General features: G+C 36.2%; 5 protein-coding genes, 1 long non-coding RNA gene and 1 pseudogene across 6 annotated transcripts; 3 read left to right on the top strand and 4 right to left on the bottom strand.

The window, feature by feature from the left end:
* The first annotated feature begins 28067 nt into the window (after positions 1-28067).
* LOC143625825 (uncharacterized) lies at positions 28068-28564 on the top strand. Its single transcript, XR_013152331.1, has 3 exons — positions 28068-28146; positions 28257-28414; positions 28497-28564. It is a non-coding gene; the product is annotated as an uncharacterized LOC143625825 (long non-coding RNA).
* An 84-nt stretch (positions 28565-28648) lies between these two features.
* Positions 28649-30911, top strand: LOC143625872 (dol-P-Man:Man(5)GlcNAc(2)-PP-Dol alpha-1,3-mannosyltransferase-like). Its single transcript, XM_077096094.1, has 7 exons — positions 28649-28699; positions 29530-29618; positions 29714-29830; positions 29910-30001; positions 30085-30163; positions 30544-30600; positions 30695-30911. The coding sequence occupies exons 1-6, from the start codon at positions 28649-28651 to the stop codon at positions 30572-30574; spliced, it is 459 nt and encodes a 152-aa protein (XP_076952209.1). The 3' UTR covers positions 30575-30600; positions 30695-30911.
* A 1817-nt stretch (positions 30912-32728) lies between these two features.
* On the bottom strand, positions 32729-35164 carry LOC143625871 (uncharacterized). The gene is made up of 2 exons (XM_077096093.1): positions 34643-35164; positions 32729-33916 (listed from the first exon to the last, which is right to left on the bottom strand). Exons 1-2 carry the CDS (start codon positions 35162-35164, stop codon positions 32729-32731), a joined length of 1710 nt encoding a protein of 569 aa, XP_076952208.1.
* Positions 35165-39192: 4028 nt separating this feature from the next.
* Positions 39193-41364, top strand: LOC143625824 (U1 small nuclear ribonucleoprotein C-like). Its single transcript, XM_077096062.1, has 5 exons — positions 39193-39226; positions 39327-39369; positions 39558-39599; positions 39690-39864; positions 40933-41364. The coding sequence occupies exons 1-5, from the start codon at positions 39219-39221 to the stop codon at positions 41232-41234; spliced, it is 570 nt and encodes a 189-aa protein (XP_076952177.1). The 5' UTR covers positions 39193-39218; the 3' UTR covers positions 41235-41364.
* A 7402-nt stretch (positions 41365-48766) lies between these two features.
* On the bottom strand, positions 48767-51641 carry LOC143625870 (protein NETWORKED 3A-like; annotated as a pseudogene).
* A 7612-nt stretch (positions 51642-59253) lies between these two features.
* LOC143625823 (glutaredoxin-C13-like) lies at positions 59254-59759 on the bottom strand. The gene has a single exon (XM_077096059.1). It carries the CDS (start codon positions 59689-59691, stop codon positions 59380-59382), a length of 312 nt encoding a protein of 103 aa, XP_076952174.1. The 5' UTR covers positions 59692-59759; the 3' UTR covers positions 59254-59379.
* Positions 59760-63834: 4075 nt separating this feature from the next.
* LOC143625822 (zinc finger CCCH domain-containing protein 32-like) lies at positions 63835-65666 on the bottom strand. The gene is made up of 4 exons (XM_077096058.1): positions 65400-65666; positions 65020-65307; positions 64232-64525; positions 63835-64166 (listed from the first exon to the last, which is right to left on the bottom strand). The coding sequence occupies exons 1-4, from the start codon at positions 65526-65528 to the stop codon at positions 63888-63890; spliced, it is 990 nt and encodes a 329-aa protein (XP_076952173.1). The 5' UTR covers positions 65529-65666; the 3' UTR covers positions 63835-63887.
* Between the last annotated feature and the right edge of the window lie 6423 nt (positions 65667-72089).

The following is a 72089-nucleotide window of genomic DNA, read 5'->3' as shown; positions in this document are numbered from 1 at the left end:
GAAGGGCTGGATTTGGGTGATTGGTAATTTCAAAAAGGAAGCCTTACGGGGTTGAATGATGTTATGTGTGCTACCAGAATCGATTAGGATTGTAACTGGTTGGCCGGAAATCCGTCCGGTAACCCGGAGCGCTTTCGGGGATGTGATACCGTGGATTGCAGCTAGCGACAAAGACCATAATTGAGGGTCTGTGAAGGCCTCAGTGGTGGGAGCGGTGTCGGTATTTATATCATTCGTATGGTGGTTATTGGCTGGTGTATCGAGGTCGATGAGGGGCGGTTCATCATTATCGACAATTAGATTGAACATGGGCGGGTTGCAGCGATGGCCCGGGTGGTATTTTTCTGGACAACGAAAACAAAGACTGGCTGCTTTACGTTTTTGGAGGGCTTCGTGCGAGGCGAGTGAATGGTAAGGGTTGGGTTGTAGTTGTTGGTGTTGGCAGCAGAGCTGGAGTGGTGGAGCTGGAAAGGGCGGCGGATGTGGTTTGGGTCGTGGGTTGGGTAAGGGTAGTGGTTGGGGTTGAACGGAAGGGTGGGTTGGCTCGAGGTCGGTACCGTTGGTCGGCTAATTTGTCTTCCACTAGTTTGGCTAGGCCAATGGCTTGGGGAAGGGAAGTGGGTTTGTGGATTGCTAGTTCTTGTTGAATATCCTTCCGAAGACCGGACAGGAAGCAATTAAGGAGGGTGGCAGGAGGAAAACCAATGACACAATTGCTGAGTCGTTCGAATTCCGTCACGTAAGCGGTGATGGTGGTCGCTTGGCGAAGTTTAAAGAGGGTGGCTTGATGATTGTCATAAGAGGATGGGCCAAAACGGAGTTCGAGTAGTCGGGTAAATTCATCCCAGGTGGTAAGTAGGCTGTTATTATGAAGGTACTTGTACCAGCTTAGGGCATTTCCGGTGAGACTAAACTGTACCATGGAGATGCGATTTTTCGGCTCGATTTTGTAGAACGCGAAGTATTGATCTGCTTGAAAAAGCCAGTCTAAGGGGTTGGAGCCATCAAAATTATTGAGAAGCAATTTTGGTGGCCTGATTTCATAGGCATGATCGGTGTTTTTAGCGCGGGCGAAATCGTCGGCGACGGGTTTGTTGGTGATGGCAGCGAGTAGGAGTTTTGATTGTTCGGTGAAGTTGGCTAACAACAGATCAAGTTTGGAGGTTTGTTCAGCGGAACTTGCGGTTAGGATTTCGACCAACGAGTTGATCGATTCTTCAAGGGATGGATTATCACGTTTTGGAGGCATGATACGAGATGATGAAAGCACCAATGTTAAGGTTCTTCGAGATAACCGTAAATCTCCCAAGAACAATAGAAGGAGGATGAAGAAACCAAATAATAATTCTTGATTAATACTAAATGTTTGAACAATATATATAAAAGAAACAGAAGGAAAAAGTATCATTTGGAAATATGAAACAGAATATCCAGCCATAAATGCAATATATACCATGTGAAGAAAATAAAACAGAGAGAACTGAGATGTGAAAATTTATGATATTGTATATGAAATTTGAGTAAATGTTTCAGCCTCTCGAAACCCTAACGGCGGCTGTAACACACTAATTACGCTCCGATCAACTATTCAACGTAACAGAGGGTTTCAGTTCCCGGCCATCGGAGCTTGCTTCTTCCTCTCCGATCTCAAACTAAAGGGTTTTCAAGGGTACAACAATCAAATAGCTGTGATCCACCGTGCTCGACGGTGCTCCACCATACTTGCTTCGCCGCCATATTCTCTTCTACTCTATTCACAACCGCGCTTACAATGCCACCGAGTAATATTTGGCTTTGAAACTTTATACTGGTGAAACAAATTAACCCCAATTCCGTCCGGCCACTGACGATACGAAGCTCCTTCTTCAAGATCCGGTAACAACAGCCCTATTAACCCTTACCGGAGCTCTCCAACACGTCCATAACACCACCGCAACTCATTATTCTAGCTGTACTGTTGTTTCCGGCTACTGTTGTTAACTGCCGCCGCCGCCGCCGTAGTCTATTGCCGCTGCCGGAAAAACGATTAAGGCTCTGTGGAGGTTACTGGGTTGCTGCGAGGTGTTATCATTGAAGGATCTTAGCTGATTCACCCTCTGCCGCCACAGTAACACGTCGCCGGAGCTCCGCCGTCGCCGCCGCTCAACGCCGCCGCCGCCGAAACTCAAGGGTTGTAGATTGTGTCACGTTTCTAGCTTATTCTCGTTAGCTCACGGTGTCTCGTCCCGGTTTCAATATTGGTGACTTGCTAAAATCCCGGTGAGATTGTTTCATATCTTTTATTTTTGTTGGCAATAGGCCTTGATGCTGCTAGAGTAGTCAGTCCAATTTATCTGTTACTGTGTGCCGTGTGTCTATTATTATTATTATTAGTTTTTGTTACTACTACTATTATTATTATTATTATTATTATTATTATTATTATTATTGATTTGGTGTTCTATTGCTTGTGTTTGTGTGATTAGTTGCAACCATAGAGCGTAGGAACCATGACTATTACCTGAGACCATGTCCTGATTCGAGGGGTGTAGGAAAGAGTAAAGATAGGGAGCGTATATTGCGTTTGGCTTCTTGGAATGTAGGAACATTAAATGGTAAGTTGTTAGAATTGGTAGATGTGCTTAAAAGACGTAGGGTTCAGATAGCATGCCTCCAGGAGACTAAGTGGAAAGGACATAGAGGGGCTGAGTGTAATGGGTATAAGTTGTGGTACTCGGGGTCTGATGGAGCTAGGAATGGAGTGGGGTTTCTAGTGGCTAAGGAAATACACACTAGTGTGGTGGAGGTGATAAGACATAATGACAGGATTATGGTGTTGAAATTAGTACTAGGAGAGGAAGTAGTGGCAGCAGTCTCCGCCTACGCGCCTCATGTAGGCTTAGGGGATCAGGAAAAGAGAGAATTTTGGGATTGCCTAGACGCAGTGGTAGGGGGCATACCTAGGGGGGAGAGGATTTGCATAGGAGGTGATTTTAATGGACACATTGGTAAGGCTAACGATGGTTTTCAAGCCGTACATGGGGGTTTCGGTTTTGGGGATAGGAATGAGACCGGAACAGATCTTCTAGAGTTTGCGGTGGCACATGACCTAGGTATTATAAATTCTTTTTTTAGGAAACGAGATTCTCATTTAATCACTTTTAGCAGTGGCGGACGCGACACGCAAATTGACTACCTTTTGATGAGGCGAGGAGACCGACGTTGGTGGAAGGACTGCAAAGTCATACCTGGGGAGGCAGTTGTGACACAACATCGACTACTAGTGACTGATATAGCCTTCAGAAATAAGCTGACTGTTCGAGAGAAGAAAGGTACACCGAGAATTCGATGGGGAAATTTGAAGGACGAAAATCTCCTACTGTTTAAGGATAAACTCATACTGTATACGCGGGCTCGACTAAATGGGGACTCAACTCATATATGGGAAGCTATGGAGACAAAGATCATCCAAGTAGCAAAGGAGACTCTCGGGGTCACAACAGGAAAGTCAAGTGGGCATAAGGAGTCTTGGTGGTGGAATGACGCAGTGCAAGACAAGATAAGGGACAAACAAGGATGTTTTAGGGAGCTAATGAGGTGCACGAATGAGGAGGAGCGAGTGGAATTGAGGGACAACTACAAAACGGCCAAGATAGAGGCAAAGAAGGCAGTGGCGGAAGCAAAGAAGGCGGCCTTTAAACGGATGTATGAAAGTCTAGAAACAAAAGAGGGGGAACATGCTATGTTTAAGATTGCCAAAGCCAGGGAGCGTAGAAGGCAAGATCTAGGACCGGTGAAGTTCATAAAGGATACAGATGGGCATGTACTGGTCAAGGAGCAGGACATCAAGCTAAGATGGCAAACCTACTTCCACAATCTTTTTAACAATGGGAGAGCTTACCAAGAAGAACATGACATCACAAACTTTCAACGACAACAATCGAATAACTGCTACTGCCGACGGATCACACGAGAAGAGGTGAAGGATGCACTTAGGAGGATGGGAAGGTCTAAGGCGGTTGGCCCAGACAACATACCCATCGAGGTGTGGAAGTGTCTGGGGGAGGAAGGAGTCATGTGGTTAACTACTCTGTTCAATAGTATTCTCAAATCAGGTAAGATGCCAGACCAGTGGAGGAGCAGCGTTGTAGTTCCTATCTATAAGAACAAAGGAGACGCCCAATGTTGTGGTAACTACCGAGGAATCAAACTACTAAGTCATACTATGAAGCTATGGGAAAGAGTGATTGAGGTTAGACTTAGACGAGAAACTCAGGTTACGGTCAACCAATTTGGCTTCATGCCGGGGCGTTCCACCACAGAGGCAATACACCTTATAAGAAGATTAATGGAAAAGTATAGGGAGAAGAAGCGTGATCTACATATGGTGTTTATTGACCTAGAAAAGGCCTACGACAGTGTGCCACGACAGGTGCTCTGGGAGTGCTTGGAGGGTAGAAGAGTGCCCAGGAAATACATAGAGATAATTATGGATATGTATACCAGGAGTGAAACAAGTGTCCGTGCGCCAGTGGGGGATACTGATTTCTTTCCTGTAGAGGTAGGTCTTCACCAGGGGTCAGCGTTGAGCCCGTTTCTTTTTGCAGTTGTCTTGGATGAGTTGTCAAAGTCGATTCAGGGGACTCTCCCGTGGTGCATGATGTTCGCAGACGATATTGTGTTACTTGCTGAGAAAAAACAAGATCTAAACATGAGGCTTGAGGAGTGGCGAACAACCTTAGAGACAAAAGGTTTAAAGATTAGCCGATCTAAGACGGAGTACCTACACTGTGATTTTGGTGAGATAAACGACAGTGAAGACGCACACATCACAATTGAAGGGCAGGTGGTCCCGCAGGTAACGAAGTTCAAGTATTTAGGATCATTTGTACAGAGCGATGGGGAATTAGACAGTGATGTGACCCACCGAGTTCAGGTAGGATGGTGTAGATGGAAAGCAGCCACAGGTATATTATGCGACAAGAGTTTCCCGACTAATCTGAAGGGAAAATTCTATAGGGTGGCAGTTAGACCTGCAATGCTATATGGAACAGATTGTTGGGCCATTAAGAAGGCACAAGTGCGGAAGATGGAGATAGCAGAAATGAGAATGCTACGTTGGATGTGTGGGCACACAAGGCTAGACAGAATAAGAAACGTTGTGCTTCGCGAGAGATTAGGGGTGGCGAACATAGCAGACAAGATAAGAGAGTGGAGATTGAGATGGTTTGGACATGTAAAGAGAAGACAGACGACGAATCCTGTTAGATCCGTAGAAAACATTACTATAGAGGGGAGGAGGGGTAGAGGACGACCGAAATTGACTTGGGATGAGAGGATTAGGCATGATTTGATAGACCCAAACCTCTCCGAGGACATGGTTGAGGATAGGAATTCGTGGAGAAGTAGAATTAAAGTTAAGGATTTTTAGAGAGAATTGAATACCTTAGGGCTTAGACTTAACTTATTTAGGTCACATACCATAATGGTATTTCCCTTACATATTTTATTATTATTATTATTATTAGCTTTTATATTGCGGTTAAACTGTGACCTTATTATTAATATTATTATAATTAGTAGTAGTTTTTTATATAACTGTTAAACTTTGATTTCCTTCTTTTGCTTCATACACATGTTCTTAGAGCCGAGGGTCTCTCTGGAAGCCACCTCTTTATTCCTTTGGATAAAGGTACGGTGTGCCTACATCCCACCCTCCCCAGACCCTACCTATAGCTCTGCTGTCGGTGGGATTTTACTGGGTATGATTGATTGATTGATTGATTGATTGAGAAGACGATAAAGATAAAACAAACAATCATAATCAAACTCAAAATCTAAGTTTAAAGATAATTAAAAGATATGATAATTCTCCATAGATTCCATCCTTATCTTCAATCTTGAATATAATGAGCTGGCTTTTTAATTATTCTCGCGGACCGGTTAGGCGCGGGTTGTTCGGCTGCAAACGGGGGCTGTTCGGCTGCAAACGGGCCTGTTTCCCAGGTTTCGGTCATAACACAAACCTATGAATTCTTAACCAACACCCTTCATCCACTCTATTGGTCTCAAACTCAACCCCTCGACCACACCACACCACCATCCTCTCCTACGTCTCAACCCAATAATATAGCTCCAATCCACACCCAAACAATTCCCCAATCCACTCCCCTTCTTTTCACACATTCTAGAAGGCCCAAAATCTCAAGCCATACTTATCCCAACCCAAATTCCCAACCCGCCCCCCAACCCACAAATAATACTCCACCATCTTTCGAAACAGCCCAAACTGTTACACATCCTTCTATCACCGACACTCAGTCCACTTCCTCTTCACTCCCCATCACAGCTTCACCACCTCCCACCACTCGTACAATTCGTACACGTTCTATGGATGGAATTCTAAAACCTAAACAACAATTCAACCTTAACTCTTCTTCACTCTCTCCTATACCCCGCAACCCTACGCTTGCCTTATCCACACCGGAATGGCATAATGCCATGACCGTCAAATTTAATGCCCTTATTAAAAATAAGACGTGGGAGTTAGTTCCACGCCAACCTAATATGAATGTTATACGAAGCATATGGATCTTTCGTCATAAGTTCAAGTCGGATGGAACTTTAGAACGATACAAGGCACGGTTGGTTTGCGATGGGCGTAACCAACAAATGGGTGTGGACTGTGGTGAAACTTTCAGTCCGGTCGTTAAACCGGCCACTATTCGAACAGTTTTATCTCTCGCGTTAGCTCATTCGTGGCAAATTCACCAACTTGATGTTACCAATGCTTTTCTCCATGGGTCTCTAAACGAAATCGTTTATATGTATCAACCGATCGGGTTTCGGCATCGAGATTATCCTGACCATGTTTGCCAACTTAGGAAATCCCTCTATGGTCTAAAACAAGCGCCTCGGGCGTGGTACCAGCATTTCACAGACTTTGTCACTACTTTGGGATTTACACAAAGTCGGTGTGACAACTCATTGTTCGTTTTTAGTCATGGTCCGGACACAGCATATTACTGATATACATGGATGACATTATTCTTACCACTTTGTCAGATACGTTGCGCATCTCTCCTATGGCTAAACTTGCGGGGGAGTTCGCAATGAAAGATTTGGGCCCGCTAAGTTATTTTTTGGGTATTTCATTCACTCGAACTGGAAATCAACTTTTTCTGTCTCAACAAGCTTACACAACAGATATTATTAATCGAGCCGGAATGCAATCGTGTAATCCCGTACCCACCCCTGTTGACGCTAAGCCAAAGCTCAGCAATACCGACAGCTCTGCCTTTGACGACCTGACGTTATATCGTAGCTTAGCAGGTGCGCTACAGTACCATACGTTCACACGCCCGGACATATCATATGCGGTACAACAAATTTGTGTTCATATGCACTCGCCTAAAGTCGTACACTGGGAGGCTCTACAGCGTATCTTACGTTACCTCAAAGGTACGGCTACCTATGGTTTAACTCTAGGTTCCTCCCAGTCGTTCTCTTTGCAGGCTTACACAAACGCTGACTGGGCGGGATGCCCTGACACTCGTTGGTCTACATCCGGCTATTGCGTATATCTTGGTGATAACCTTATTTCCTGGTCGTCCAAACGACAATCTATAGTCTCTCGTTCTAGTGCAGAGGCTGAACACAGAGGTGTGGCTAATGTTGTAGCAGAAATATGTTGGTTACGAAATCTCTTATTGGAACTTCATAAGCCACTATCCCACACTACTCTTGTTTATTGTGATAATGTGAGCGCAATCTATCTATAGGGAAATCCGGTTCAACATCAGCGTACGGAACACATTGAATGGAGGCTCATAATCAGCAGGCTGCAAGATAGAAACACATATTTCACATCATGCTCAAATCAAAGACACTTAATGTTTATAAGGTGTTTATGAAAACATTAACGCTGTGTTCCCAAGTTTAAATTAATGAGAGAAGAGAAAAGAAGGGAAATTAAGATAAAAAAGAAAGGAAAGAAAAGAAAATGATATCGTGTTCCCTAGTTTAATGAAAAGAAGAGAAAAGGAAAGAATATTGATCATTTTATGTGTTCCCGAGTAGAGAGGAATAGAAAAGAAAGTTACAGTTTTACCAATTTTGTGGGTTATCTCTTCTCTCCTCTCCATATCTTTCCAATTTGGAAAGAAATATAAATACACTAAAAACCTCTTCTCCTTATTTCTCTTCTTTTCATTAAAAAAACTTTGGAACACCAATTTTGTTTATTTCTCTCCAAATCTTTTCTCTCCTCTCGTTAAATTAAACTCTGGAACACAGCATAAGAGCAAAGGTTATCAGGGTTGTACCGTGACATCATCATAATAGTGGAGTTTCATCACAATGGTGCGCTGAAACAGTAGTCAAAGTGGCACCAAATTAAGATAGGAAACTGTGTTAATGTGTCACTACATTAAAAAAAAAAATTTGCTGACCCACTGTGTGTTTACCTCTTCTGGCATCATATCTAGAGTTCTCATCAATTGAATGAGTGTGTGGACCATTTTACAAGCAGAACTCCTGAGAAAAGAGGGTTGTATTAAATAGTAAAAATCCAAGATCACAATGTGCAAAGGTTATTTTAACTTATTCATCTGGGAATGGTAATTACTTCATAGGAATAATCTCTGTTTTGGAGTTAGACTTGAATGTTTCCCCTTGCCTTTTGTTTCCAACTCGATTGACATTCATACAAACCTCTTGGCTGTCAGAATGTGAGTAGCTCAAAGAAGCTGCAAGAAAAAATATATATACAGATAATGAATTCCTTTCAATCGATCGGGAAGACTGAAACATTGATCAAAATTTATATCATCTAGTTCATATTGCAATAGTTCATGGAATCTTACAGGAATATTCTTAAATCATTGGCCCGTCTACTGTCTCACACACAGAGATCATTCGTGTCCTGAGATATTTCTTCTGCAAAGCATCATATGCACCTGCAAAAAACAAGACGCGTATTATCACCAAACAGAAGCTACAAGAAGGAAAACCGTAAAGCTCAAAAACATATAAATATTTCATGATGCCTTTCTCCATCCAGTGAATTAGTCTTCTAGACTCTGCATCCATAGGCATAAGCTTTTTGATCCTTATCTCTGTGGAAACAATACAAACAAATCCATCAGATAAGGTCAATCCTATCAGTTAGACAATAGCTTTTTTGTTAAAGCACGGTAGCAATTACCTAAGGCCGGCACGCCCTTATCACTGAAGTATTTCTCTGGAAAAACACCACTGATATAACTGATATTGAGTAATGCCGTGCGCAGCAGGTTCCTTGTCTATATTGATAATCGCATACAAAAACAGTTTGTTACCAATAGTTCCACATTTAGCCTTAAATGCTTCAGCAGCATTAATCTATGATCAAAATGTTACACTTCAATTCTAACATATCACAAGACTTTGAGCCTTTGATGATGTAACCAGTATGAGATTGAACTCAACCACTCACTAAAGGTTGTGCTATGCTAAGGACTCCTTTCAAGAAAGGCTGTGTGTTTTGACATTTGAGATCAATTATTTGGACTTTGCTTCGAATTTTATACGAAGATGCTCTGCATTATGCTATTATGCAACCATTTAAACTACAAAGTTACACTACATTTCTCCTAAATGCAATGAATACTAAACATCCTGCGAATCTGCACTTAACTATATACATGTTCCATACTGTACACCAACGAAGGTGCTGGTGAGATGATTTACGCTCCTACATACCAAAATTATAAACCAGCTTATGAAAAACTGTAACGCAAGGATTAACTTACTCTATACCAAAATCTCAAGTTCGTAACTTCAAGTTGAGCTGAAAATAGACCTAACTCATCCTTAACTAAGCGCACATCAAATTTACTTGCAGTGAGTCTATTTACAGGTTAAGTCGTCGTTTAGTTCACAGATATTAGATCTAGCAACATTACAGCTGCAACAGCCGGAAATCGCATAATCAACGAAAACGACTACAGATTTAATGTCAGAACTTGATTAAATGAAATATAAACTAACGAGAATAGATTAATGCTATATGACTACCAAAACAAAGCGTATCTAACGCAAAACAACTCGCAATTACAACTAGAGAACGGAAAATGCATCTGAGCTGGACAGCAACGAATTTAATAGCATAAATCATCACGAAACGTAGCGTATTGATTAGACTAGACGGAAACAAAATCATTACAAGTAAGTTAGGGTAAAAGTATAACTACGTACAACCGCCAGAAATCACAGAATCAACGAAGTTGAGAACAAAACAACCGCGGATTCAACATCATCGCTTAATGATGAGCATATGAAAACTTGATTAAACAGAATATACACGAACGAGCACAGAATAATGCAATACGATTCAGCATAAATCACGAAATGTAGCAGATAATATGATGATTCTACGGAAACGTAATGACTACAAGTAAAATACGACACAAATCGATTACCAGAAGACGCGAATCCTGCTCAGCGATCTCCGGTTTCTTCCGTTTCTGCTTAGCAACCTGCGAATCGAACTGTAAAATAAGTTATCGGAATGTTAGAGACGAAGATGCTTGTAAGAGCTTACCATTTTCAGAGAGTTTGAAAGTGTGTGTGTGTGAGGAAAAAAAAATAAAATAAAAATAAAAGACGGAAGGCTATATATAGTGAGGCTTAACCATGGTTATTAAACGAGGTCTGATTGGGTTAGGGTAGCTTGCGAAAGAGGAAGACGTCGTGATGTCCGTCAGATGGTGCCGTTAAGAGCTTACGCCGTTGGATATAAATACGTTTGTGTTTCCAGACCTGCTCATGAAGGTGGTGATGACTGATGAGAGCGCGCGCACTGGCCCATTACGAATTACAGCCTGACACGTGTTACGTGTTGTACGAGAGAATCTTTTTAATTGGGATTTAGTTATTTAATATTTACAGCATAAAAAGTTTTTGTGACTTTTTTTTTCAACTATCAAAAACCTTTACACACTTCTCTTTTATCCGATGTTTTAAAAACCGGGTTTTTACTCGTATCAGATTGAGCTAATAAATGGTATAGCGGGTTGAACCGGGTTGTAACGGAAGGTTCAACCGGGTTGAATAATTTACATTGTGTCGCGATGTGGTCGCTCCCCCCTTTTATGGAAGCCACCAGATTTCTTGATTTTTAAATGGAGGTCTCTCATTGATTTAACCCAAATTCATGGGTATGGGTTTTACCAAAACCAAATAGCTCTTAAACGGGTTATAACATCTCATTAAATTAAAAGTTAATCTTATCAGTTATTTGATATTAAAATCCTATAAAATAGGGATATACTAAAATTTAATATCCAATTAAAAAAAAGATATTGTTTATAATTAATAAATAATTTTATAGTAAAAAACATAAGCGGGGTCATGGGTCACCAAATCCAGATAACTTTTAAACGGGTTATAACATATCATTTATTTATGAAAGCCTTTCATTATCAAACCCTAAGTATATTATTAACTTTCTTACAATAAAGAAAATTAAAATCCACAAAATAAATATTAAAAAACGAAAAATGTAAAACAACTATTCTTTCAAGCCATCAGATTACTTTATTTGTAAATGAAGGTTTCTCACGCATTTGACCCGAATTCACGGGTAAATGTCTCACCAAACCCAAATAGCTCTTAAAAGGGTTATAACATCTCATTATATAAAAAAATAATCTCATCAAATATTTGATAAGAAAATCCTATAAAATAGGAATATACTAAAAATCAATATCCTATTTTATTTAAAAAAGATATTATTTATAATTAAGAAACAATTTTATAATAAATAAAATAAACGGATAATGGGTATCACCAAATCCAGATGCTTTTAAACCGGATTATAACATATCATTTATTTGTGAAACCATTTCATCATCAAACCTCAAGTATATTAATTATTAACTTTCTTACAATAAATAAAATTAAAATCCAAATATACATATATAAATATTAAAAACGAATAATATAAGACAACCCCCGTAATATGGGGGATAATATCTAGTATATGTATATAAACAAAACCTCTCTGGTTGCTTCATATATTCTCTTAAGCCATCAGATTGCTATATTTGTAAATGGAAGTTTCTCATACATTTGACCCGAATTCACAAGCATGGGTCTCACCAAATTCAGATAGCTCTTAAACGGGTTATAACATCTCGTTAAATAAAAAATTAGTCTCACCAATTATTTAATATAATGGTTTATCTTAAATAGCTAGAAGGCATGGAGAATGAAGCCTAAATCTTGGACCATTGAGGTCACAGGTTTGATCCCGACTCCGGAGAGTTCTATCAAAAGTTGTGTGGGTTTCCTCCGAAACTAAGTGACGTGATGGTGGTCCATGCACTAATGCACGAGTTTCTCTTATAGAGACTAGAAAGTTAAGTTTACGAATAATACTTAGAGTTAAGTTTTGCTTTAGTCTTGTGATTTGATACACATATAAGTTCCTACATATAACTAAGTTTTATAGATTTGAAGTTAAGATGACACAATTATGATCCAAGAACCTCACATAATCACATATACTAAAAAGTTATATATGTATAATTCGTTCGGTTAATTCGGTTATGCCACACATCATAACCGTACCATGTTTCCCGGTTAATCACTCTTGACTTAACCAAACACTTTAATTGTTTGATAACCTGATTCGAATAATTAGGTTAGCTCGGTTATGACTTAGTTAACCGGTTATTTGCTAATTGAAGAGCCCATCTATGAAATGGGCCTTATAGGTAGGCTCTGACCCATCAGAATGAAAAGGAGCCCAATAAGGAAGGCCCAACAAGAAGATATTCTAGAAGAATACCTGGAGGGAAATGATCTCTTGTTCACCTGATCCAGTTGGTGACCCAAATATTATCTCAAGACAAGAAGCATGATCCGGGGAATAAAGATCCAAGAAACAGTCGAACCAAAGAAAGAAGAAAAGAGCTAAAGGAAATATGTACAATTTAACCATTGTACATATGGTAAACATCACACATAAGAAAAATATACACGATAATAATACGTATCAATACATATCACTTATTTTGCTTAACATTCAAAGTTTAAAAGCTCTGATACCAGAAGTGCGGATATCTTGTTTTCATGATTTTTGAAAATTATTTCAAAGATTATAGTTTTTTGATTTAAGGAAAAATGAGTAAAATCATTGAAGTATAACAGTTATGAGACAGATATACCTTAGATCTCCATTGTCTCTGAAACTTTGTGATGAGTGACCAATCCAATCATTACATTCCTATGGCCTCCTGCCTTGACGGAAATAAAAATGACTCCAGAACTCCAGGTTTCATAACAAGACTCAGAGATGTTGATAAAAAGGAATATTTTATTTTATAACTGTTCTTCCCGGAGGAAGAACTTCTAGATATTTACATCATTTTCCCCTAAGGGGGAGCTTACTCACACATAGCTAGGATTACAAGGAAATTAAATTTTTTGGGAGAGTATTCGATGCCTCTATCCCTTACAATTCTTACATTATATAGGAAAAACAATGAACGTAAAGTTCTTTTTGTTTACGTAAGTGCTTACGTAATTATCTTCATAATTGAACCCGTGTGGGGTCCTAATTACGTGTCCTCCATTATTCGACTGAGAGGTTTTCGCTTTGTCTGCTTTATTCACATGCTTGCTTTTAATAAATTAACCCATGTGTAGGGTCCAATTCACGTGTATCCTCCATCATTTCGTCTGAGAGGATGTCACTTTCTCTGCACTCTTCATATGCATGATTTTCTATTATGCGTGCTAGTTCTTGACACAATAATTTTTTAGTGGCCGGACCTACATCAAGTTGATTGAGAATGATTCGTTGCTCAATGGTCTCTATTGCATGTTTTTCATGAACAGGTAGGGGGGTTCCACTGTAACTAGTAATTATGCAGTTTTGGCTGCAGTAATTAATTTTCTTAAAACTTCCAACTTTAATCTGCTAAAGAGTCTTTAAGATTTTTAGATACCCATTAACTCTAATGGAGACTCAATTGCTGATATCTTCTTTTTCTTCCATGACTTTGGAAGGTTGGACATTTCTTGTTTTAGCTAAGCCAACCTCTAATAAATGTAAGGCGGGATAGCTTTTTCCTTGATACCAATCTGGTAACGCAGAGGTGCATTCAATATAGATGTTGGCATCTTTGGCAGCTGCAATCTTTTTTCTGAAGGTTTTTATAGTCTTCTTCATGCCTTCTGTGAACAAGTTAATTTCTTGTAGATTAGAAGAGGGATATATACATTTAATTAGTCCAACAGAAAATGCAAGAGAAACTAAATGAGGATCAGATCCTGGACAGAAGTTGTGACATTTGTCAATTTCGGGTTATTTTATACTTGTATTCTTAATGTAAACCCGACCCGTTTTGTATCCCGAACCTTTCGATATTATCAAAATGATGAATTGTATGTTAAATATTTGTTTTATAGTTGTTGGATAAAAAAAACACCCTTTTAGGTTCTTAAAATTCCCCGAAAACGCTCAAAACGAACTCCAGGGACTAAAACTACCAAAATGGAGACTTGAAGGACCCATTTGTAGTTTGTGCTTCTTGGGTCTATAACCAACCCATTTTCATGAAACACCCTTTATGAAAGACCCATTCAACTTAGTCTATATACACACACCCATCTTCTTCATTTGTGCTTGCTCATTTCTTCATTTCTCTCTCAAATTCTTGAATTCTAAGGTTGTTCTTCATAAGCTAATCTTTCATTTTAACTAACTTCTCAACACTTAAAGCTTGATGTTACAACATATATATAATAAACACTCCTTGTTTACCTTCGGTCTTTCATTTCTCCGGTCTCGGCCGGTTGAAATGTCGGGCTAGTAAGGCAAGGTTACATGGAGGACTTTGTAGTCCTTGTTTATATATTTAACAAATCTAACCATATAACTTGTTATACTTGCTTAACTTCTACATATTTTAGTTTATTTTTCATATTTGTCAAGTTCCATGGTATTGGGTATGTGGTGACTAGCCTCGGTTTCATTCCGAGTTGAGAACCGAACCAAAAATCAAACTTTTGTTTAAAAGAATTATTGTTAACTTTTTGAATGTAAAACTTGAGTATTATTATTTATAAGTTATTTTACAAGTTCCATGGTAATTGGGTATGTGGTAATCATCCTCGGTCTTATTCCGAGTCAAGGACCGAACCAAAAACGAACTTTTGTTTAAAAGCTTTATTGTTAACTTTTTGAATGTAAAACTTGAGTATTATTATTTATAAGTTATTTTACAAGTTCCATGGTAATTGGGTATGTGGTAACCATCCTCGGTCTTATTCCGAGTCAAGGACCGAACCAAAAACCGAACTAAACCGAGTTCACTCGCTTAAGACACACAAGTGTGTTTTTAGCCACCAAAACTCATATTTTTCTTCAAGATTATATTTTAAATCAATTTTAGTTAGTTTCTAAACATACTTGGCATGTCGGTAACCAACTTGATCTTATAACAAGTTCGAACCGATAAGGTCGTATACTCGCTTAACGAACGTTAAGGTTCTTCACAATATAACTACATACTTGGTTAAGTCTATTTTGATTTTATTGAGTTATCTCATAACATTTATTATTTTGGGAAGTTAACTGTGAGCTTGGTCAATTATCAAGTCTCGAACCGACAAACCCGAACACTCGTTTAAACCTCGTTTTGGGTATTCTTATAACCAAGGGTTTTGAAATATCGCATTTTAACCCACATTATTACTTAACATAGGTTGAGTAAAAAAAGAAAAAAACTAATGAATAGAATACCGAGACCCGGTTTCGAGTAAACTTATTTTACAAAACTCGTTTCTTTAATTTCTCAAATATTTACATTTTAAATCCTAAACTTTATTTATTTACTTTATTTGTCATGTATTTTATTTTAAACCCTTCCAAGACTACCTACTAACACAAGACCCGTTTAATATAGGTCTTGCTCGTAAAACCGATCTCTCCGATTATTCACGACACTATCTTTCAAGTTACTTGTTAATGTGAGTACTTTTTCATCCCCCGTTTTCCATCTTTCGTTTTGGGGGTGGCATTGTATACTTATTCAAATTCAAATGATTTATACTTGAGTCTTAAACCACAACACGTATTGTATATGTTTACTTAAATAAATGCTCGATTTGGTGTTATATGCTTTACATGATTATGTGCAAATTCTTGAATGCTAAGGCGGGTAGCCTCTTGAATGCTAAGGCGGGTAGCCTCATCAAAGTATGATCATACGTTAATTCCGAGTATATATGGTATCCCCATATAGAAAGGTGTCATCAATGTATTCTTATTGACGATTTCATTATTGTCGTCAATGTATTCTTATTGACGGTTTTATTATCTAAATTGTTGCTATTATTTATTGTTTTCATATACTAGTTGTGGATTTCATACTATATACTTATTTTCCAAAACTATGAAAATTGCTCACCAACCTTCGTGTTGACAAACTCTATTTTATGCAATGTTACAGGTTTGATTTTAGCTTGATTGGATTACTTGAAGAAACTTATTATCTTGGCTTTAGGATATTAGAAAATAAAAGAACAAGTTATTTGTTTATCTATCTATTTGGCATTTTGTATGAACAATTGTTGTGTTATTTATGATGATATGGATTTAAATGAGTTGTTTAAATATTGTAACTTTATAGTGTCATTGTGCAATGAGCAATCATGTCGCGCCTCGATGTTTCCGCCTTTATTGGTCGGGGTGTGACACAATGAAAAAAGATTCAAAAATAAAGCAAAGGGTGTTTTTTTTATCCAACAAATGGGTCATTCAAGTCTCCATTTTGGTAGTTTTAGTCCCTGGAGTTCGTTTTGAGCGTTTTCGGGGAATTTTAAGAACCTAAAAGGGTGTTTTTTTTATCCAACAACTATAAAACAAATATTTAACATACAATTCATCATTTTGATAATATCGAAAGGTTCGGGATACAAAACGGGTCGGGTTTACATTAAGAATACAAGTATAAAATAACCCGAAATTGACAAATGTCACAGCATCCCCTACTTTAGGAAATTTCGTCCCGAAATTAAGATGATGTAAATAAATATGGATATTTCTCCTTCATTGAGTCTTCTCGTTCCCATGTAAACTCCGCGCCACGCCGTGATTCCCATCGAACTTTAACTAACTTAATGCGACTTCGCTTGGTTTTCTTTTCATTGCGGTCCATGATTTCAACGGGTCGTTCAACCATAATCATTGATTCATTGACTTGTACTTCGTCGAGAGGTATATGGAGACTACCTTCGGCTAAGAACTTCTTGAGATTTGAAACATGAAAGGTTGGATGAACACGGGTGAGTTCTTCCGGTAGTTCGAGTCGGTATGCTACTTTTCCGACTCGCTCAAGAATCTTGAATGGGCCTACGAAACGAGGAGCTAGTTTTCCTTTCTTTCCGAAACGAACAACTCCTTTCCAAGGGGATACCTTGAGAAGGACGAGATCGTCGACATTGAATTCGATCGGTTTTCGCCGTTTGTCGGCGTAGCTCTTTTGTCGACTTCTAGCGGCAAGTAGGTTCTTGCAAATTTGATCGATACGGTCGGTGACTTCTTGGACCATTTCGGGTCCGGTAATTTGAGCTTCACCGATTTCGTTCCAACTAATCAGGGAACGACATTTGGGACCGTAGAGAACTTCGAAAGGAGGCATACCGATGCTAGAATGGAAACTGTTATTGTAAGAGAATTCAATGTCAAGAATGTGAGAATCCCAATTCCCACCGAAATCGAGTACACACGCTCGAAGCATGTCCTCAAGTGTTTGAATTGTACGTTCGGATTGTCCATCCGTTTGAGGATGATAAGCGGTGCTAAGATCAAGACGAGTTCCCAAGGTTTCTTGAAGTGATCGCCAAAAATGAGACGTGAATCGAGCATCGCGATCGGAGATGATAGTCAAAGGTAAACCGTGGCGACACACGATTTCGCGAACGTAGATTTGGGCAAGTTGCTCAACGGAGTATTTTTCTCGAATTGGAATAAAGTGAGCGGACTTGGTTAATCGGTCAATAATCACCCAAATGCTATCGTTGCCTTTTTGTGTAGTGGGTAGTTTCATTATAAAGTCCATAGCAATGTCTTCCCATTTCCATATGGGGATTGGTGGTTGCTCGAGTAACCCAAAGGGTTTTTGATGTTCGGCTTTGACTTTAGAGCAAGTAAGACATTTCGAAACATACGTTGCTACGTCTTTCTTCATACCCGGCCACCAAAAGGTAGAACGAAGACTAAATACATTTTATCCGCACCGGGATGAACAGAATATCGTGACTTGTGAGCTTCATCGAGTATGCAAGTACGAAGGTCATCGCGATCGGGAACCCATAAACGATTGAGATAATACAATAAGCCATCGGGTTTTGTTTCGAGTTGAAGCTCGGCTCCACATAACATTTCGTCGTACATGTTGCCTTCGTCAACGGAGGTACGTTGGTCTTGATAGATTTTGGCTTGGAGATCGGTTTGAACGGTGACGCTAAGAAGCATGACGGATTTGACATTAACCTTTCGACTAAGGGCATCGGCCACGGCATTCGCTTTACCGGGATGGTAGCGAATTTCGCAATCGTAGTAACTAAGTAACTCAGCCCATCTTCGTTGTCTCATGTTGAGATCTTTTTGGTCAAAAATGTGTTGAAGGCTTTTGTGATCGGTAAAAACCACACATTTCGTTCCGTAAAGGTAATGTCTCCAAATTTTGAGTGCGAAAACGACGGCACCAAGTTCAAGATCGTGAGTCATATAGTTCTTCTCGTTGACCTTGAGTTGCCTTGAAGCATACGCGATAACTTGACCTCGTTGCATGAGAACGCAACCGAGACCTTGATGAGAAGCATCGCAAAATACTACAAAGTCGTCGTTTCCATCGGGAAGGGTTAGAACGGGAGCATTGCAAAGCATGTGTTTAAGAGTATTAAATGCTTCTTCTTGTTTGGATCCCCATTCATAATGCTGTCCTTTGTGAGTTAGGGAAGTGAGGGGTAAAGAGATCTTGGAAAAATTTTGGATGAAACGCCGATAATATCCGGCCAAACCGAGGAAAGATCGAATTTCCGTGGGTGTAGTCGGAGTCTTCCAATCTTTGACGGCTTCGATTTTTGCGGGATCAACATGAATACCCTTGTCATTGACGATGTGTCCCAAAAATTGAACTTCCTCTAGCCAAAATTCACATTTTGAGAATTTGGCGTAAAGTCGTTCTTTTCTTAAGACTTAGAGAATGGAACGCAAGTGATGCTCATGCTCGGCTTTGGATTTAGAGAAGATGAGAATATCATCAATAAAGACAATAACGAATTTATCTAGAAACGCGGTTCATGAGATCCATAAATACCGCGGGTGCATTGGTTAACCCGAAGGGCATGACCAAAAATTCAAAATGTCCATATCGAGTACAGAATGCGGTTTTTGGAATGTCTTCTTCGCGAACACGCAACTGATGATATCCCGATCGAAGATCGATTTTGGAGAAACACGTTGCGCCTTGGAGTTGATCGAAGAGGTCATCGATTCGTGGCAAAGGATAACGATTTTTGATAGTAAGTTTATTGAGTTCACGATAATCGATGCACATGCGAAATGAGCCATCTTTCTTTTTCACGAAGAGGACGGGAGCGCCCCAAGGAGAGGAGCTTGGACGAATAAAGCCTTTGTCGGAAAGTTCTTCGAGTTGGTTTGATAACTCTTGCATTTCCGACGGGGCTAAACGGTAAGGAGCCTTGGCCACGGGCATTGTGCCGGGCACAAGATCGATTCGAAATTCAACCGGACGAATGGGTGGAAGACCGGTAACATCATCTGGAAAGACGTCGAGGAAATCACAAACAATGGAGATATCTTGGATTTTTCTTTCCTTGTGGTCTTTTACCACCGCTTGGGCTAGGAACGGAACATACTTTTGGCGTAAGTATTTTTGCGATTGAGAACACGACATGAGATTGAGCCTTTTAGGAAACATTTTGCCGTAGACCTTGAGAGTTTTACCGTTGACAAGCGGAATCCGAATGAATTTATCATAACAAACGACTTCGGCACGGTGCAAAGATAACCAATCCATGCCAACTATGACATCGAAACTTCCCATTTGCATCGGAATGAGATCGATGGAGAATTTACGCTTACAAAGAGTGAGAGAACAATTACGAAGGACCGAGTTTATGGTGATAGAATTTCCATTGGCGACTTCGACAGAAAAGGGTCGAGAAAGTTTAGTGCGAGGTACGGCAAGAGTAGATTCAAACTTTAATGAAATAAAACTTCTATCGGCACCCGTATCAAATAATATAGAAGCCAAATGCTCGTTCACTAAAAACATACCGTTCACAACATCGTTTTCCACTTGAGCTTGATTAGCATTCATCATAAAAGCTCGTCCTTGGTTACCGGGATTTCCTTGAGGTGCATGAGGTGGTGGAGGAGGAGGTGCTTGGATGGCTTGCATGGGTTGGATGAGTGGTGCATTGAGTTGGGGAAGTTGAGGTTGGTAGGTTTGGACTTGGTAGGCTTGGGTTTGATAGTAGGGTATGGTTACGGTTTGGGCTTGGTTTGCAAAAGTGAGTCGTGGGCAATTGTTGCGGAAATGATTTGGGTCACCATAGTTAAAGCAAGCTCGGGGTTGTTGAGGAGGGTTTTGCGGGTAAGGTGCAAAGCGGTTTTGGGTGTTTTGTGGAGTGGTTCTTGGTTTGTTGGGTTGAGTACGTTGTGCGGAACGACATGTGTTATTTAGATGGCCAAAACGGTTACAAATGGTGCAATGGCGACAAGGTAAGTGAGATGGGTGATGAAGTTGACAATTGTTGCATAGTGGAAAAGTACCGATATAGGGTTTTCGATTTTGTGGGGGAGCTTGGGGTTGTTGTTGCGGTTGCGGTTGGGTAACGGCATAGTTTCGGTGGTTTTGTTTGGGTTTCTTTTTGTTGTTGTGGCGGGAAGAGTTTGAGTAGTTGATGGCTTGAGGTGGTGGGTCAACTTTGGCTTGAGGTGCGGGTTCGGTTTTGCTTTTATCACTTTTCTTCTTGATGGTTAGGGTACCCGCCTTAACATGGTTCTCCGATAGCGCACCGGCTAGAGTAATTGCATCCTCAAGGTTCTCGGGTTTGCTACTCATGACTGAGTCCCGAATTAGCATGGGTAAACCCTCGATGTATTTGTCGATTTTACGTTCGAGCGGGGTAACCAAATGAGGTACAAGGGTGCTCAATTCATGAAAACGGAGCGAGTAAGCGGCATTATCACCACTTTCTTGTTTCAATTCCCAAAATTCGGCTTCAAGTTTTTAGAGCTCGTGTTTGGGACAAAACTTCTTCATCATGAGTTCCTTAAGTTTGATCCATGGAAGCGTCATGGCAATTTCCGCCCCTTGGAGATGCATAACACTACCCCACCACGTAAGAGCAGTTTCCTCAAACATGCTCGAAGCAAAATTAGTTTTCTTCGCTTCGGGGCACTCGCTGTGTCGGAACACACTTTCCATCTTTTCAAACCATTGCAACAAGGTAGTCGCACAGTTCGTACCAAGGAATTTGGTTGGGTTAGCACCGGTAAATTTTTTATACAAGTAGGGAGCGGGTGTGGGTTCAACGGGTGCTACAACGGGTGGAGGTTGGTTTGCTTGCAAGTGAGTTAGGAGTTTGGGAATCACAGCGGCGACTTGTTCGGCTACTAAAGCGGCCATCTTGCGTCTGGAGTCCTTGCGGTAGTGGCGTTGTAGCGGAGGCATTCTAAAAATTATAAAGAATTGTAGTGAGTTTGAGGGCATTGAGTTTAAAATAGAAGATGTGTGTAACCATTTTTTTTACGTAAATCCTAGTGTCATAAGGATGAGAATGTTAGTAGAAATAAAGTTTATACATAAACCAAATGATAAAAACGTATATATAAGTATATGTTTCAAAGTTTCGAGAATTTAAAATTTGGACGTTTTGAAGTGTTGAAATTTGTATATAGTCGAAAAAATCGTACATGAACCACCATGATTTGATATTCCGAAAAAAAAATAACAAAATTTCTTGTAAACATATATATAGTTGGGAAAATCGTACATGAACCATCATGATTTGATATCCCGGCAATAAAAACTTATGTAAAAGTAATATATATGGAGTCGAACATGTGCACGAATCACCGCGTCTTTCATGTTGTTGACTCAAATCATGATAATAACATACAATAAAACGGAGATACAACGAGATGTTAAAAACACTTGTCCACGTATCACCGTGGCTTTTATGTTTTCAACACCAAAAAAATAAGGAGGCGACCGGAACGCTCGCATACGACAACTTAAAGTGTCGGCTCATATAACTCGAGTTGCTCGACTTAGAAACCAACACTAAACCCAATCATCCCAGGTAAGTAAATCACCTTCGATTCTTGGAATCTTTTTGTCAAATGATCGAATCAAGTGTTTCGTTCCCTACGGTCGTCACAAAACAAATTATAGAACCTATCTTTAAGGAGATTGTAAACAACGAGATCCAAGTTAAGCTTGTGATCCATAAAACACAATATAAAAACTAATGTTTTGTTTTAAGGTAAAAATACCTTAGAATACTATTAAAAGTGTGTGTATGTGTACATTTATGATGAGATAGATTTTTAAACAAGTTTATAAATAATTAATAAATGCAATAAACAATCAAGTAGGGTAAACACGTATGAGCACATGTATAGGGACCCTAGAGCATAAACTATACTAGGCTGTTACGTCTAACCACCTATCCTATAGTCAATTGCTCTGATACCAATCTGTCACACCCCGACCAATGAAGGCGGAAACATCGAGGCGCGACATGATTGCTCATTGCACAATGACACTATAAAGTTACAATATTTAAACAACTCATTTAAATCCATATCATCATAAATAACACAACAATTGTTCATACAAAATGCCAAATAGATAGATAAACAAATAACTTGTTCTTTTATTTTCTAATATCCTAAAGCCAAGATAATAAGTTTCTTCAAGTAATCCAATCAAGCTAACATCAAACCTGTAACATTGCATAAAATAGAGTTTGTCAACACGAAGGTTGGTGAGCAATTTTCATAGTTTTGGACAATAAGTATATAGTATGAAATCCACAACTAGTATATGAAAACAATAAATAATAGCAACAATTTAGATAATAAAACCGTCAATAAGAATACATTGACGACAATAATGAAATCGTCAATAAGAATACATTGACGACACCTTTCTATATGGGGATACCATATATACTCGGAATTAACGTATGATCATACTTTGATGAGGCTACCCGCCTTAGCATTCAAGAGGCTACCCGCCTTAGCATTCAAGAATTTGCACATAATCATGTAAAGCATATAACACCAAATCGAGCATTTATTTAAGTAAACATATACAATACGTGTTGTGGTTTAAGACTCAACTATAAATCATTTGAATTTGAATAAGTATGCAATGCCACCCCCAAAACGAAAGATGGAAAACGGGGGATGAAAAAGTACTCACATTAACAAGTAACTTGAAAGATAGTGTCGTGAATAATCGGAGAGATCGGTTTTACGAGCAAGACCTATATTAAACGGGTCTTGTGTTAGTAGGTAGTCTTGGAAGGGTTTAAAATAAAATACATGACAAATAAAGTAAATAAATAAAGTTTAGGATTTAAAATGTAAATATTTGAGAAATTAAAGAAACGAGTTTTGTAAAATAAGTTTACTCGAAACCGGGTCTCGGTATTCTATTCATTAGTTTTTTTCTTTTTTTACTCAACCTATGTTAAGTAATAATGTGGGTTAAAATGCGATATTTCAAAACCCTTGGTCATAAGAATACCCAAAACGAGGTTTAAACGATGTTCGGGTTTGTCGGTTCGAGACTTATAATTGACCAAGCTCACAGTAAACTTCCCAAAATAATAAATGTTATGAGATAACTCAATAAAATCAAAATAGACTTAACCAAGTATGTAGTTCTATTGTGAAGAACCTTAACGTTCGTTAAGCGAGTATACGACCTTATTGGTTCGAACTTGTTATAAGATCAAGTTGGTTACCGACATGCCAAGTATGTTTAGAAACTAACTAAAATTGATTTAAAATATAATCTTGAAGAAAAATATGAGTTTTGGTGGCTAAAAACATACTTGTGTGTCTTAAGCGAGTGAACTCGGTTTAGTTCGGTTTTTGGTTCGGTCCTTGACTCGGAATAAGACCGAGGATGGTTACCACATACCCAATTACCATGGAACTTGTAAAATAACTTATAAATAATAATACTCAAGTTTTACATTCAAAAAGTTAACAATAAAGCTTTTAAACAAAAGTTCGGTTTTTGGTTCGGTCCTTGACTCGGAATAAGACCGAGGATGGTTACCACATACCCAATTACCATGGAACTTGTAAAATAACTTATAAATAATAATACTCAAGTTTTACATTCAAAAAGTTAACAATAATGCTTTTAAACAAAAGTTCGGTTTTTGGTTCGGTTCTCAACTCGGGATGAAACCGAGGCTAGTCACCACATACCCAATACCATGGAACTTGACAAATATGAACAATAAACTAAAATATGTAGAAGTTAAGCAAGTATAACAAGTTATATGGTTAGATTTGTTAAATATATAAAAAAGGACTACAAAGTCCTCCATGTAACCTTGCCTTACTAGCCCGAAATTTCAACCGGCCGAGACCGAAGAAATGAAAGACCAAAGGTAAACAAGGAGTGTATATTATATATATATATTGTAACATCAAGCTTTAAGTGTTGAGAAGTTAGTTAAAATGAAAGATTAGCATATGAAGAACAACCTTAGAATTCAAGAATTTGAGAGAGAAATGAAGAAATGAGCAAGCACAAATGAAGAAGATGGGTGTGTGTATATAGACTAAGTTGAATGGGTCTTTCATAAAGGGTGTTTCATGAAAATGGGTTGGTTATAGACCTAAGAAGCACAAACTACAAATGGGTCCTTCAAGTCTCCATTTTGGTAGTTTTAGTCCCTGGAGTTCGTTTTGAGCTTTTTCGGGGAATTTTAAGAACCTAAAAGGGTGTTTTTTTTATCCAACAACTATAAAACAAATATTTAACATACAATTCATCATTTTGATAATATCGAAAGGTTCGGGATACAAAACGGGTCGGGTTTACATTAAGAATACAAGTATAAAATAACCCGAAATTGACAAATGTCACAGTATCCCCTACTTTAGGAAATTTCGTCCCGAAATTAAGATGATGTAAATAAATATGGATATTTCTCCTTCATCGAGTCTTCTCGTTCCTATGTAAACTCCGCGCCACGCCGTGATTCCTATCGAACTTTAACTAACTTAATGCGACTTCGCTTGGTTTTCTTTTCATTGCGGTCCATGATTTCAACGGGTCGTTCAACCATAATCATTGATTCATTGACTTGTACTTCGTCGAGAGGTATATGGAGACTACCTTCGGCTAAGAACTTCTTGAGATTTGAAACATGAAAGGTTGGATGAACACCGGTGAGTTCTTCCGGTAGTTCGAGTCGGTATGCTACTTTTCCGACTCGCTCAAGAATCTTGAATGGGCCTACGAAACGAGGAGCTAGTTTTCCTTTCTTTCCGAAACGAACAACTCCTTTCCAAGGGGATACCTTGAGAAGGACGAGATCGTCGACATTGAATTCGATCGGTTTTCGCCGTTTGTCGGCGTAGCTCTTTTGTCGACTTCTAGCGGTAAGTAGGTTCTTTTCTTTATTCCATCTTTCTTTAACAATTCTTGTAGCAAATCCGAGGGAATGCATAGTAAAAGAATTCTTTTCTTTATTCCATCTTTCTTTGGCTTTTTCTCCTACTATTGGGATTTTCATTAAGTAGGCTTCTATCCAAGAATGATATTCACCTGTACTTAACTTATACAAGTTTTGCTCAAATAAGCAAGTGAAATCGTCTAAAAGACATATATCACATAACTGTGCTTTCGTAAGATTTTGTCTTGCTTTTTCCAGCAATTTTTGATTTTCTTGATCTTTATTTGTAAGAAAATCAAGACCTAAAAACATCATATACATGGCGTTTATTAGTTCATCAAAGAGGTCTATACCATTCATATTTTCATTCCAGGTTATACCTTTAATGAAATCTTGAATAATTCCTGAAGATTTATGTTCTATTAGTAATAAAACTGCTTTAGCATTAGAGAACTCTTCTGGATTGGATTGGATAATGAGACTAATCTCAGTATTCCATTTGTCTATAACTTTTTTTCTTTTTTCAAGATCGAAGATACAGTCTATTTTAATCGTGTCAATTGTGGTTGAACTTCCATTATTAGAATTTGGTATACCTTTGTGATAAGGTATAGAAAATTCTACATTTTTCTTTTTGTGGCTAGTATAGCTAGTACTGGCCCTATTTGTTCTACCATTGTACATAGGAGTGTATTATTTAGGAGAACTTTCATCGTCAGTTATAGGTTCTGGTGTTATATCCTTTTCAATTTTAGGTTCTTTTACTGTAAAAACCTTTTCTGGAAAATATTTGTCTCTAAGACTTTTATTTTCTGCAAATTTTTGTTCGCATTCTTTATCAATTAGTGACATTAGTTGGACTAGTTCATGTATTTGTTTAGCTGAGCCTGTTTCTAGCTGATTGTCAAATATTTGTTCTAGCTTTTGGGTGATAGAACTCATTTTTTTGTTTTGTTAAGTTCTTGAATTTCTCTTTCAAGTTTTAACTTTCGCTTTAATAACTCGGATAGAGGTTCTAATTTGTCACCTGGATGCATACTCCAGTCATTCTGAATTATGTTGAATTTTTGAATTATGTGACACTTTTGTAGCTTAATTTTTAATAATTTAGACATCTCACATGGGCTTCTTTTTTCTTTTAAAAGGTTATCACATGGGCGTTCTTTTAAACTAGGCTTTGCAAACTATTAGGTTGATTAAAAACCTGTTTATTATCAGGCTTGAACTATAACCTCCCCCAAACTAATCCTTACAAACATTTGTCTAAGTCGAAAAAGGGGAAGGGTGACAATTAGTTATAAGTTGTTCCAACGCTTCAATTTCGATTGATTGTAGATACAAAGATTGATAGGGACGCTTACATGTCACAGGTAAGATCAATTTAAGCTAATTTAAATTTACCAATTTTCTTTTAATAGTAATTTATTGATGATTATAATTGAACAGGTGGATGGGTTTATTGAAGGAGAAAGAGATTACAGCAACCTGAAAGGGGATACAGGACCTTTGGTTTATCCAGCAGGGTTTCTTTATATATACTCTGCAATACAATATGTTACCGGAGGCAATGTCTATCCTGCCCAGGTCAAAATTTTCACTTGCACTCACATTTTACGGTTGATTACTTACCCGCAAACACATGATGAACTTGTCCTCAAAACATATGACATAAATTTCTACTTAGCCATTTTGGATCATTATAGAGTTGCATGATCATGTCAACTGTCAAGTATTATATGCTCGAGCCAAGGTTGGGTCGGCTCATTAGACTTGTTTAGCTGACTCGCCTAGATTAAATTATTGACTCGCCTAGATTAAAGCCCAATTTTTGATATATATAAATTATTACTCAAAAGTAGAACCTAAATTGTAATAAATCTAAATTATAAATTTTGTGTATGTGAAAGATTATTCTTTTGTTTTTATATGCATCAATATGTGTAAAGTTATAAAATTATTTTTTGTTAAATTAAACGAGCTGGCTCAAGCTTTTTACCAGTCGAGCCCAAGCTCAACATTTTAGCACGCTAAGACAAACAATCCAAGCTGGGAACCTGAGCCCAACCTGGCTCAGCTCATTTACACCTCTAGGTGTAGCATGTTGAATTAAATTGAGTGTACACATGATAATTTTCTTAATCTTGTAAGAAAATGTATGTCGGTTCTGGGATGGCTGTTTATTTACTTGTATTTTTGAACTGCAAGTGTGTTTGATTTTTGTGATTAGGAAGACATGCAAATTCCATCTTTATTACGAATATTATGAAGCTAAATAGATCTTTAAAACATTTTCTTATGAACTCATGCTGTTCTATTTGACAATTTTATGCTGGCTGATTGTTCATCTTGTTATTTCATATCCTCTTTGGCTTTCTTTACATTGTGAATCTTGGAATAGTGCTGTTCATCTATGTGAAGACTGATGTGGTATGAACATTTTCTGTTTATTGACAAATAGTGGAATTATGGATGATAAAAAAACAATTCGATGTGCATTTAATAGTTACTCTAGAATTTTAATTTTAATATGTTTGCAGCTACCTTGGTGGGCCCTTACTTTGCTTTCTTTATCCAAAAGATTGCATTCAATCTTCGTTCTTCGCCTCTTCAATGACTGTTTTGCCATGACTCTTCTCCATGCTTCTTTGGTTCCACTTCTTTATCACAAATGGCATCTAAGCTTAATTATTTTCAGGTTCTTGAATTTTATTATCCATTCAAAAATATTTTTAAACGTTACTTTTTAGAATTAATATGCGTTCAACTTGGTTTTGCAGTGCAGCCGTCTCGGTCAAGATGAATGTGTTACTTTATTCTCTGCCATTTCTCCTTCTTATGGTTAAGGTACACGAAACGATTATGTATACATTTCATTTATTTACTCAAGCTATCGTTTATTTGTTTTAGTTTATTATTTGTAACTCAGGCAATGGATTTTATCGGGGTGATATCAGCTCTAACTAGTGCAGCATTAGTTCAGGTGCTTATTTTTTACTGATTTTTTCATGTCAAATGTTTTTTTTGTTTTTCATTTGAATACTTTATTTCATCTAATGGGTCAAAATATGTCCAACTACTTTTTTCTTTTATGAATAGTTAGTGTGTGTGTGTCAAATATGATTACAAAAACTATATTTTCACAACATTGATATAGTATTTTGCACAGATTATTTTGGTAGAGTGTATGCAACTATGCCTTTTAAATTACATTTGGTGAATTTGATCCGTTTGACTTATCTCCCTTTTAATAGTCTTTTAGTTTGACCCATTTGACCTCTTTGAGATAAATTTAACCCAAATCAAACTATGGGTGTGCATGGGCCGGTTTTCGGGTTTTTGAAAATCATTTGGTTTCGGTTTTGCATTCGGACTAGAAATTTTTGGGCCCCAAAAGGCTCTAAAATTATGCATTTGGGGCTGAAACTTTGGGTCTTAAATTGTTTGTTAGTTATTGATTAATTGATTATTACACATTCGGGTCTAAAATATTTGGGGTACACCATTTATTATTTCCTATAAATTACTTAATATTCAAAAATAAAATGATTATCTATAAATCCAATAACAAAAGTCGGTTTTTTTGGGTTCGGCTCAGTTTTTTCGGTTTTGGTACATGCACAACCGGAAATTCGGTTTTGAAAATACTTAAAAACCAGACCGTCGGTTTTAGGTTGGGTTCAGTTATGTCTGTTTTTGGTTATGAGCCGTTTATTTCGGTTTCATGCGCACCTCTAAATCAAATCATTCATAAAATAATGCGCCAAAATCGCCAACTTTAATTTTACTTGATAATATTCTGGAATTATGCAGATTCTGGTGGGTTTACCATTTTTGTTGTCATATCCAATTGAATATATATCTAAAGCCTTCAATCTTGGGCGAGTGTTCATCCACTTCTGGTATCCTTCTAACCCCATAATTTGCAATATTATGAAACCTAAACGGGATTTTCTTAATTTATTTACCAAACTATATTATTGTTCCGTTTTATCAGGTCTGTTAACTTCAAATTTGTCCCGGAGCCTGTTTTTGTGTCTAAGGCGTTCGCTATTATCTTACTAGTTCTTCATCTTGGTCTTCTTATGGTTTTTACGCATTATAGATGGTGCAAGTAAGTATTAGATTTTATGCAATTAATGTGCACTAAACAATCATATGAACACACATTTTTATTTTATAAACTTCTATAGGCATGAAGGAGGACTGGCGTCTTTCTTGCGTTCTAGATTTGTTCAAATGCAGCTCAAAACCAGCACCGGAGTAAAGATTATTAAAAAAGAGCGTAAGTATACTTTATTTTGATTTTGTGTCATGCTTTATTGGTTGTGGAAGTTTGCTAATAATAATTGTTGGTTGATTATATAGATATTGTTACAACCATGTTTACTGGCAATTTTATTGGCATCGTGTGTGCTAGGTCTTTGCATTATCAATTTTACTCTTGGTAAGTGTTTTCTTTTATTTTTTTTCTGCTTGAATGTAGTACATTTAATTTTGTTTGTACAAATTATACGGTTTCTTAATTTTGTTTATATATATTATATGATTTATTAAATGAGGCGATTTTGAGTTATGCTATATCTCTAACGGGTTAGTGGGTTAAGCTAAAAGATCTAGAAAGTTTTTGAAATGAGTCACATGGGTCGAGATGGTCAAATAGGTTGAAAGTCAACCGATGCGTGCTCAAATGCGTAAAGACCTCTTAAATTGGTTTATTAAAAGATGTTAAGTTGTTTATGTAATAATATAGTTTCCATAATCATAGTTAGTTATTACCACATTATATGTTTGTAAAATTTATAAAAATGAAATTATTTTATGCAGGTATTTCTATAGCTTACCGTATTTTATATGAAGAACACCTTTCCCGACGGCTGTCAGGTATGTTATTGTCAGCCAACCATCAAAGTTCCACCACTTACCCAAGAATTCTCATTTAGACTCTAAGGACTTGTTATATATTATGGTTTTGCAGGCTGTTGTTGTTCGCATTGGTGGAGTTCTGTTGGAATGTTTTTCCATCTACCGTCTACTCATCCATTTTGCTTCTTTGTGTACATGTAATCATCTTGTGGGGCCTGTGGAGGGCCCCTCCTGAGTATCCGTACGAAAATGACCAATCGCAAGCGGGAATGAAAGCCAATTGACCGTTTATCTTGTTTTTGTTTGCGTTTTTGTTGTTTGGATTATTAATTTTTATGACCTGTAACCGTTAGAAACTTGATTGCATAACCAAAAAACATGTGATACAACAAAATATACAACAGTTAGCATATGGCCTCCATTATGTCTTTTGTCATCATGTTCTTGAGTGTTTTGGTACTGGATCAATGTGTTCTAAAGATCTTCAAAATGAACCCTAAGGTTTCCTTTTAATCCCACACAATACAAACATAATTTACAAGATTTAATTGCGATAAGATGGTGACCGAACCTGTTATATATAATATTCTTGTCACGAGTTAAAACTGTCTTGTTTCTCGCCTCTCGTATGTGAGATAAATTCCATCCATTTTATTTTTCAAATTCTTGTAGCTTTGTTCATTTTTAACCATACAACTTTGTGCAATGAATATATCATTCATCTTAACTCCGTTTTGGATGAAATTTGGTTCGCTGCAAAACTCCCACATGGCATATGACAAATAAACAAAAAATAATTACTTATATAAGACAATTATTCGTGTCCAAAGTCAGTGAAAATCACATTTTACTAAATTTTCCAACAATATATTATACACGTGCGGTTATGAGAATCATCATATAGCCATCTTATAAGATATACTGAAACGCAAGATGGAAGAGCTAACACATGGTTATATGCTTATATTTTGCATAGTAGTGTAACTTTCTATACATAAAAAATATGCTTTTGAAGTAGCAATAACGAAGAATATGTAAAAAGTAAATCACAAAGAAATACTTCAAAATCTTCCATTGTGTACCAATTGTTCGTGTAGCACACTCATTAGTTTGCCCAGGTTATCACCTCCATGTGTAGAGTTGACTATAACAATCCACACATACGTTGCATCGTTGTATCTTAGGGGACAATTCATCACACACACAAAGCACGCACGTAAGAAACACCAAAGTAGGTAAAATTCCGTTATGGAATGAGATTACTTGCCTTTAAGAACAAGTTGTAATGTACAAAAAATCTTAAAAGGTAGTAAACAAAATGTCATCCAAGATTCTGCAACAACTATACTGAGACATAGTTAAACCGGCATACTTCGATGGTGGGATCTTCAAACATCGACAAAAGAAAATGCAATTTCCATTGGCAAAACTCAGGGTGTGTGACGTCCTCACCAACTTGTATACCAGGAAAAAGTAAATGGAAATGAAACAACGGCACAAGATCATGATCATCTCAAATTCAAGAACGACGATTTCATATGCTGAGGCCACATCTTAAATGTTCGGTTTGATCCATTTTACGATGTTGCAAAAAGATTGAACTGAAAGAGATCTTTGTAACACTCTTCAAGAAAGATGCGTCAACGAGTCCCACCCAATTAAGGTCCAAATGTATAATTATACACATTTTGAGTATGACATGCAAATGGATGAAAAATCCAATATGCATCTAAAACTATTAAACAAACTCATCCAGAGTTGAGAATATGTTTTTTACATTATCAGTGTATTCGCAAAGTTCATACATGAACTTATCCAAAGTTTGGTTTTCTCTAAATCATGAAAACCATTTGGATATAAGCTTTAAAAGTTGACTAAACAGCAGTTAACTTTTAAGCAAGCATCGAGTTCATTGAATCAATTAAAGCGAAACTCTGCATTGCACTTTAATATAATCCATAGTTGCGAGAGATGGTTTTAACAATATATTGGATTAATATGAAACATTATCCAGAAGAAACTCACATGTTCATTAGTTCATATAAAACTCAACCACAGTCTACAACTATGAAAGTACCATTTGACATCAAGTTTTAAAACAAAAAAAATACAAAAAAAAAAGTTGTCAAAACCTCACAAACTCATCTCATTTATGAGAGTCACTGCCCATATGTGAAGGCCCATTAAACGGTACTCTATCTCCTAAGTTGTTTATGCAAGGCACACCACAACTCGAGACAAGAGCAGTTTTACCGCGTACACGCCTGCGGGTCCCATCTTCCAACCCACCCCTCCGTTTTTTTGGGGTCAGAGATCCATTGGCAAGAGCTTCCAATGCTTTGGTGGTCAACACACGGCTTCTTCTACTCTGCCTTTGACCATTGGTTCCAGCACTCAACAACTCAGTCTGGTTGTTCGTGGTTGTTTCGGTTAAATCTGATTGTTTATCACCATCCGTATCTGGACCCATTCGAGGGTTGTTCAAGTTCATCACCATCCTTGTACGCTTCTTCTCATCGGCATCACTCGTGCTGTTAATCCTTACATTGTTAACCTGTTGATGTTTTGGTTTTTGCCTGAAAACCAACTTCAGTTTCCTTACTGGTTCAGGATTGTTCGTTTCACAAACTGGTGAATCTTTATCTTCCAATGTGTCATGATTCACATCTTCATTTTGAGATTCTTCTGTTGTGTCATGTTCGGTTTCTTCAGAAACACTAGTCGACGCTTGCATATCAGCAGGTTCAGAAACAACTGTAACGGGCCTGTCCAAACTGGTATCCACGATTGTGTACTTCATAAAATCTTGTTCATCATCTGGTCCTTGTTTCACACGTGGATCCGCCAACTGGTCCGGGAGAGGCTCGTCTTCAAGAAGGTGCGGTTCAGCAGCCACTTTATTCAACACGTCAGTCAACGAGTCAAAATATTGACTTCCTTTTTCCAAACTCCTTCTAGAAAACTTTGTTACACCCGGTGCAAGAAACACTAAAGAATTTTTTGAGTTATGAAAAATGTAGCTTTTAGGCTGCTCAGAGTGCCATCCTCGTTCTAAAAGACGAGGCCACACGACTTCCCAAAAGAGGTTGTGTAATCGGGCTTTGCTTAGCCCGATTCTGTCCTTCAAACTATCAACAATTTGTTCGGTTTTAAGAGATGCTTGTGTGGATTGGAGTTTTTTGTTTCTTGATGTCCTTCTGGTCTTGTTAATAAGGTCTTGTTTTCCTTTGCCCATGGCTATGGACTCTATTAAAAGATTCATGCCCACAGCATCACGTAAAGCGAATACATATTTCTCAAATGAAAGCTTTCCCTCATCGAACGCTCTAATAACCTGAAAAAGATTGAATTTCAATTTTAAAAAACCAGATTTTTTTAAACCGTCAGGGTGGCGCAGTGGCAAGCGTTTGGTTCCTCTAGCAGAGGTCTGATTAGTAGGGTAGGGGTGGGCCTGGGAGTTTTCGAGTGACAGATTCTCATGGTTGAAAGATTTAAAAAACACATTCAAGACAACTGATCATGCTTAGGGGGTGTTAACGAGTCGTGTTCGTGGCTTGGTGGGTCGACACGAATACAACACGAACATGAAAATCGTGTCAGACATATGAACCCGAATATTAGTACCGACATGGATACTCGCAGGTTGACACAAACACAACTCGTTTAACCCATTTTTTAAACTTTTATTTTTTGCATATTAATACTTTAAAATTACAACTTCAAAACAAAAACAAAAAAATACAAATGTATATAAAGCAATTACCTTTTAGTTATAAATTCTTATGACAACTTCTCTTTCATTTTTTAACTTTTGGCATAAAATGCCCAACCAATTTAATTATGACACAAAACACATTTTAAAAATACAAAACAAAAAATAAATGGGTTCAAAGAGTCAACCCGCAAACCAGACAGGCTGACACAAACATGACCCGTTTACCTAAGCGGGTTCGCAGTTCAACCCAAAACTGACTGGAACCCGCGAATCTGTCAAGTAACAATAGAACAAACTAGCCTCTGCAATCTGCTATGCAGAGTGTGCATTAAAATTTATAAGTACCTGTGTCAAACTATTTTTGCATTCATCTGTGACTTTAGGAAGCAACCGAGATAAAAGCTCGTGTCGTCTCCACCCACAGAAAATCCGTTTTCCAGGTATGGACTTACGCCCTCGTTTCTTTTTATACATTGACCATTTTTGGTGCTCACTGCTTCTATAAAACTTCCCATAATAATACGACATCACATTTCGCATTCCTTTGTTCCCCACAAACTTGTTCACAACACGAAAATTCTTGCCAAATACATATAAACCAAGAACAAAACCATCACGCTCAATCGCGCTCCAAGCCTTTTCATTTAACGAACAAGGAACCGGTGCCATGCTTACAGGATTTGACTGACCAAACTGAAAGCGGCCAATGTCATTTTTTGTTATTAAAGATGGGATTTGTGCCTGATATTCATCCCCAATCCGGGTGGTCTTTTGTGGCTCGCCAAAAATGTTACTATCCGCAGCATACGGTTCAGAATGGAGCCACTCGACACGTTTATCATCGTCTTCCTCCGTATGTTTATCCATCTGTCCAGAAAAAAGAAAGGATGCTGTGAGATGTGGTACCTAAACAATAAAAACAACATAGTTTCTTTCTTGATGATATTAACACCCGATTTCCGGATACTTTTATCTATCTTCAAAAGGGTATCTTTGTTCTTAACAATCCCAAATTTAAGAGAAACTAAAATCAATGAATGCTACATCATAAACTATTAGATCAAACCTATATATATATATATATTATGATCAGAAAGAACCCAATTTATGAACACAACCCACTGGTCAAGATCACATCTAGAATCCAACACAAAACAAAACTTAGTAATTAGAGTCTAAGAGAAACTTGAATGTAACGAATCCCACGTGCAGACACAAAATTCAAACAATTTGATAACTGTATAAAGATTAATAATAATAATTCATTTGGTAATCAAACACATATAGAAAGGAAAAATGCTAAGGATTTACCTTTGGGTGCTAAGACTGAGCGAAGACGAAGAAAGAAAAGAAAAGAAAAGAAAAGAAAAGAAAACAAAATGTTGGGTGCTTATACTGCTTCTGCTTAAAATACGCGAACTTATATTCGGCTCGATGTTACGATCTGGTAGTGTTTATATTATATATGTGGCAGTCACAGGACCCAACCACACGTCTCACCAAGACTTTATAATAGGATTAAGGTTAAGATGCTATTTCTTGACTATTTTTTCTTTCCATAATAACTCACTAGAGTTAGTTATTGTCCCACTATAATTTGTGATTGATAGTTAGTGAGGTGGGTCCACTAACAATTTGTGTTTCATGATGTTATGCACATGGCTCTTAGCCTCCAGAGCGCGTAGTTCGTTTGAGGCGGTGAAGTGTTCATAGCGATGTCATGCTCATATGGCATGTATGACGCTTCACAACACATAGCCTAATGCATAATAATATATTTAATATAAAATAAGTTTTAAATAATTAAGTAACCACAAAGTATTTAGGTAGAGCTTAATATGTATGAATGATATACGGAATGGAATAGATTATTAAGAGATAATTATAAAAAAAATGAGTGTTTGGTTCGTCAATAGTATGGAATAAATTAATACACAATAAATTTCAATCCTTATCAAAATAATTCATTTCCACTCTTTTTTTTTCATCCTACTCTCTCCACCACCGCCACACCCGTCACAACCACTTAACCACCACCATCATAACAATTGTCATCTTCATCATCACCACCATCTATAAATGATTCATAAAAGTAGATCATTAGATCAGAAGTCGTTCTAAAACAAACATAATATATTGTTCTTAAATATGTTATATTTTTTTATTCTTTAAAAATAAGGCTTTAAATAGAGTCAACCACACAATAATATGACAAAAAGAAAAAAGATTAAGATAGGTAAAATGGTATTTTAGGAAAAAACCTCAAATTTTTTTTTTTTCATTTACAATTATTATCATGGTAACGGATGCCTTTCTTCATTTGATGATTATGCCTTTATTTTGTTTTAGCCTTTTAGGTGGCATACTTATTTGAATTTTCAAATTCTAAAAATGAGGCGTTATTTTATATGCAAACTATTATTTTAAAATAACGGTAGTTGTTATTGATAGACCATGATCGTCGTGACGGCTAGGAAGTAAACTTCAGTGCCGTAGTCTTGATTTATATTTTTCACATTTAATATTGCAAAGGCACGGTGGTGATATTGATAAATCGTGTCGGCCCGACTGTGCAATTGTGAAGGTACGATCGTGCTTTCTTTAAAATCGTATCAGCCCAGTTGCGTTTTTGGTTTGCCCGATAGTGCTCTCTGAAATCTTGTCACCCCTACCATGCTCTTGTATTCTCACAGTCGTACCGATTTGTGTGGTTTGTGTTTGTTGTGGCACTACTCATACTTCAGTCATTGACTTTGGAATCTTGGAGTGACACGGGTTGTGTCTGACCATACTTGATGGATTTTTTCATTTTTCATATGATTTTGCTCCGTTTTTGCAAGAAATGTCATTTTACTCATGCAATTTCACAAAGAAGTATATTTAGTGTCTAATTAGGTATAAAACAAGAATTATAGTGAGCACTACGTCATAAAAATACGTATAATTTGGAGCATGTTAATTGACACCACCAAATTTGCACACTGTAAGATTCGAATGTCATCGTTTCGATGAGGGGAATACATGTGTGTCTCACAAAGCCATTTCCAGCTCAACTACAATCCACACCGTTTTTTGATGGTTCCCGAGGGCATTCATGTTTTCCACTAAATAATCATGGTGATGGCTTGTTTTATCCACACAACAACATTTTTGTATTGGTTAAGGTTTTCATCGGAGTGTTTTCCTTTATCAAATATAAAAGCGATTTTGATTTGGATTTGTGATTATTAGAAATCGAGTGGTGAAGCTTTGAAAACCTAAAGAAACAAGTGTTTGAATGTGTGAGAAAAACGGGCGAGGATGCATATAATAGTTTTGTTTGGGAGAAATTTGAAATTTTACCAAAACCCTTGACCCACCATTCCCGTTCTATTCATTCTTTCAATAGATGCTATACCCTAGTTTATTATACAAATAGTTGAGTTGCTATGCGAAAAATGGTCCCATTTTTTTCTTCTAGATGATAAAAACTTTATACAACCTTTAGTTTGATTATATCTTTAAAATAGGTCTTACGGGTTCCATTTCAATTTGTTCCCATACAAGTTTATAAAGCATTCTTACATGTTTTATACCAAACATGATGTATCAAAAGTAATCATTTTCACATTTACAAAAGGTATCTTTGTTAATCTGATTCGAGACCTTAACACAAGTATTCCTACTATGAAGCTCTACTTTGATACTTTCATATGTTATGAACAGACTTAAATACTTGATGTCCTTACATCGTCTTATTTACTTGTCCACCAAATATTGCCTAATTTAATGTCCTATCTTCTTCTCGAGGAAATTATCTTCATGCTCCCATTCTCTAATCTCGAGCTAAGATGTGGAATTTTTAACTAAGGGTTACACATCATGATTAGTATTGACCATACATAAAATGTATACAAACCAATGCACTAGACACAAGCTTGCAATTTATACTAAAAAAATCCAAATTCAAACCATGCTCAACGTAGCATTCGCTGGGTAAGTGCTCATCTCCAGCATGAACACAGACGAATTTAGCATAGTCACCCCAGCCCAGCTTTACGTTAGCCTACACTGGCCGCAAGTCTACATTTATATTTGTTTCTGCATTTCCAACTTGCATTTTCGTACCTGAGTCTTTCGTATCTGATTCCAAACATTATAATCACATTAAATGACATTAAAACCCAACCACTTTTACAATCTATTAATATCGTAACTCAAGATCGATTGCTTCCAATTCCATTCATCAACATTCCATAACGACCATAACCTCTTTAACCTAACCAAGTCACTAGACCTACCACAAACGGGATATTAATCTCGTGAACCAAGATATACGCATTCGTATTATTTCTTCCAAATTATTACTAACACGTCAATTTAGCTGTTCTGCTCACTACCAATATTAATCATCATATAACGGGTCAAAATACATTATTATATGACCCTTATGAACATTAACGATTGTGTTAAATAATTAACAAACATTATTACAAATTAACAACCAACACTTAAGTCTTAACACCATACAATTTCCATACCCGTAAATAGTGATCTTCAATCATAAATTGAAGGGAGAATAACAACATGGGTGTGAAGTGTCAATTTCTGAAACCCAAAAAACTCTACCAACCATAATAAACAACTCACGGTATAAATTGAACCCGAAAGCCCTCTTTCGTCGTGTTCGCGAGCTAGGGTTTTACCGTACCATATCTGATCTGCAATTCAGCTATCGTAAGTTCATGTATTCCGATTCAAATAACACGATCTCACCTTAATTTATACTTTTATCGGAAAATTTACTCATTTTTATAGCAGCAAACAGTTTTTAGGGTTGATAACTGTAATCGATGATATACTGTGTATCAAATTGACCAATTTGCTAATTATGTAATTTTTTTGTCGAATCGCAGATCATACACGCTGATTGGACACAACAATGCCGCGGTGAGATTTTTTTTTAATTTTTTTAATGCTTGAACTCGATATGTTATGGCCTTCATGAGTGTCCTGAACTAAAATCCCCAAATTTTGTTGAGTTTTGCAGGTATTATTGTGATTATTGTGACACCTACTTGACGCATGATTCGGTAATTCATCTGACATCCACTTTCTATCTCTTTGTTTAAATACTGTTGTTAGTGATTTGGTTTCTATTGCAATCTGTGAATTTACATTTCTATGATATTAATAATTATAATCAAGTGCTGTCATTATTTCTGACAAAAGAATGAGATTCCTATGTATTTAATTAACAAATTGTTTTTTTCTTCTTTAGCCTTCTGTAAGGAAGCAGCACAATGCAGGGTACAAACACAAGGTAATGTAACTGTCACATGCAATTTATTTAAACTGCAGCATACACTAAACTTTTGAGGCTGAGAAATGTTATTATTACTATTATTTACAGGCAAATGTTAGAATCTACTATCAGCAATATGAAGCACAACAAAATCAATATTTGATTGACCAAAAGGTTAAAGAGCATCTTGCATTTCAGCAAATGAAACCCCGTCTTCCTGTTCCAATGATGCCAATGATGCCTGGAATGAGGCCACTCGCCCCCTTGCCAAGACCGATCCCTGGTAATTTATTAGTTATATAACTTATAATTTGTTTGTGTCTAAATGTTTGGAAACTAGAGCTAAATGTTATCGTATATTAAATCTTTTTCTACATACTGGAATTAAAATGTTTATTGAGGTTAAAAGGGATGAGTTTTTAGTACCAAGTCTAGACTTGTAAACGAACCGAACGCTCTGTGAACCGTTCAATGGGAAGTTTGTTTGTTTAATATATGAATGGACACGAACACGTGTAGTTTGTTAGTTTATGGTCACGAGCGTTTGTTTATTTAAATTTGTTTGTGTTCGTTCATTTGTCTCTGCTACTTTACGTTTGGTAAGTTCCTTTGTTAATATATTCATTGTATTTTTTAGGCCCATTATAATTTAGTCTAGTTTTGATAACATTTTAGGCCTGACATGCTATTTGTTCGCATTTACTTTTAATTGTTTTTAGCTAAGCTATTTTTAGGCCCATTACAATTTAGTCTAGTTTTGACAACCTTTTAGGCCTGACATGCTATTTGTTCTCATTTACTTTTAATTGGTTTTAGCTAAGTTATGTTATTTACGTTCGTGAACCGTTCATTTATAAGGTTAGCAAACGAACATAAATGAACACAGACGGAAAATTCTCATTCGTTTAGTTGTTCATGCTTCATCGTTTGTTCATTTAAAGTTTAATGAATCAACATGAACATGCTCCGTTTGTGTTCCTTCGGTTCGTTTACAAGTGAAAGCGGGTCAAAACAGGTTGGATTGACCTAACAATATCTTTTGTCCATTGTTTTAACATTTCATAAATAGTTATTATCGAATATGATTACAAACACTATTATTAAAATAACTTTCCATGCTTTTTTAATAAAGTTGAAGAATTTGTAAGCAATTGAATATACTTTAGGCAACTTGAAATCTTCAATCTGTTTGATCGTTCCCTTTTTAGCTAATTATTTTAATTTTACCCATTTGACCCGTTATTATTTAATATGATTCAAACTGACCCATATTCATTTTTTCACCTTAATGTCATGAGTCATGACTCTTGTTAAACTGCTTATAATCATATTTTTTCGTTTGCTCCACCAGGATATCCTGGGATGCCTCCAATGCTCGCACCACCTGGTGCACCTACTATGCCTGGTCAGGTTGCTCAGGTTGCTCAGGTCAACCCATCCGTACCTGGTCAGGTCAACAATGGTGTCCCGAGGCCCATAACCCTTAGTGCACCAATGATGGCTCCAGGGATCTCAGGAACCCCTACTTCAGGTGTACCACCTCCAATGTTTGCACCAACCATGTATCAACCCAACCCGACATCATCAGCACCTGTACCCGGTGGTTTTGAAAGTCCAAATGCTAGTGCCCATTCTCAGGAATCTAACCATTAATCTATGAATACACTGGTTATTGTTTCTTGCTTTAGAAATTAGAATTGGTCTTGTAAGAAATTGGCTTTGTATGAGACGCCTCTTTGTTTACATTTTTTTATTTCTCTGTATTCTGGTCAAAACAGTTATTTGGTCAAATGGGTTGGGCCAACTGGTCAAGTTGCAACGCAAACACTTTTGTCACTCATAGTGTAATCGTACTGTGCAGTGTGCAATTTGGTGATTTTATTTAGATAGAAAATAATCTTTACTTGGTTTGTTTTGATAATCTGAGCAAACTAACATGATCTGTTGTGTAATGTGATGGCTATATTATATGGAATGTAACTTGTTGCTTTGATGATTATAGTCCCCCCCTATGATAATGTGATCAGTGCTACAGTCGCGTACGCAACAATGTGTTGTTGCAGCTAAACAAATTGGTTTGGTTCTAGGTTTTGGCACTGATAAAACAAACATAAGTGGTTATATTAGTTGAGAATGACCCGTATTATATATATATAATACAACTAGGTTAGTTACCCGTGTAGCACACGGGTTGGAATAAATAGATTTATTTAAATAATAACACAATGTCAAATACAAAAAATTATGTTCAACATAGATAGATATATTATACGGTAGAATAAATTACACATTACAGAATATGAAAAAAAAGTCGTTAGAAAATTCATAAATCCCTAAATATTTCGTTGTACACAATATTTGTAGTTTTATTTGTAACTTTACTTTCTATATTAAAACTTAGTAGTTTCATATTGTTTGTGCTTTTAACTCTAGATAATGTAATGTATAACTGGCCACGAGTTAAAATAAATTGGCCAAAACAAAGCAACCATCTATTGTGGCTGACCGTTTTTATTAATCTTCATTGCAAAATAAAAAAAAAAGTGTAAATTCCATTCTTTGAAATTAATCATTTTATCTAAAGGTGTAGGATTTTTCTTTTTAAGAACATAAGTGTGAGTTCCAGTATTACCTCCGGATATGATTTCCGCTTCTATAACACGGTTATCATATTGTATTTTCACATGTATTCTAGTTTCATTGCATAGACCACTTAAGCAACATCACTTCAATGTTCAGGACTAACCTATGACTTGACGAACTTAGATTTTGAGGCGATTTAAAACATCAGGAAACTAATACTTTCTTGCAATGTTTCATTTTATGTCTGATAGATACCATCTGAATAATGGTAATATTTTAAATCTCCCGAAAACATGGATAGCGAATGTTTGTTAATTTCTTGAACGACCTCGTTTTTTGTTGCAAGTATACTCGTTCACTAAAGAAATCATATTTTTAAAATCTTTAATAATTAAGGATATACAAAGTCAATTTATCATCTGATTAACAGTGTGTTAATATCTAACATTTGTATTCCCAAGGTAAGAAGTTGTCTCATCCACCTGAAAAACCAAAACATAGTCTAGTGTTAATATTTTTGTGGATTTTTAAGTCAATTAAAAAAAGAAGTTGTAATGTCTATTTTTTTAAAACAACCCATGGACCGGAATCATTCTAATCAAAAATTATTTTGACCTGAACCATGTTTGATACTTTAACCGGGTAAAGAAACCCGCCCGTTTAAATTAACATAAACACTAAGAATACATCAATAGTGAGTTTGTATTTTAAGGGTCAGAAAGAAAAAAAAACTTGTAATTTAGTAAATATCATATATTTAATAAGTTAAAGTTTATTGAAATTTCAATTGTAAATTAATCTTGCCTATTATTTCTTACAAAACCTCAATATTAATTAACTAATATAATATATTTAAAATCTTAATTTTTGGAATCATTATTCAAAATGAACGTAAAAATTGTTACCTATAAAAACCTAATATTAATAACTAATACAATATATTTATATATATACATAATATATTTATGTTGGTATTAAATTTTTTAAATCATGAAAGAATTAATAAAAAGAGAAGATGAAAGATTAAAAAGAAAAAAAATAAAATACAAAATTATTAATAATAAAAAGAAATATATTTATGATGAGAGAGAGGAGGGATAATATTTATAAGGATCATTATGATGGTGACACATAACATTTAGAAAGCTTTGTTTATTATATAGTATAGATTTACAACTTTCTGTTGCATAAGAGGTTGTACCCACTTGCACCTTTTTACAACAGTTATAGCATCCTGCTACATCCATTTAAGAATTTATAATACTGAAATCAATTTGCAATATGTTAGAAAACACTAATTACTCATTTAAGTATTGAAAATCACGAAGTTTCATAAGCTTTCATAGACGAGATAAAGTTACATAGGACTCCCTTTATGGTTGTAATGATGATTCGCACTTTGGTGTGGCGGCTTATGTAGTAGCCATGGTGTGGACCTAAGCCGATCGTTATTATACCTTTTGAGATCCGTGTTATGGCTATGATGATACTTCCGTTTTGGCGTAGCAACGTATGATATCGACCGAGCCTTGAGTTAACAATTTTATTTTAAAATTATTACGGTCTCACCGCAACACGCGTGGGTCAAAATCACGGTTTCACCCGTCGCATCGCGTGGGGTCGAAAATTCTAGTTTACATACAAAAATCGGAGTAAGCAACGAAAAGATCCGTATTCGCTCCAAGACCGTTTACCACTCATGATAGGACCGATGATCAACACTTCCAAAAGTAGAATATAAACATTACTATTTGTTATTTCTATACTTAAAATAAAAATAAAAATATAGCATGCAAAGTACTAAACTGATTACTAGTTGCAATTCGAATGTGAATATGTAACGGGTCAAAAGTTTCATATACAAATTGGTATATTAGACTTTTGGTACATGTTTTAATTTTTGGCTTTGAATATATTTAATAGTTATACTCTACTACTAAATCTGGATATCACACACCACCATAATTGGCGGAGGCAAAATCAAAGTAGAAAGGACGCAGAAAAGTTGACATAGCTACATGTTAAAACAATGAATGGTTTGAAACTTTGAATAATTAAATTTATTAGTATACGCGTTAAGAGTGATTATATTATGAGTTTAATGAGTTACAATTATACAAATTAATACATTTTATACAAAATAAAATTAGTGTCTTTTTAAAGTAAAAATTAATATTTTTGTAAAATAATATTATCGTAAAAGTAATTTTGTTACATTTGATGATTTCTTTTTAATTATTTGTAACAAAATTCTTTTTGAGAGTAAGAAGACAAAAGAGTCAATCGCATATGTACAATCCTGTCCCTTTCCTAAACCACTGGACACCCTGTTTTCACACAACCCCACCTCACCAAAATCTACTAATAAATAAATAAATCCGTTAAAAAAATTTTTTGCCATAAAGAAGCTATTAACACAAGCCTCTATATTTTCTTGGCTGGTTATGAATTTTACTATTTTAGTTTCATGTTAATTGCTTTTTCTAGATTTATTATGTAAGTGTATAAAAACTTATTTACGTTTACTAGAAATTTGGTTTTAAATGAAACATTTATCTACGAAGTCCCACAATATGCATTTAGTGTCCTGAAATAGAGTTGTTAATTTGTCATTTCCCTACACGACATGAGGCTATGAAAACCATTCTTCTAATCCTTTCAAAATGTAACTTAACATGCATGTCGTTTTTGGGTTGGATTATGTACATCCTTTAAGAAACACCCCTTTGTCATGTATCTGATATTTACTAATGTTAACATGTATAATTTCAAAGATAATAACAATTGTAAAATTTCTTAACCTTCATTTAAAGTTGAAATTTCACAAAGGTTGAAAGTAACATTTTCAATTGCATGAAAAGTCTCCGCCAGTTGTTAAACGAGATGGGGTCCCTTGCCCTTTTCCTTTACATTTGCATATACAAATTATTTAACCGGGATTTCCTTTTACCAAACGATAAGTTATAAATGACAAGGGTTGGGTATATATAAATGGTGATTTTTCTTTTTCTTTTTTTAAAAGGTTCGAATCCGGTAATAAACATGCTACACATGAATTCATAAAACTATAACTGCTTTTGTCTGATTAAAAGTATAATGATATCGAGAAGATTAATTAACAAATTGTAAGACCATGCGTAATGGTAACTAAGCACATAGAATTATAGAAGGGTTATGCGACATGTGGCGGCGTCCCAGTTACTAATGGGAAGTTTTGCTAAAAGTGATGTAGTGGTAAAAAGACACAAAACCCTTGCAATCACTATCTAATCAAACCTTCTCTCTCACAACCTCTCGTTGTGTACACAACGAGCACCTCCAAAACGAGCATGAAAACGAGGGAGGGGGCAGTGTGCAGCTCGTTGTGGACCATGTTTTGGGAGGAAAACGTGACCATTTTGTGTGGTCTAACACCCTAAGCAAATTTCATATCGGTTATGGACAACAGAGATTCTTGGTTCACAAGGAACGTCCTACCTCTTAAATCATCGTGTGTTGGACTTAATTGGCTATGGAGTATGTAAAAATTCCGCAGTTAAACGTGCTCAGACAGAAGTAGTACTAATATGGGTGACTTTCAGAAAGTCTTTGTCGGGGGAACCAAAAACAAATCTGTAAATGCATGAATGAGACATCCATCAAAAGCAAAACATATAATATTGATGATACGATGTACCGGATGTTAAAAAAGTGCTACACTTTGATGGTAAGTATGACTTTTTACTCCATTATTATATAATAAGCTAAGAATATAGAGAATGGTGGATATTTTATTTTTAATTTGTCATCACTTTTAAAAAAAAATGTGCTCTTAACAATAAATATGGATATTCAGGCAACACAAGTATCATCTAAAAACAAACAACCATATATAATAGTTAAAATGCATGGCAACCGTTTTTAGATTTTTTTTTCACAGCTATCTCTATATACCAGTAAAAACTAATTGTTTACAAACATTATCCTTGTGGATCAACAACAACAACAATAATAATAATCGCATTCGGATTTTTTTTTGATGGAAGAATATTTTGTGTAGCTATTTGTTGTTCAAAACATTTTCTTATAATATACGAATTTCACTAACTTGAGATATGAAAGACTCCAAAATACTATTCAGAAATTTAGAGAAGTACTCTTTCAAGTTGTTGCATTCAACTTATAGTTTTTTTTCTTTACAAACGAACAAACACAGGCCCGGTATTATATCACACTCGTGAATATATCTTCAAAAATTCAACTCTTGCTCCGACTTCTATTTCTTACATGTATGTTATTCTAATTTCATTTTAGTATTTTACACCAACCAAAACATTTTGAATGACGAATATGTTTCTAATTTGTTCTATAAATACCAAAATGTCCCAAAGTGATAGACTTCTAAGTACATATCCAACAAGTTTGTTGTCATATAAATGAAACCCCACACATGCTTGCTACTTATTGGCATGTAAAGTTTTTTTTAATGATAACTTTGTTACTTGTTATATTGAATATTTAGGCAAACATAACATCTTGCTTCTAAACGCCCATAAAAATAAGGATTAAGATTAAAAAAAAGTTACTATGATTTAAGACAAGTAAAATATTATTATTATAACTATTAATTATTATTATTATTATTATTATAATGTATTTATTGACTTTGAGAAAGAAAAAGGGTACAAAAAACATGTTACTTTGTTGAACATGCCACCACTCAATATTCCAATCCCATATGATTCATGAATCAATCATTCTAACATTCATTAAATAACCACTCTCTCATCACCCTTCACTCTCCACACTCTTTCTTCCTCTCCAATCCCAAAACAAAAAAAAAAAAACACATTGATTACAAACATCTTTAATGGCACTATCAACACTTATTTCACTTATGGCTTTATGCCTTTTATGTTTTCCTTCATCTCAATTATCATTTGCTGCAAAAACAACATCTTCATTACCACCATCATCTTCTCCTTCTCCTTCTCCTGCTTCTTCTCCTGACATACCTCCTTTGTTCCCTACACCTAGTAAAGGTGAACTTTCACCTAGTGAAGCATCACTCCCCATCATTCCTTCTAGTCCTAGCCCACCTAACCCTGATGACATGCCAACTTTTGGACCCAACACCATGACCAATATCTCACCATCTGGCTCACTTCCTGCTTCATGGACCTTTGGTGCTTCAATGATGGTGGCTGTCTCTTCTATTATGGTGGTCATGTTAACTAGTGCCAAAGTGTGAGTGAATAGTGTCTTTGAGGGCAATTTGGACATTTTGAAGATGATATGAGGCCATGAGGGGCATTTATGATTTAAGGTATCTTTTTGTTTGGGTCTGAGTCAGCAACAAAATGATTTGTCTTTTATATTTAATTTTTTGTGTAATTATTTTAGTGTAATATTTTGTTAGATTCTTGTGGTTCATGTGATAAGATCTGCCTTTTGGAAATAAATTTGAAAATTAAACAAAAAAGCATGTCTTTTTGGCGGTCTACCTCACTTCTTTAATCCTTTTTTAAAGGCTTGAGATAGTTGTTGAATGTTGATCATTGGGACATTATTGCTTTAGATAACTATTATTTTATTGCCAAGCACTAGCTATCTTTTTATCTTATAGTTGTTTTCTACCTTTTTTTAGCACTAGAAGTTCAAAACCATGATCAAGTGATCATGGGTTTAGTGGGTATCCAACTATTCATCAATCATCAAGCCCCTACAACTCAGAGTTGGATGGAAACGAGACGTGTCAAGCGCTCATAAACTATTTAAAATTGGTTTGTTAAAGTCTTGAATTAAGTCAAGTGTATGTAAGTTTGAACCGAAATTGTGTAGGTCATTTAATAAGCGAGCTCAATCTCAATCCAAATCCAAACTTCATACCGAGTTTAACCCGACCTACAGGTCTAAATCAACCAATTTTTTATATTAGTAAAATTTTCATTTAATTTATAAACATACAATTAAATAATAAGTACTATTAAATACATGTATAATAAATAAAAACAGCAACAAAATATATGCTATGTCGTGTATGTAGTTATAATTATACATATATAAACAAAAACAGCTAATTGATCGAATTCGAGTTTGGAAAACTACTCACGATTGCCAAGATCAAGATCTTGTAATTTAAACGAGACAATCTCATATTTGGGTAGCGAGTTTATTAACCAAGATTGACGACATAACCATTTGTGTTCTATACATTTGACCTCATAATCATATTACAATGTAATAAATCACTAAGGGACTAAGCCACAATTTTTGTGAAAGTAACAGGCATAGACAATATGAGTTGATTTGGGTAATAAACAAAAAACTTTTTTGTAGATCAATTGGGTCAACTAAAATTAATGGGTAAATTTGGTTCTACTTACAACTACGCAACAGGTTAATTTTGATCATTGTTATGAACTTACTAACTTAAAATGGGTCGAAATGGCGGGCATTGCACACCACCATTATGTATCACACAACCACCTACTAATCGTCTTCGCTGTTGCCCCCACTACTAGCCCCACCCATTTTGCCTAAACCCGTTTTAACCATAACCAATTTTGACCAGAAACTGAGCCTAAATCTTCTCTGTACATGGCTCACCATTTCAACTGTGTTCATTCAAACTCAATATTTTCAAGATAGATGAAAGAAGCAAGATCATAGAGGTAGAAAGCTTCAAAGATCTACATTAATACAATGCACAAATACAAAATTACCACAACTAATTTGAAAAGGACAGCATTTGCAAGCATTGTTTATAGTAACAAAGAATGACCCATCAGAACCGAACACGAATACAATTACTAGACAACAAATATTTGAATAGCTTAACGAACACAACCCGTAAATACCGAACCCGAATACACACAAGCATCAAAATGATCATCGATCCCATAGAAGAACCCACTTCACATTTGATACAAATATTTTTTTAAACAGACAAAATGAACCTGCACTTAACCTTTTGAAATATGAAAAAAAAAACATTTTGACCACATTTTGTTTGCAAAAACTGACATTGACCCACCATTTTTTCTTTTGAAAACTTAAGTGTGATTAGCATAACATGTTCATTTTTGTGATTTTCCTAAATGGGGGGTAACTTGATAATATCAAAACCTGCAAAGAATATTATGACACAAAATATACCTGGGTGACTCTATCAATTCTTGTTTTAAGGATTAAATTTTCTTGCTTGAGAAAATCAAAAGAAAAACCAAGTTGTCTTATAACCTCTCTCTTCTCTTCAACTTTCTTCATCAACTGTTCTTTCTGAATATTATTTTCTTCTCTCAACTTCTCAATTTCTTCCCTCAAATTCACCAATTCTTCATCAACAATTGTAACTTTCTCGGTTTCTTCATAAAAAACTGCAACTTTTTTGGTTTCTTCATCAGTTTCTATTTCTTTTTTAATTTTCATGATCACCAATAACCACAGATTCACAAGAATCATTATAACAATCATGGTCAAAAGTCAAAGTCAAAGTCAACAGACTCAGAATAACCATCATATGATTTTTCTGATTCTTTTACTAATTTGGATAAGGGTAAGGGGCAAGATGCCCATTGATTCAAGTGGCGGTTACCGCCTTCAAACTTGACTTGATCATATTTTTCGGCTAATGAGCAGTGGGCCCGATAAAGATCCTCAACTATTATGATAAGCTCGGGTCGTTTCTTGTAATACATTTCTGCGCGTTTAGCGAATGAGTCTGCATCTTCTTCAATGAGTCAAAGCATTGCTTCTGTCTTCTCATCAAAATCTATATCATCAAACGGTAACTTAAGTTTTATGTAGATTTAGAAAGCATCATATTAAAGGCATAAAACAACTGGATAGAAGGAAAATACAATTTCATCCACTAATGGTTTATGTTATTTCTAAGGAAAATTGGTTTTAATTGGTCCTAACTATTTTATTTTTGTCGGCGCTGGTCCCAACTTTCATTTTGGCTGGCAACGGTCCCAATTTTAACATTCGTTTCTTCCACCAGTCAGCAACGGAGTACTAACTCCGTTATGCTTTTGCTGATGTGTCCATCTGAGCTGTCAAAAAAATGTTATGTGGCAGCCGCCTCCCCACACCACCGTCCCACCGCCACCCCCACCCCCCACCACCACCGCCCAACGCCGCATCGGCATCGCCCTCGACCTCTCCGACGAGTCCACCTTCGCCGTCAAATGGGCCGTCAACCAGTAACTCCGTCCCGGTGACGCCGTCCGCCTTCGCCGTCAAATGAGCCGTCAACCAGTACCTCCGTCCCGGCGACGCCGTCATCTTAACCCACGTCAAACCCACCTCCGTCTTCTACGGTGCTGACTGGGACTCCGTTGACTTATCAATTGCAAACATTGACACCGGCAACGAAGAGTCAACCTTAAATTTGACAGTTCTAATGTCAAATTGCCTAACGGAAGCTACAAATAATGCAATTAATTGCTAATTCGAGTAAAAACCCAACATAACAAATTGATTTATGAACACATCTAACTTGCCTGAAGAACTTTGGGGCCTTGGAAATGTGTGGATTTGTGAAGTGTGGATGAATTAGGCAATGATTTGCCTCCGATTGATCGTAAGTCGGTGTTGCATAGCTTTGATTCGATTGAGGGAATGGTGGTTGAAGCTCCGGAGAGTTTGGTTTTAATTTGGTGGATGTGTTGTGGATGATATAAGAATGTAATAAGTTAAGTATAAACACATTTTCATGTTCGAACTCGTCGGAGAGGTCGACGACCCATTTGACAGCGAAGGCGGACTCGTCGGAGAGGTCGACGGCGATGCCGATGCGGCGTTGGGCGGTGGTGGTGGGGGTGGCGGGAGTGGCGGTGGGACGGTGGTGGGGAGGTGGCTGCCACGTAACATTTTTTTAACAACTCAGATAGACACATCAGCAAAAACATAACGGAGTTAGTACTCCGTTAGTCGCGGACTGGTGGAAGAAACGAATGTTAAAGTTGGAACCGTTGCCGGCCAAAATGAAAGTTGGGACCAGCGCCGACAAAAATGAAATAGTTTGGACCAATTAAAACCAATTTTCCTATTTCTAAGGGCTGCTATAGATAGTTACACTAGTGATGCTATATAAATTACAAACACCAGGTGACATCATCATATGTAACATGTTATAAGACCTCGTCGTATGAGCATTTTTTCATGTCATACGATCCTTATGACATGTCAGCGGCATCTGTATACCGTATGACTTTTTTTCCATGAGCATCACTAAACTCAGGTGACTGGTTAAATGTAAAATTTTACTAAACCCGTTGTATGCTACTTAGTAAAGTTGAATAGGAAGAAAATAGAAGTATACTATTAAATAATTTTTACTTCAATCCGACCCGTTTGGCAGGATACATTATGTCATCTGTGTCATGTTACCTGCATGAGTGGAGTGTAACCATGGAGATTTTCTGGGGCTGCTGTTGCTCTGACCATCAAACCCCGCCAGTGTGCTACTGATAATTTGCTCATAGTTTCCATTTACTATTCTTTGCCTATATGGCTCGTATAGGCCCTTGAGTCGTATCAGTTTGTATCAAGTTAACACGAGATGTTGAAAACTTATACGGCTCGTATATGCTGCAAAAAGTAGTCCCCTCCTTACACTTGTCAATCACGCATGACCACCCTATACAAGCCGTATAGGACCATGGGGGTGGTGTATGAAGAGTTGAAGATTACATTCCTTACTAAAGGGAGGATGTTTGAATAAGTCAATAGATGTCTGAATAAACAATGCCTTACTAAAAGAAGAAACAACCAGATTTAAGCCCAAACCAGTATGTTTGAATAAGTCTTGACGCTATCAACTTAACGTAAGGCAAGTATGTTGGTTTCTAGTGCTTGATAGTTCCCTCATTCTTATTATATAAATGATAGTTAAGCTTGAATGTGTAGTTAAACAAAACAAGCTTATGATATAAATTGGTAGACATTGTAAGAATGGAGAAGGATCGAAACGACAAAAGAAACTTTTAATAATTCATACATATGCTTAGGACTGTTCAAAGGGTAAGACCCGATCCTTTTACCTAATATCCTACCCGGACCCTTTACCCTTTTAGAAAGAAACGTGGACCCGAGACCCTACCCTCTAAACATTAAAAAGGTCGGGTAGAAATAAAGGTTTAAAAGGTCCAACCCTTTACCCTTTAAGACAGTAATCACATCTCCTTTTCTGCATTTACTAGTTGAATCTCTCATATAGGACTTTAATATATGAATCCCGGAACAATTATCCTTTCATTTAATAACATAGTAAAGTCTAACTTTGAAAGTTTATCAACCATTTAAACTGATACAAATAATATTCACATCCACAAATTATATGTAGATAACAATTTATTGATTCCCATATATATGTTTTGATGAATTATATATGAAATATAAGCCTCTCCTAAATTTCAGATTAATCACGAATTTGATGTATATCTATCTAGAAACTAGTAAACAGGTCAAGGGTTTGAAAAAAGGTCGGACCCTTGAAACCTTTTTACCTTTTAAGGTGAAATTTAAATACCCTTAACCCGACTCTTATTATATATTCGGGTCTAATTAAGGGTTTTACAAGTCGGGTAACCAGGTTTCAAGGGTCCGACCCTTATCTTGCTCACCCCTACGTATGCTAAACATGAGATAGCGAATAAAAACATACGACCACACAAACAAGTGAACAACCATGTATAGTTAGGCTGAACGAATAAAACACCCAACTGGCTAATTCGTGTTCATTATCTTCTCTCAGCAACTGGTAGATAATAAAATTATTGTAAGTTAAGTATCATTTTCATACCTGTGATTTGTTTAATTACGCAACTTTAGTACCGTTTTTGAATTTAGTGCAAATAGCTACCTCACATTTTAAAACTTGCCATTTTAGTACCTTTTGTTAACCTCGTCTATTTTATACGTTAAATCAGGGGTAAGTTGGTAATTTTATTTATCTTTTTCTTTAATCAAATTCCCAGAGTGTATCTTCATCTCTAACCCTAAATCAAACCCTTACAATATCAAACAAACTATCACACACCCAAATCACTTTTCTCTCTCCACCAAATTTCTTTCATTCCAAACATAGATAGAGTAACTTCAACCATCGATGGAGTTGCTGGTTAAGGTGGAATAAATCTGGTGAACATCCCGGTAGAAGCCGCCGATCCACCCAAATGACAGAGCGGCCGAGCGCCAGTTAAGCGAAATCGAAGATCAACACTCATACGATAATCATTAAAGAAACAACCCGCAACAATGGAGATACACTTCAAAACCGGCCACCGGCAACACATAAAGCAACCAGGAAAGAAATCGGCGTCTTGATTCCACTACTTTCGCATCCAATTTAGATGGTGGCGACTTGATTTCGTGGCAGAACCCTAGAATTGCATGTTTCCGTTCTCCGTGACAAGAGTTGTTGCTCGCCGTTGAAAAAACAGGGTTTGTTTTAAGTATAAAACGGGGTTTGGTTTGAGTATAAAGGTGCAATAGTTTAAAAGAAAAAGGAAATAAATAAAATAAAGTAAATTACCAGTTTACCCTCGACTTAACGGGAAAAAATAGACAGGGTTAGAAAAAGTACTAAAATGACAAGTTTTAGAAACATAAGGTAGCCATTTGTAGGGGTGAGCGGAAATAGGGGCAACCCGAAAAAACCCGAAGAACCGGACCGATTTTACCCGAACCCGGACCGACCCTACATTGTGCATGTATATTTCGGTCCTAAGGTTTTCTGCAATTCGGTTTTCGGGTCGGATTCGGGTATTACCCAGTGAAAAGAATGGTAAAACTGAAGGACCGATTGGGCTTTAAAGAAAAGGCTTGTTTATCCAAAATTACAGTTCAAACACCTGGGAAGAAGACACGAGTTAAGCACGTGAGATAATTATGTTCTTTTTACCTGTTTTTAGAGATTTGACTTACAAGAATAAGAACAGTAGACAGCTGTAGTTTTCTTGTTTTGATGTTAGCTTTTTTTTATATTATTTTATTCATTAAAAAGAGGTTGTACAATTTTATCCATCATATAAAAAACTCAAAAACTACAACTTTGAAGAAACTGTTAAGTTTTTAGGCTTTGAGATGCCATCACCATTTTTAATGAATGGAAAGGTTTGAGATGCCATCACCAAGTTTCTCGAAGGTCTTTAATGGCAGAAAGAGTTTGACACTCCATTGTTGTCTGTTGACGATGATTTAGAGTTTGGAGTGACTCTCAAAGATGCTTCTCTGATTTCAACTATAGCAACCTCAGTTTAAGTGACATCATCGGTCTTCGGTCTTTGACAGCCTACCCGAAGCAACCGAACTCAACAAACTCGATACCCGTATTTTTATACAGGTCCGACATTCGATTGTCATTTTGATTTGTTTACGGGTTTCGAATCAGGTCGGTTCTAACCCGGTCTGGTTTTCTTCCTTTGCACAGCCCTAGCCATTTGCACCAAATTCAAAAAAGGGACTAAAGTGGCGTAATTAAACAAACCACAGGAATGAAAATGACACTTAACTCAAAAATTGTAGTTTCATCAATTGTTTCTCGCTACAAAGATAGAGACTTGATAAACTGATCACTTACTAACATTTGGAAGGGTTTTACCAATTTATATAATAGATGTTATGGGTTAGATGGGGGGCAGGTGTTCAAGAAAATCCAAACCTTGAACCAAACCTGAACCATCCGAAATTCCAACTCCAAAATATCTAAAACTTATATCCAAATTCTCAGAATCAGTCAATAGATTGTTCAAAAAGCTCATGTCTAGCTAGAATAAAACTAGCTACAAAAACTTGATTTGAAACAACCTCAGGTGATTTGGCTCATTTTTGTAACCGAGACAAACTCAACAGAAGCTCAGCTCAGCTCGTTGCTAATCTTAGGCTCGGTTAACTTCAAAATCAAGCTCGACTCGTTTAATTTCTAACTCGAGCTCAAACCCACCTTGACTCGACTCATGAACAGCCCTAGAATCATAACCATTTTAGAAAACTTCGGAACACAAGAAATTAACATCGTCAGGTTTAACCAATATAATAGAAATTGAACCTGAAAAAAGAAAATAACTAGTACTACAACTAAAATTGATTTCTACAGCTTCAAAATTTATAAAATCCAAGATTCAAAAGAAAGAGTTAACAAAATAATGAATACTGTGAAGTTGTGGGTTGAAAACATGATGGTATAGATCTGAAAAAGTGTGTTTCCTTAAATCAAAAAACAAAATCGAATACGAACAGAAAGCCTCAGATTAGCATGTTGCCACATTCTTCTTCGCATCAAGGACTCCACGGCAATGTTTACCGTAGACGCGCAATTTTGTCCTTGACACTCATGGCAAATTAATGTCCTCATTGGCGATTCAATTCAAAAATATAAATAAAATTGACAGAGGGGTGAAATCGACGGCGTTGGGTTGCTCGTCAAATTGAATTACAATTAGGGTTTCATACGAAACATGACGGGCTGACGGCTTCTAATCATATATAGATGAGGCTTTTTTTTTTAAGATATAACATTGGGCCAGTCTTAGTCCAAGTTTATATCCAAATTCATTTGTTTTAGGGCCCAAATACCAAACTCTACTTAATAGTTTATAGTAGAGGTGTAAAAAAAAAGAACGTTTCTCGACCCGAACCGGTTCAATGTGCATGTTCGTTCACTTATTTGGTTAAAGTTAAAAAACAAACATGAGCAAGTTGCACTTATATTCATTTGCTTCGTGTACAATCCAAAGTTTCATGCACAACGAATCTGGGTTCATTGGGCAGTGCCCCGTTGGTCAAGGTTCATAGGGAAACGCCTTAGGTAGGCCTCAAGATGAAAAGTAGGGCCTTCAATGATTGTCGAGAGTTATAAGTAAAGGCTCGATAATTTCTAAAGCCCAAGTCAGGGCGCAGCCCAATTTTTCTAGATGAGGCCGTAGCCCGCTAAGGGTTCATTAGATAACTGGTTGGCTAAATAGGGTAAACTCTATGCATGCTGATGTGCTAAAAGTAGTTATATAAAAACACGCTAATCTAGACACTAAGTAATAAATTCTAGACTCTTAAACTTAACTAAACTACTAACCGGCAAGTGAATCGATCGACTCTAGTATAGCTAAGTAAGTCCGGATATCGAACCCACAGGACTTTTTAAATTACGTTAACTAGCTAAATTTAGACTTAACTACAGACACGACTATTTATCTATTATTATTAGGGGGTTTTACTTAAAAATTAAAAATTAAATTAATTAATAAAACTAAAGACTTAAAAACGACTTAACCCTGGACTTAATTCAAATGATGACAATATAACTACCTAGGCTAGAATCCCTTAAATTTCAGTTATCAATTAACCCGGGATAATACTTAGTTATGGAACTGGGATCGTAAAATAGACGCTTAAGAGAAAACCCGAACAGGACCCCTGACCCTTCTCAAGAGACACCTATGGATTTCGAATAAGTTTTAACGCACACCAGTATTAAAAATCAAGTTTCCTTACGGTCACCTAATTGATTACAAACTAGTTCCTTTTTACGAAATCCTACCTTACATCGCGGAAATCAAAGGCAGTCTAATATATTCAATTGACTCGATAGACAAAGTTAACTGATCAAACCTAGACGGACTCCTTACGAAGAACTAAATCTAGCAATCCTGATCAACAAAGACCTATCAATAACCTAGCACCTTACAGCTATTTAGGTTAGCAGCACACTTAAGTTTATTTGATTAACTAATATTATTCCTATGATTTTAATGCATATCAATCATAAAATAATCAAGAACACAAAGTAATTGACCTAATAGCGACCTATCAAAATGACAAACAATAATCAAGGCAACTATGGAATAATAATAATTAATCAAACAATCCTAAATATCCATATGCATCAATTTAACATAATTAAACCTTTTAACTAGTTCATAAAAACCATAACGATAAATAAATCCCAGGTCAAAATCAAACGTAAACAATGGTTCATCATAAGTGTAGGCAGTCTATAAAGTTTAGCCTAGCATCTGAAATTCAAACAAAACAATAATAAACGAAATCATGGCAAAAATAAATAAGAACGGAAGATTAAAGGCGATAAAACCCGTGGTCTTCGTTCTTGGATGATAAGCACTTCGCCGGCTGATTCCTAGCCTTCAAACCCACCAAATATTGCAATCCTAAGCTCCAGAAAACTCCAAATTCGGCTCTGGTTCACAGGGTATGCTCAGGATTAAGTTTAGGAGTGTTTTTATAGGTTTCCTGGGCCCAAAACTGATAAAAACCGAAGAAAATACGCGAAACGGGTTGCTCGGCGCGCCGCGCGGCGGTGTTTTGCCTCCTGGTCGCGCGGCACCGCGGGCTAGGATTGCTGACCGGTCCGGTTCGTTTCCTGATGCGGTCCGGTTCAATTCTGACGCGGTCCGGTTCAATTCTGATGCTCCGGTTCACCGGTTTGGCTTGTTTTTAGCTCTTTTTTCGCCTTTTTAACCATGAACAAGTCTCGGAACCTACATTATTCAAATATGTTAGTAATATATAAATTCTAATAAAAACCGAACAAAAACTAATAAAATATTAATTAAAATATACAAGGGATTTATATATATTTAGCCTTATATCACATGCAATGAGAGTTTGGGTTTGGTATGAGACTAATGCAATGAGAGTTTTTTGAGTTATATTTTTCTTGATTATAATAAAGCCAGTTCTTTAAATTGTGTGTTTAAGTTTGTAGTTTTGTGTTTGAGTTATATAAAGGCCTACTGGATTTCTATAAAACCTACAATCTATTTTCTTTTTTGCTTAACAGAAAAATATACATTTCTTACATCAATTTAAAGATATTCATGGACTGTTGTGATATGGTCAAGAGGCTAAAGATTTTATGCTCTTGGCATTTCATAGAAATATTCTGCAAAGTATAGTAGAGGGTGTACCACCATTACAAAAAAGAATAATAAAAATACCGGCATGTACTACCATTATAGATATCATTTTCATCTAACAAAACCAAAAAGTATGCAAATGTATATGCATGTGATGTTTTCCAAGCATTTTAAACAACAAATCTAGAGTAGTTACACAGAATGCACAAATATAACCATCATTTTCACGCATTATTGCCTCCTTTAATGTTCCCTTTTTTGCGCTTTTGACAAAATAAAAGGTAATTTAACACGCCGTGGCCAAGTGCAGTTGTTAAAAAATGTTACTTTATTTGATGGTCGTTTGTTCTCGTATGATTCCAACAGCTTATTACATATGTACATATTTACTGGTTTTAATATGCATGTATGCATATATGCAACTAATTTATCAAATGAGGAATATTCAGATCACAAAAGATCAAAGCAAGTCTAATGAAGAAGCTAGCATATATACCAGTAAAATATTGTTCTCGCACAATCTTTTTTCTTTTTTCCTTTTCTTCTTTTAGGTAAAAGGGACGGCAGCCTGGTATAATTTATTAATATAAAGAATATAAAACTGATCCTAAGGGTCGACTAATCCTCGGAAGGAAATCTATCATTGGGCATGACAAGTGGCTTATTTGCATTTTAGGAGATCTTGGGCGGGGATATCATTCATATTTGTAGAGTGCTCAAGTTAAGATTCAGTGGCCGCCACCGGGCTTCTGAGAAGGGGAATTGTAAACAAAAATATAGGATTACCAAATAAATAAAAGTGACTGAAATTTAAAGAGTATTCAGTACCTCTCTTTATTTAAAAGTAGAGCATATATCCTCTTTTAACTTTTTATGAAAATCATAGTTCAGAAATGTAAAAGGTGGAATATATCAGCTACATCTTCAGCCGATTTTGTATGATTCTTAACTCGAGATTACTCGTTTTGTATACATCAAATGTATCTGGAAGGATCGAAACTATGTTATGTTTTAGCCTCCTTTTCCTTTGGAAGATTCATATATATAATACACACACACATACAAGAAAGTTCTTAATAAATAATAGATCATAATCACATTCATATGAAGCATATAGTCATGTGTTTCCAGCAAACATACATTAAATAAGTTACATTCATAGTCCAAGAACTAATAATAATCATAGTAACCTAACAAGCAAATCTTGCTTACTATAGAATTAATAATCATAATAACAAGCTATTTAAATACTAGTAAGAATTAATAATCTAGTTGACTGCTACTACTCATCATTCTTGAGCCAACCTTTATTTCCTTACATAAAATGTACCCATAAGATAAGTGTGCAAGTTTATTTAAGCCATGAGTGACTGATATGGTTTCAACAGTGGAATGAGCGAGCCGCTCAGGTGGAGCGACATGACCTCGTTGGTGGACCCCACAAGCTTGCCACCTATGAATACAGCTGGCACGGTAGGTGAGCTGCACCCAAGTTTAGGAAGAGCCTTCTCCATCTCCCTTCCGTCGGGATGTTGGTCAATCTCATAAACTATCGGGTTGACCCTAAGTTCATGGAACAGAATGGTGACTGCATAACACAAGCAACATGTGCTCTTGGTGAATATCACAACTCCATTCTGTGATGTCAATGCTTGTATCTTCTCCATCTCAAAGGATCAAAATCCAAATTAATTAGACCGCGATCCGATGATTTGGGAGATGAGATTTGCTTGAAGTTTGATGTTTTCATGCCACTTCTATTTATACGAAAACCAAGCAAGAAAGATCAACGAAGAGATGCTTGAAAACAACTAAAGGCCGGTATCTTTTGAAAGATAGATACCGTTTGAAAGAACAAGTTGAGCACATATATTCTCCTTGAATTTGCACTATTCAGTCAGAAAAACATTGATTACATGTACCAAATGATCATTAATTAAGGTAGTTTAGTTGTTTGAACAACGTGGGCGATTTAAAGACTATGTGTTTGTGTCCTCCACATTCTACGGGCCTAATTACTTAGCAGTACATGAAAAGGAAGAAAGTTTAAAGGGCTGGTCAATATTTGTTCAAACAGATTCCTTCAATCAATTTCTAAATATTTTTATTCTCAGGGTAAAAAGATTGGGAATGAGATTGCTTTCGGTCGGCTTTGTATGATTCTTTATATTGCGCCACCAACTTGGTTACATTCTTCCAAACATGCGAATATTATGAGCGTGTGAGTTCGTTCACACGGTTTCAAGCTCAGTGAGTATAAACTGAATGAAGTATTACCTAAACAGATATAAAACAAATTATCATCATCAACAGAAATTGCAAATATCAATTTAGGCAGTTGATATATCAATATAGGCCTAGATCAGTATTCTAGTTTCTAGAAACATATATATATCTATACTCCATAAACTAACCATCATGATCTTCATTCTAGTAACACTTTTCCTGCAAGTCACAGTAGGTGGCGAATCCAGAAAATTTCTTGTGAGAAACAAATTAACCTAATGTCCAACTCATGGATGGATCGTTATGAAGCAAAGAGCCATAATTACTCTTGATCCGAATCTAGCACTTTCAATTTTTTTACAAGATTTTCATTTTTGTGTTGTCTATGAATTATTTTAAATCATTAAATCATGAATGCCTGCAAATCAGTTCTATATCTTAACTCTTAAGAAATAATTTTTTATTATACGGAGATAATACGAAACTACTGCTAAACCTCTATCCTCAACATAAAGAGTTTTAAAAGTTATAATGACTCTCGCGATACTAACTTATAACTTGGACTAAAATGATACAACAAACCTTCTTTTAAATATACGGTCAGAAAGCATCGCTTCATTTGTTTGTGGTGGTGGTGGCGTGGTATAAGGGTTGCGCTTTGTTCACATTGGACAAGGGATAAATTCTCTGTCAAATATGTCAGATCAACATCTTTTAGTCTTCTATTCTGTTTGTGCTGTACTTACGAATATGCCTAATAATTGTTAGTAGTGTTTATCACTATTTTCCCTTGAAGGACCCGAACTTGACAACAAGATTAAAGGAGTGTTATACAAAGTGGACCATTCGCTAGTAGGAAAAAACATATTTGATTTGTTCACTAGTTTTCGCAGAGCAAATTTTTGAAAAAAAATTGGAGTTTAGATTTTATATGAGTAGTTTTGCTAAGAAAATAGCCACCACTAACACTGAAACCTTTATTATGTAAGAATCTGCCATATAAAAGCCTGTATTTCATTATTTTGGATGACAATTACTGTTAAAGAATCAAATAAAGTGATGAACCTTTTATCACTTCATAAAAATATCTGGTATGGGAAACCATGATGTGCCTAAAGTAAAAATAGGATCGATACAAGAACGCAAAAAATGATATTTTTATTGATTAATCGTGCTCACTCTTTTTTTTTTTTGGAACGGCTACACACACGCCCATCTATCACTCAATGAGATTACAAGGATGCTTATACCCTTTGAAATTGACAGTTAATTAAGTAACTACTAACGGTGTCAACTTAACTACCTAGTCTAACTAATTAACTCCGTTAACTTAATGTTTGTGAAGGGCAGGTGATAGCAGGGATGGTGGAGGTGGTCCTTCGGGCCTGTTGGTGATATTTGATTTGATCCAACAGTGCCAATGATTCTTCTAGCTAACTCATGAACAGTTTAAACGCGTATATCACATGTACCGCGTACTTCCCTAGTTAATATATAATAATATTTCTCTCTCTTTCGAGTGACTTTAACTTGATGGATTGATAAATATGTAACACTACTTGCTAGGAACAAAGTGGCGTAGGCGGAACACAAAAACACAATCGAGCCCGTATACACGGTATTCATATCACGCAGTACCGAAAAATATATATACAACACAAGAATTTTAATGTGCTTCGGTCCCTGTGGGGAATCTGCATCAAGGTTATTTCATTATATTTCATACTAGGTTATTAACCCGTGTGATACACGGGGTTGAGTACAAAAAAGTTGAACTCAACAACATTAATAATGTTTAACATACATTAGCAAGAATAAACCATCAAATAACGAGATTGAATAACATAAACAAAAGTTAAAATAAGTGAATGAACTGTTTGATTATGTGAAGAAGTAAACGCAAATAACACATAATTTTACCATCTCCGCCTCCTTTGTAACAACATCGCCACTTCACCAAATAAAACATAGTTTTGACTTTGGGGTTAACAGCACTAATATCAACTTCAAAACTTTCTCTCTTTGGACAAATAATAATGTTAGAATTCTTTGTTCCAAAAAGGGTTCATATTTATATGTATATTATGTCATCAGATTGTTGGTCCAAGAATGATTTTTTTTTAAATTATATTGGTAAAGATAAGGGTGTAAAAGTATGAGTACTTGTTAACTAACTAAAAGTCGCATGAGTGATAGCGCATAATGCCAATTTTGCTCCCTTACATTATTAAGTAAATGCATTAAGTATTATATTATAACTCCATAAGCATAAAATGCTCTAACTACTTGAACTTTTTCAGCGTCTTAAAATGCATTATAATAGAATATAATATAAGTATACAATAAATATTATTATACCGTTTGCACCATCAAGGGTCCAATGAGTTTACAAAGTAAAGGGGTGAACATTGAGAAGTTTACAAATTATAGTTTATAAAGGTCATCTTGAAATGTAAAAAGCATCTAGTTGGTTTCATGGTTGCTTTGTAATGTTTTGTAATATACATATGTAGATAACACTTTCAAAGTTCAAACCATACCAAACAGTTTGGTTTCGATTATACTCATGATGTAAAACCAAACCAAAATATACGTAAGCAATTCCAACCTTTTAAACATTAAAATTACAATTAATAATGCTTAAAATCATATGTTAAAAGAGTTGACTAAATTGGTCAATGATTAATAATAGAATAGTCAAAACTTACAGCAGCATATGTGCTTAAACCTGAACTATTAAGACCCTCTATACCAAAAATGAATCCAGTGATCCCTTGCCTTGAATTAAAAATAAATAAATAACTTTGTTTTATAACCGTAAATAATATAATAGAGTTTATTACACAATGATCCCACAATCATAACCCAATTAACATTTTTTTTAAAAACCGAAACCATTATAGTAAAAAGGAAACAAACCTTCCAAAACCTTTGGCTCGCTTGAGCCGTGTGCCAAAAACTAACTAAAACCGTTGCCTCTTGTATCATCACCACCCCCTATCATCACCACCCCCTAATCCTCCTACTCAAATAACATGCGCAATATGTCAGCAATACATGTATCAATATTTTTCAAGTGCCCGACAAAATTACCAAATTACCCCTGTCCGTAAGTTTGATTACCCTGTTATCAATTTAAGTCATTATAATTATTTAAATAGAAATAGCATGAAGTAACACAAACGTCCACCACGACTAATACTATTGCTAACTGTTAGCTCTCCTCTCTTTAATGTAAAATTGTCGTACAATGTTCATTTTCTTCTGACTATAATAATAAGATCATCAACAGTTTAATTGACATTCAGTAAAAAAATACACGTGGAGATTTGTGTCACACCCCGGCTCAGGGCCTGGGCGTGACACCCAACGTTGGTACCTCTGTTTTGTAAATATATCAGAGTTTAGGGTTATAAAGCGGAAGACTGATAAAATATTATTATATTTAAAAGACGGGATTTTAAAACACCCGTTAGTTTGTACATAAGTGTTTGGATTACAAAACCATGTTTCACATTATTTTGTTTATAAAACATCCATTGAGCCATCAGATCGTCTAACGGCTACCCTTCTTCTCCAAACACTTATAAAATTGCAGCATGTTGAAACACAGGTAGCACCTAACCACCATCTTCCACTACCTTGTTGAAGAACTTTGACTTTGACTCGAGAGCTGCATGCCCCCTGTTGACCCTATTTGATCCAGAGGAAACATCAAACCACCTGAACTACTTGCATGAGGGTCCATTTTAGACCACTCAGAGAATGAACCCGAAGGAGCCATGGTCATATATGGTGCAACCGGTATGTCAGTAGGTCCATATCTAACCGCACTTGAAACCGGGTGGTCAAACTTGCAGGTCCGCCCGAACCTGCATTGCCCGTTTTTAACATAATAATTGCAAGCGTCCACCCCCTGTTCATTCACAAAAGGTTACCATCATATAGTTATAATTATTAATAAAATTATAACGGGCTTACAGGACGCAAAGGGAGACCAAGGGGGCTGAGGGCACAATTGTCAATTGGTATAGCCCAATCGGGTGGATGATAAAACTTACAACTGGCACCAAATTTGCAATCACCATTTTTCATGTAGTATTGGCATTCCGGTTGACTGGGTCTTTCTGGAAATACTCTCTCGGTTTGACTACTGCCTATCTGGCCAGTAGAAGGTGGAAAAGGACGATACTGGGCTGCAAAAGGCGGGCCTGCAGTATTCACTTCATATACAGAAGGTTGAGCACTGGGAGACAGGGCTGGGCTTGCGCGTCCCTGCATCTCATAAACTATTGACACATTAAGAATAGAGGTACACAATGGAACCAGTTAGCCGATATTGGGTTTGAAACCGATGCATGTATCTATCTACTTTTGTGTGTTATGTATGTATGTATATTTCGTATCCATATATGTATACTATGTATGTTATGTATCTATGTATGCATATATGTATATCATGTATGTTATGCATGTATATGCATGCATGTATGTATGAATGTATATTATGTATGTTATGTATGTAATTTATTCATGAATGTTCTATGGTTTATGTGTGTAACTGTGTATTTTTGCATGTATGTTTTATACATAAAACAAAAAATACATTTTCATACAAAACTGGTTCCTAACCAAACTTGAAACGGTTCCATCAATAAGCGTTTTCAATCTTACGAACCAGTTCCAAACAGAACAGGTACCGCCCACGAACCGGTTTTGACCATGTTGACCAGGACCGATAATTAATTGGAAATTATATATTTTCTTACCGAGTAAGGACTCCAATTTGGTAAAGGAACCATGCCAGGTGGAAGTAATACAGGACCATAAGCACCAGGAGGGTAGGAACCAGGTACTAATGGTGGTCTAGCAGCCCTATAGCTGGTTGACTGGCCCACATATTGTTCAGGTAAGCGAGACTGCACGGTTGAATAAAACGGGCGTGCAGATGCTGCTGGCGGCAAGGATCCGCCGGTTGGTTGAGGATGATTGAATTTACAAGTTATACCAAATTTGCACTGCCCCGTTTGCAAATAGTAGGAGCAATCTTTCTCGTCCTGTTTTGATACACAAAAGTTTGCAGATTTGACACTCGTGCACAACAAGAAACAATCGGTTGTAACAGAAAAGACGAGATGGGAATAGTTACTGGTCGTAATGGACATCCGTAAGAATTTAGTGGCACGTTACTCAATGATCCGCCCGCGTGTCTAGGATGGTCAAACTTGCATGATACCCCAAACTTACATGTGCCTGTTCTTAAATAATACTGCAACATTCAGAAAATACAAACAATTATTAAACAGAAGTTAAATGCATGTCTAAAATCTAAATTTCAAAGAAGTTAAATAATAAAACAGAGTGCCTGGCAAGAAGGTTCTCCTGGATGCTCCGGGTAGGGCCCACCTACTGCAGTTCTTGCACCTCCACAGCCTAATCAGTGAGTACAGTTTATGAGTCTAATTAGATTCATAATATGTGCAAATCACTAAATATACTCAATGACAATCAAATTCTCTACAGAACACCATGTATGCTTTATTAAAAAGAATCTCAAAACAAGCAAATGATCAAAGAGAGTACCGAGCTACGACGATCAGGCGGATGGTTATATCTGTAGTTGCTACCATATGCACACGTTCCAGTCCTCATATAATAAGCACAATCCACCACACCAAATCTCTCTGGATAAAACTCTTCTATTCCACTCGACAACTCCAATCGCATCATCGATCCTACACGCATTCCCCAAATTACACACACACAACCAATTTCACAAACAATAACTCCAAAACCATACTCCGTACATTATTCCAAACCCTAAATATAAATAATTAACAAATAAATCATTCACCAAAACATAAAGCTATCATCGAAGCATTACCTTCAATCCCGGTGTCCTGACCTGTCTGCATCCAACCCAACCCGATTCTCCCCGTGCTCCGTCCGTACGCCTCCATTAATTAGGTTTTGAAGCTCTATTTACACCAAACGCAAAACAATTTCAACGGAATTAAACTCAATTAACGCCGAATTGGTTAATGCAGACTGATTTGTACAGACGATCGAAGAATTAGAATTAGGGTTAGATCGGTAATGAATTTATTTGCTGTTTATGGAGTGAGGCTCAGTTCATCAACTTTATGTGAAGTGCAGCTTCTTCATAAAACAAACGAGAAGAGTAACTTAACTCACACTGCTGTTGTGTGTGCAGTTACTTTATTGCCCTTTTGGTGATGATGTGGCTGTGGGTGTGAAATAGATGCTTTGACAGGACATTTTCGTCTTTTATGATTTGGTTATTATGAGTAGTAGTAATTATTGGACGGTGTGAAACCATGAATGTGACGTAAATTCTGTCTGAAAATGTGTTTGTCCCCAAATATATTTTTTTGTTCAAATTGTACGTAAAGAGAATATATTTTGAGATGTGCATTATATGAATTAAATTCTTATTTCATAATGTCTTACTTAAAATTTATAGGTTTATTTAAATATAAAAGCGAATTTACGCGTCTAAGATGCTAATTTATTCGGTATTCATCGCTTAAGTTTTGGTTGGAGATGGTGTGGATGGTTAAAATATATGTGGTAGGGGATTGTATAACGTTGGTGTGGTGGTTAAAGGTGATCGATGACGTGGCAACGATGTAAAGTTGTCGTATGTCTGTACCTATTGAAGAATCGTAGTGTGTGGTTTAGTCTTTTTATCACTTCTAATCTTCTATGCATTCTACCATATAATCAGTTAAAACCTGAAAATACAAAGAAAAAATGTGAAGGTTTAATTTAGTTGAGAGTAGCGAGGAGAATGGGTTGCAATCCGAAAAAATAAGGTTGTGAGGTAATGTCGTATGGGTTAGTGGAGGGGTCGCATGGTCTTAGCTGGCACGGTGTGACCAGCAAGGAACGCCATGCCACTTTTTCATTCCACGCATAGCGTAACTAGCTTCGTCTTCCTGATATATACAATTTGAAGAATGCTTCTAAATTGGATCGTTGAAGATTTTTTTTTTTTGTGAAAGAGGGGCTAAATTACAAGGATTAATCACTTGGGGGGCTGGAAAAATAATTTTTTTAAAAGGGGAGTTGCCTCCATTTGTAATAGCGGGGAGTTTTAAAAATATAGGGGTGTTGGAGTTAATAAGAGAATGTAAGAACTTTTACATGTATGATGTATCTCTCCTTTATTCTTAATGACGGGGACTGCAAAAGTATCTTCCTTCCCTTTTCTAACGAAGGGAAGTGTAAAAAAGTTCTCTCCCCTCCATTTGTAACGGCGGGGAGTTTGCAAAAGGAGGAGACTCTTTTTAATGTCAATTTAAAATTAATCTACAAAATTCGTGGTTCAAGATTTTAAAAGTTGAAAATTTAAAAACAATATTACAAAACAGTTTTTTGTAAACTTAGTGTGTATTTTTTTAATCACCATATGTGATTTTCTTAACTAACTTTCTTGACTAATTTCTTTTACTTGAGTACTTTGCAACGTATGTAACGAGGTATAAATGAGGTTAGTGCGGATGTAGTTAACAATTAGACGCTACCTCTCAACTTTTCGTCGGCAGTGTAATTGTTTTTTCCTTTTGGGTTGATTTTCGTATTTCGATACCCCTCAAAAAATATTACGTTACCCCTACTTGTTTAAAGGCCAACCAATTTAAAAGTTCAAATTAAATAAATGCCAAACAAATTTATAGCCCAAAGCAAATAAAAATAAATAACCTTTTTTTTGTTTGAACGAAAAATATTAAGCGGGACAGACTTAAACACAAGCATGCTCAATAGAATCATCATTTTTTAAAAGTTTAAATCAAATGATGTCCAAACAAATTTATAGCCCAAAGCAAATAGAAGCCAATAACCTTTTTTTTTCTTTTGTTTGAACGATAAACATCAAACAAAAATAGGCTCAACAGAATAATCATTTTGAGGTCGAAATTTTTAATACGGTTTTAGATATACAAATTCAAGAACTTTGAAATAGAATTAGAGCATGCTTGTGATTGATTTTGAAAAATGCTTATTGGTGTTTTCAAAAAGGAAATAAGTTAAAATGTCACGAAAATCCTTTTTTTTAGTTTTTAAAAGGGTTAAAATACAGTTTTTTAAAGACCCCAAATCGTGGCTTGTAAAAATGGGTTTTTTGAAAAAACCAATAAGCATAATTCAAGCTGAATCCCAAACATGCCCTTAATGAGGTCTCAACTAGTTTGTTGGAAAATATGTCTGGTTTAAATCTTGAGATACGTTTTCCAAGTTTGATATATCTAAAATAGTGGCAATTTCGGAAATGTATCTGAATGATTTTGGTAATGAATAAAGAAGGTGTATTTCGGGTGATCGTACGGCCTTTCATCACACTTTAAAGGAAGATGATAAATTTGCAAAATTGAATGAATGTGTGACATTGCTCTTGTAATGCTAGAAACCCAAAAGGTCGTACAACCGCAACCATTGAAATATGTTTTTCTAAAATGAAGCTTATCAATACGAGTTTGCGTAAGCGAACGGGTGATGAGTATTTGAACAATGTTTTAATTTGTGCAGTCGAAAGAGAAATGTTCAATAAAGTAAAAGAACATGTAATGGCTCGATTTCAAACTTTCAAAAACCGAATAGGAGAAATTCGCACACCAAGTAACGTGTTTCTATTTTTTTCGTTTACATTGTATGAAATACGGCAAAAAAAAATTTTGAACGTTACCCCTGAAATTTATGTCTAGATCCGCCACTGAATGAGATTCATACATAAGATATATCTGTCTTCAAAGCAAGTGGTTCAAGATTTTGATGACTAAAATTTAAAAACAATATTATAAAATAGTTTTGCAAAACTACAAATTTTAAAGTAGCATCAGTTCCCAAACTTTTGTATAAAAAAAACATTTTGTTGACTCCCCGTCATTACAAATTGAGGGAAAATAACTTTTTTAGACTCCCCTCCGTTAGGGGTGTTCAAAAAATCCGAATTCGAATCCGTATCCGAATTATCCGAAAATTCGTATCCGAATTATCCGAAAATTCGGATATCCGAAAATTCGGATTCGGATTTGGATAGCAATTATGAGATTTTTCGGATGGTTCGGATATCCGAACTATCCGAAATAACAAATTTAGTACTTTTTTTAGTTTTATTTTATATACAACTAACGAGAGATATGAGGTATGAAGCCCTAGATCTAAAATATACGCCGCTCTCTAACTGCCTCTCTATATCTCAGTGCTCTCTTCTTCGTTCTTTCCTATCTCCACGACTCTTCCTAGCCATGCGAATTCCTCATTGATAGATTGTATGAAATCCCTGCAGCAACTGTGGTTATGACTTCTTTGACTACCGACTTACGAATCCGATAAGTAGCCTTATTTATTCTTTTTCTTATGGCATTAATTAATTTGGCCAACGAAAGGATATTGCTTTCAAATTACTAACGATTCTAGTGGCTGTAAAACAATACAAGACTTGCAAACTAAGGATTTATTCAAGATCCTTAAATTATTGTTTAGGTCTTTAAGGTAATCTGTGAGAAAATTATTCAATAACAATATTGTACTTGGTGATTTTATGTTAGGATTTGGAATGCATGTTTAATTTTAAGCAGATTTGATTTGATTTTTTTTTTTTCAGTTTTTCTGAATTCGGATATCCGTTTCACTATCCGAATCCGTATCCGAAATTTCGGATACGGATTCGGATAGTGAAATCGACTATCCGAAATGTTCGGATATCCGAAACTCCGGATATCCGACTTTGAACACCCCTACCCTCCGTTAGAAAGGGAGGGGGATACTTTTGCAGTCTCCGCTATTTAAGAATGGAGGGGAGATACATCGTACGTGTAAAAGTTTTTACATTTTCTTACTAACTCCGACACCCCTATATTTTTAAAACTCACCGCCATTACAAATAGAGGCAACGCTCCTTTTGAAAAAAAATATTTTTCCAGCCTCTAAGTGATTAATCCTTGTAATTTAGCTCATCTTTCAAAAAAAATTCATAGTTGAATGCTTTTCTACGGCTCTTTTGAGCCTTTTTCAGTTTTTTTTAAATAATTGAAGTATTATATATACACAAATAGTTTCACACAAGCCATATATACATAGAATAATTAATTAAACTAAAATGCTTAAATATAAATTATGTTAAAAAATTATAAATAAAAGAAATGGAGAGTGATAGGTATAACATAGATTATGTGATTAAGGTCAATGGTAAAAGAGTTGGTATTGTGGTGCGAATGATGAAGAATAAAAAATGGAGAATATAATGCATGGCCTCATGATACTATTTATTTACATGAAGAATTGAAGATGATGAAGAAACTAAGAGAAAGTTTAGCGCATTTTTTTTAAAGTTAAGGAATAGATGGTCATTTCATATTATTACTACATGTTAGCTGGTAACAAGATACTATATGTATACATGATGACACTTTTAGGGCGATTAATAATTGTTGTTTCCGAAGTAGATTTTCCTTTTAAAATAAAACTCAAAACTAGTGTACTTTTCCAAAAAGGTAAAGAATACAAAGAGTGCAAGTGAACCACAATAATTCAACGTATGTTGTATAAAGTGTTCCAAAATTTTTATAAACATATATTAAAGAGCACGAAATTAAGGTCCTAATTTCACAAAACCAAAATGTGTACGTTTCTCATTGGATTCTTTTATTTTATCCTTTTTTTTAACGAATTAACGGTGCTTGTCATCCAAGAAGTTGGCTTCTTTTCTAAAATAGTGTTCATTCTGTCGACGCGTTTATTAATCCTTTTCTTAACGCATTAGCGGTGCTTGTCATCCAAAAAGTTGGCTTCTTTTCTAAAATAGTGTTCATTCTGCCGACGCGTTTATTAATCGTTTAGAATTTGAACATCTTTATTACTAATTATTTACTTACCAAATTGCGGCTCTAAATAAATTCCAATAAGAAGTGTAAAAGAAACACGAACCAAGGATGAGGTAACGGGAAGAGTGGACCATGTCGGGTGATTTTTGATATCAGGTAAAATATATAGGTCACCATGCTAGTCCTTTATTAATCGTTTACTAATTATTTACTTACCAAATTGCGGCTCTAAATAAATTCCAATAAGAAGTGATAGAAGAAACACAAACCAAGTACGAGACAACGGAAGAGTGACCCAAGTCAGGTGATTTTTAATATCAGGTAAAATATCCGGGTACCATGCTAGTGTCAAAAAGACGGGATGTTGGTCTAGCAATGGATCAATCAGCCAAGTGTCTAGTGTTGGTTGCTTGCTCTGCTTAAGTCAGCTCCCGATGTCCGATGTTTTTTTATATCAGGTAAAATATTCGGTCACAACGCTAGTGTCAAAAAGACGGGATGTTAGTCTAGCAATAGATCAATCAGCCAAGTGTCTAGAATTGATTGCTTGCTCTGCTTAAGTCAGCTCTCAATGATGACACATCATAAGACGGCATGGCCCACATTGGAAATTTCTTTCCCACAACACCATCAATGGTCAGCTTTGTCAACATAGAGAAGACATTCAAAAACCCATCTTAATGCCCCCACTTGGGTCAAAGACTTGCGCGACCAGGTCCAGCAAATCATATTGATCAACCACAACTTAAAAGCTAAATTAATATTTGTTGCCTAGCGATGTAGGATGATGCCAAACAAAATTATTTTAATTTTAATTTTATTTATTTATTTTTATTTTATTTTTTTGAGATTCGGTATTAAGATGTTCCGCTTTTCAACTTAAAACAAACTTTATAATAAGGAAAAATCATTGTTTACTTATATCATTTTTTAACTCGTATTTTACAAGTATATAAGTAATATATTACTAACAGGAACCCGCGCAATGCTGA

Source organism: Bidens hawaiensis, unplaced genomic scaffold (assembly GCF_021521415.1).
Source record: "Bidens hawaiensis isolate Kalapana, Puna unplaced genomic scaffold, B.hawaiensis_p1.1 tig00004242_1, whole genome shotgun sequence".
NCBI classification, from domain to species: Eukaryota; Viridiplantae; Streptophyta; class Magnoliopsida; order Asterales; family Asteraceae; genus Bidens; species Bidens hawaiensis.
Note: the sequence above shows the minus strand (reverse complement) of the source record. Positions and strands in the feature narration are given on the sequence as shown.

Coding starts and splice junctions, on each gene's coding strand:
- LOC143625822 (XM_077096058.1), bottom strand. CDS start 65,528: ATGTTGCAGTATTATTTAAGAACAGGCACATGTAAGTTTGGGGTATCA. Junction 64,526..65,019: donor CAAATTGGAGTCCTTACTCG/GTAAGAAAATAT, acceptor TATGAGATGCAG/GGACGCGCAAGCCCAGCCCT. Junction 64,167..64,231: donor TTGGTCTCCCTTTGCGTCCT/GTAAGCCCGTTA, acceptor GTGAATGAACAG/GGGGTGGACGCTTGCAATTA.
- LOC143625872 (XM_077096094.1), top strand. CDS start 28,649: ATGGATTTTATCGGGGTGATATCAGCTCTAACTAGTGCAGCATTAGTT. Junction 28,700..29,529: donor CTAGTGCAGCATTAGTTCAG/GTGCTTATTTTT, acceptor GGAATTATGCAG/ATTCTGGTGGGTTTACCATT. Junction 30,002..30,084: donor AAAGATTATTAAAAAAGAGC/GTAAGTATACTT, acceptor TTGATTATATAG/ATATTGTTACAACCATGTTT.
- LOC143625871 (XM_077096093.1), bottom strand. CDS start 35,164: ATGGATAAACATACGGAGGAAGACGATGATAAACGTGTCGAGTGGCTC. Junction 33,917..34,642: donor GCAAAAATAGTTTGACACAG/GTACTTATAAAT, acceptor AATCTTTTTCAG/GTTATTAGAGCGTTCGATGA.
- LOC143625823 (XM_077096059.1), bottom strand. CDS start 59,691: ATGGAGAAGATACAAGCATTGACATCACAGAATGGAGTTGTGATATTC.
- LOC143625824 (XM_077096062.1), top strand. Junction 39,370..39,557: donor CCTACTTGACGCATGATTCG/GTAATTCATCTG, acceptor TTTCTTCTTTAG/CCTTCTGTAAGGAAGCAGCA. Junction 39,600..39,689: donor ATGCAGGGTACAAACACAAG/GTAATGTAACTG, acceptor TATTATTTACAG/GCAAATGTTAGAATCTACTA.